The sequence below is a fragment of the Salvia miltiorrhiza genome, chromosome 2 (assembly GCF_028751815.1).
Source record: "Salvia miltiorrhiza cultivar Shanhuang (shh) chromosome 2, IMPLAD_Smil_shh, whole genome shotgun sequence".
Classification (NCBI taxonomy): Eukaryota; Viridiplantae; Streptophyta; class Magnoliopsida; order Lamiales; family Lamiaceae; genus Salvia; species Salvia miltiorrhiza.
The window spans coordinates 7292092-7364180 of NC_080388.1; the positions used below are offsets into that span (position 1 = coordinate 7292092).

General features: G+C 36.8%; 3 protein-coding genes and 1 non-coding gene across 5 annotated transcripts in view; all 4 read left to right on the forward strand.

Moving 5' to 3' along the window:
* The window catches only part of LOC131012884 (probable LRR receptor-like serine/threonine-protein kinase At3g47570), a 5211-nt gene extending 2061 nt beyond the window's left edge, over positions 1-3150 (forward strand). Inside the window, exons 3-4 of one of the 2 annotated variants that reach the window (XR_009097498.1) lie at positions 401-2841; positions 2939-3150. Coding sequence is in view for 1 of the 2 variants with exons in the window: in XM_057940871.1 (XP_057796854.1) it covers positions 401-2511 (2111 nt within the window). In the remaining variant the exon portion in view is untranslated. Of the gene's footprint in view, positions 1-400 lie in introns of both variants that reach the window. The other variant, XM_057940871.1, reaches the window with a different exon arrangement.
* Positions 3151-6360: 3210 nt separating this feature from the next.
* Positions 6361-9909, forward strand: LOC131007927 (receptor kinase-like protein Xa21). The gene is made up of 4 exons (XM_057934838.1): positions 6361-7282; positions 7357-7578; positions 7813-8950; positions 9036-9909. The coding sequence occupies exons 1-4, from the start codon at positions 6361-6363 to the stop codon at positions 9850-9852; spliced, it is 3099 nt and encodes a 1032-aa protein (XP_057790821.1). The 3' UTR covers positions 9853-9909.
* Positions 9910-17458: 7549 nt separating this feature from the next.
* LOC131012885 (receptor-like protein 20) lies at positions 17459-33644 on the forward strand. Its single transcript, XM_057940872.1, has 6 exons — positions 17459-18055; positions 18734-18877; positions 30359-30574; positions 31026-31097; positions 31637-31708; positions 32193-33644. The coding sequence occupies exons 1-6, from the start codon at positions 17746-17748 to the stop codon at positions 33458-33460; spliced, it is 2082 nt and encodes a 693-aa protein (XP_057796855.1). The 5' UTR covers positions 17459-17745; the 3' UTR covers positions 33461-33644.
* Positions 25234-25340, forward strand: LOC131013825 (small nucleolar RNA R71). The gene has a single exon (XR_009097903.1). It is a non-coding gene; the product is annotated as a small nucleolar RNA R71 (small nucleolar RNA).
* Positions 33645-72089: the final 38445 nt, after the last annotated feature.

Below are 72089 nucleotides of genomic sequence, written 5' to 3' on the forward strand. Positions count from 1 at the left end.
AAACAATTGTGATTAATATTTAAAGTTTTTATTTGATAGATTAATTTTTAAATTTACTATCATATATTAACTCTTAAACAATTGTCATATTAAATACTATGATTAAATTTTACAATTAAAATTTCACTAATGAACTTAGAATGATAAAGGAACTTATATTTATATATGTTCTATATCTTGTAGTGATTTTATTTTCTATACTTTGCTACAGATTTTTTCTTTTCTTTCTTTTCTATCGAGCTATAATTTATCACATTTATAAATTTAAATTTCTGTGAAGGGATTTTTCATTTTCTTGAAACGAATGATTAAAGGCTTGCGAGCTTTCTATTATACCACTAAGATATAAAAATATTACTCTCTCATTTTTCTTATACTCCCATATCTCATCTCTTTCCAGGGCTTATTCCCTCTGAATTTGGCCAACTTTACCAGCTGGAGATTTTATCATTATCATCGAACACCTTGAATGGTTCGATTCCACATGAGCTCTTTAACATTTCAACTCTTCAGATTCTTTCACTAAACAGAAATGCTCTGTCAGGGGTTCTTCCAACCCATTTATGCCATGCCTCTCCCTTTCTTGAAGGATTGTATCTTGGCGATAATTCCATGAGTGGAGCAATACCCAACTCTATCTCTAACTGTTCTCAACTCAAATTTCTCTCACTTGCTGGAAACAAATTCAGTGGTTACATACCTACTCATCTCGGCAACCTAAGACTTCTCCAAGTTCTTTCTCTGCTTAGCAACAATCTTACCGAGGCACCGTCTTCTTCCTTCATTACTTCATTGACAAATTGCAGGTTTCTAACAAATTTGGCAATTGCTGATAATCCTCTATACAGCATCATTCCAGCTTCTGTCAAGAATTTATCTTCCTCGCTTCAAAAATTTTATGCCTATAATTGCAAATTCAGTGGCAGCATTCCTGTTGAAATAGGCAATTTAAGCAATTTGTTGGTATTGAAACTATCTGACAATGAGTTATCCGGTAGTATTCCACTTACTGTCAAACATTTGCATGAGCTTCAAGGATTATATCTATTTGATAACATGTTGGGAGGCTCCATTCCACAGGCTATATGTGATTTATTCAGCCTGAATACTTTACATATTAGTCGGAATCGATTTTCAGGTTCAATTCCTCAATGTTTGGGAAATGTCTCATCTTTAAGAAATCTTTTTCTAGACTCGAACATGTTGAATTCAAGCATACCTTCAAGCTTATGGGGCCTAAAAGATTTGATCAATCTAGACTTGTCCTCAAATTCATTTAATGGGTCACTACCTCTAGAGATGAGTAACTTAGGAGCAGCAATCTATATAAATCTAGCAACGAATCAGCTGTCAGGGTCAATTCCGAGCACTATCGGGAAGTTACAGAATCTGGTTAATCTGTCTTTGGCAAGTAATAGATTAGAAGGTTATATTCCTGTGTCTGTAGGAAGCATGACCAATTTGGGAACTCTTGACTTGTCCTACAACAAACTCTCAAGTTCAATTCCGAAGTCTTTAGAAGCACTGCAACACCTTGAGTACTTTAATGTCTCTTTCAACAATTTAAGTGGAGAAATTCCTAACGGCGGTTCTTTTAGAAACTTCACCATGGATTCTTTCAAGGGTAATGAGGCATTGTGTGGAATTCCCAACTTCCATGTCCGGATTTGCCCTTCGGTTTCTAATCACAAATCAAAGAGGAAGAAGGTCGAACGAACTTCTTTTATTGTATTAGGGGTTGTGGCTTTTATATCAGTTGTTTTTGTGGCCTTAATAATTGTCAGATACAAAAGGAAAGATAAGACAACTAGAGAAGTTGGTGAGATGATATCTATTGTGCCGGAAAGAATCTCTTATTATGAATTGCTGCAAGCAACAGAACAATTTAATGAAAGCAATTTACTGGGCACTGGGAGTTCTTGCTCTGTTTATAAAGGAATTCTTAACAATGGGAAGGATATCGCTGTCAAAGTGTTTAATATGCAGTTAGAAGGTATTTTGAGAATATTTGATGTCGAATGCGAGATACTACGTAGCATTCGACACAGGAATCTGACCAGTGTCATAAGCAGTTGCTCCAGTGAAGAGTTCAAGGCATTAGTACTTGAATATATGCCAAATGGAAACCTTGAAAAATGGTTATATTCGCAGAACTATTGCTTGAATCTTATGGAAAGATTGAATATAATGATTGACGTTGCATCTGCTTTGGAGTATCTTCACCATGGTTATTCAACTCCCATTGTCCACAGCGACTTGAAGCCTAGTAACGTGCTGTTAGATGAAGACATGGTAGCCCATATAAGTGATTTTGGGATAGCAAAGTTGTTATGCGATGGAGATAGCTTTGTGTTAACCAACACGCTAGCAACATTGGGTTACATTGCTCCAGGTAAAATATCTTTACATATATTGATGGCATTTCACTTTCAATCGATGAAATTGTGTCTTCCTCACTACATATTACGCATCATGGTTTTTGTTGTTCAGAGTATGGTTCGGAAGGGCTAGTTTCGACAAGGTGTGATGTGTATAGCTACGGAGTAATGCTAATTGAAACATTTACGAGAAAAAAGCCTAGCGATGATATGTTCTGCGGAGATGTGAGCTTAAAGAGATGGGTAGAAATTTCACTTCCAAATATCCCACTTGAAGTGATAGATGTCAACCTAGTCATGAATTTGAAAGAAGAACAAATTGACAAGAATCTGCAGTGTGTATCATCCATATTTGAATTGGCGTTCAAATGCTCTGCGGACTCTCCCGGGGATAGAGTCAACATGAAACAAGCACATGTAGAGTTGCAGAATATCAAACGTCGATTTTCCCAATGAGATTCAAGTATGCTATTTCAAAGTTGTATGTTAAGTTATTTCTAAGATAATAGTAATAGTATTCTATTACCATTTTAGTAAGAATTGCATTTGGTATTGTGAAGTGGAGAACCTTGAAAATGGAGCTAGAAGCAGCAAATTAAGGAGTTGGAAAATGATGGCGGCGTCAGCGTAGGTTGAAGTTTGGGTGGTACCTCTTGGCGTTTGTTTGAGCTGAGTTTACTTTTTCCGAATAAGTCTTTGTTGATTAAATACTGTAGCTCTGTTATATTTGAACTTGTCTTTTTATTTATGATAACGTGAGCAACTTGGCCCATACGGGAATTTAGATGTTATTCCGTTGAGCTACTTTCGTAGTTAACGACGTTGGTTGCAGATGCTGAAGACATGGGCTGCCAAAATTGCCTCCTTGATTTAAAAGTATGTTGTCTAAAAGCCCATCATGCACTTTGAGCCGGTCGGCCCAACCCAATTTTTCTCAAACCTACAAATATATATAAGGTAATTAATTTGTATAGCCTCCGTGACAATAAATAAATATGAATTTACTCATGTATGCTATAGTCTAAAACCCCATATTTCATAGCCCCAACTTAAATCTATACTAACAGAATAAGAGCTTTAGGCACAACTTGTGAATTGCCTATTTTATTGTTATTACATATTTTATATTATATATCTATAAATAAATTATAAATGTATTTACATATTTTATATTATATATTTATAAAAAGTATAAATGTATTTGATATATATTGTATTCAAAGATATCTCTAATTATTTTTTTATCTTTCGGTCATCAAGTATCCATATTTGCGCTGCGTCTCATCTTCCTCACCAACCTCCCTCGCTGCATTCTGATATCGTCAGGTCTAGAATCTTTTTTCGGTTTGGGAATTGGAATATGAATACAAATAAAAATCTCAGCTTTAGACATTCTGGGATTTAAGGATGCTCATAAGTTTGAACTATGTTAATATGACTCGTTGGCTTTTTGAAGTAGATGAATGATTGCATTGTAGATGCTCTTGGAGGTAAATTAGCTCTTAGTTGGGTTCAAGGTAACAAAATTGGCTTGTTTTTTGTTTTATTCGTCCCCTTATAACTAGGGATGGCAACGGGCCGGATCTGGACCGGATCTCATCAATACCAGATTCAAATCCGTTTTTATCTATCAGATCCATATTTGAATCCAGATCTGCGGATCTGAAAATTTTGGATCCAAACCCAGATCCGTCAGATCCGCGGGTCCAGATCCATAGATCTACTGTTTTTAAATTAAATTCAAAAAAAAATCACAAAATCAACATCTAATTTTCATTATGAAAAGTATTGCACAAAATACATTCATGTAATATAAATTATTTGCAAAGTAATTCTAATTTGTCTATTATTTTAATTTTTAATATATCTAAAATTATTAATAAAATAAATATAAAAAATAAATAATATATATTAAATAAAACGGATCCACGGGTCGGATCTGGGTCGGATTCGGATCTCAAATTTCAAGATCCATTCGCGTGTCCAAAAAATTGAGATTTTTACGGATCTGATTCCACGGATCTGGATCGGATTCAGGATCCATTGCCATCCCTACATATAACCGGATGCAAGACTGCATGTCATTTGTACCCTCGGAGTGATTGTTGCACGCCTATTTCACATATTGTAAAATTAGACAAACCTTTTGGTATGTTAATTGAGATTAAGGGAGTCTGATTTGGTTTCTTTGAGTTGTCTTTAGCATCTATTTTGTGTTGAACTGCCTGTAAATGGGAATTTGATGGTAGCTACCTATTATAAGGTGTTAGTTTAGTCAAGTAATTATTAGAGCCAGAGGATTTTTTAGGACAGTAACTTAGGCCGACTTGAAAATTAGAACAAAAATTTTCGGACTTGTAGAAATAGGACACTAGCTAATAAGTGTTGCACCCACAATACATTTCTCGGCTCATTATCCAATTTATGAGCTTAATCAAGTTGGTGTTATCATCTCATTAGTAATATGAAGTGGTGGAGGGGTTGATTATGTGGCAAGCACGTCATTTTTAGGGCATCTCTAGATAGGATGCCATGTGCTTGGTTGGTGCGGGTAAGCCCGAAAATTTGATAATGGGCCGAAAAATGTCCTGTGGGTGTAACACTTATTATTAAAATAAAGCTTATATTAAAAAGAATAAAGGGAGCCTAAACCCTTGACAACACATAAAAATCACTTATTAATGAGTGTCCTATTTTTAAAAGCCCGAAAGTTTTTGTCCTAATTTTCAAATTGACCTAAGTTACTGTCCTGAAAAACCCTCTGACTCTAATTATTATCGTCATAAAAAGTAATTATTGATATGCACAAATGTAATTAATCTAATTTATAATATTTTTTATTTAAAATAAGTCTTTAATTAGTTTTCTTATTCATAATTTTTGGGGGCATTATATGGGCTGCCTTATTAACGCACGTATGGAGTCATTTTTTCCTTTGTGTCATGATAGCCTTATAACAACATTAATCACATAATCACATCACCATCTCTTATTATGACATTGAACGCTTTGTGCCTTCGTAGAGGTGTAGCAATAGGCATTTTTTTCACTGAGACAATAAACACTATCAACCCAGCCCCAACTCCCACTAACTCGGACAAGACTCGCCGTTCCCCATCATCGACCACCCTTCTCACCTCGGCCCGATAATCAGCAGCCAAGAAAGCTGCCTCCGACAAGCACCATCACCACAGAAACAACACAAGAAACCTAGCCCCGACTCACTCAAACTCTAGTCAAGACTTAATTTTCTATAAAACAGGGATCAACCTTTCCTCTTCAATTTCTTAAAATCATAGATTATAACTCGATTTCTCTTTGATTTCTTAAAAGGATACCTGTTTCAAGCTTTCATGATCAATACATAACATATTAGTATAATTTTTTAAATATTAAATATATCACTAGATTTTGTGTAATATTTAATGAATTAATATATTCTTACAAATATATAATATATAAAATAATCTTAAAATAAAACATGTAATAAATGTTAAAATAGGCCATCCACAAGTTGTGCTCAAGACTTTTTTTATATTAGTATAAATTTTTAAATATTAAATATATGATTATTATTGCAGTTATTTGGGACTTATCTCACACCACCCAATTTGCAGCAATGGAGAAAAAGCTTTATTGCATTTTTGCGTATGCATTCATAATAAGAAATCGAGCCTTTGACCATTTGAAAAACAAGATGGTATGTGGGGAAAATAATGTGATGCGCGTAGGAAAAAAACAAAATGTTTTTTTTTTTTTTTTCAATGTGAATGTGATGACTGTTGTAAGTTAATTGTCTGCATGTGACATTTAACACAAATTGGTACATGCCAAAGACTCGACTCAAAGAAAAAACAGAGATGCATTTCACACCCATCAAGACTCTCAAGTCAAGGCAGCCTTATATATAAATATTTGTCATAACTAATGATTATTGCAGTTATATATTAGAATCACAATTCACGCCCTCCAATTTGTAGCCATGGAGAAAATGTTTTATTGCATTTTTGCATATGCATTCCTAATTACCATAACCTTCCAAATGCTTTCTTCTGAATCCAAACAACCTTTGAGCCTTGCAACTGATCAAACTTCCCTTCTTTCACTCAAACAACACATCACCTCCGATCCTTCTCTTTTACTTTCAACTAATTGGACCAACTCGACCTCCGTCTGCAGCTGGATTGGCGTCACTTGCAGCTTGCGCCACCACAGAGTAGCTGCCTTGAATCTCTCCAACATGGCTCTCTCCGGCACCATTCCACCACAGCTCGGACACCTCTCCTTCCTCGTCTCCCTCGACCTCACCAACAACCTTTTCCATGGAGATTTGCCTCATGAGCTGTCTCTCCTTCGCCGTTTGAAGTTCATATCTCTCCGAATCAACAACTTCGCCGGAGAATTCCCTCCGATGTTTGGTCAGTTACCAAAACTAGAATACTTGAATTTACGCAACAACAGCTTCATAGGTTCCATCCCAAAATCTCTCTCAAACCTAACAAACCTACAATTTCTAAGCTTATCTTCCAATTCTCTAAGTGGAGAAATTCCAAAAGAGTTGGGAAGACTTCAAAGCCTACAAACTCTGTCCGTTCAATCCAATCATTTATCAGGTGCTATACCATCAGCCATATTCAACATATCGACCCTTGTAGCTATAGGTTTTACATACAATGAATTGAGTGGAAGTCTTCCAACAGACATGTGCAGTAATCTTCCATTTCTTACTGGGATTTATCTTTCTAAAAATCAGCTGAGTGGTGCGATTCCCACAAATATATCCCAATGTTCAGGACTTGAGGTTTTGAGCCTCTCTTACAACTCTTTTAGTGGGCAGATACCTTCAGAAATCGGCTACTTAACATCTCTTGAGAAGTTATATCTCGGTGGTAACAATTTGAACGGTATGAGTTAAAGTTTTTATCACATAAATTTGTGTAAATGAGATTTGATTAGTTTCATGACACTTTTTTGGCAGGAATACTACCACATGAGATTGGCAATCTTCAGAGCTTGGTTACGTTTGCTGCTGAGAATAATGAGATTGGGGGCTCAATTGATTTCAGTATTTTCATGAATATGTCTTCTCTGCAAAACATATATCTAGGACGCAACAAATTCACGGGGAACCTTTCAAGGGATGTTGGGAATATTACCATGCTAACAATTTTGGATCTCTCGGAAAACCATTTTATCACAGGTATGACAGAGTAATTTTCATGTTATACGAGCAAGAATTTTTTAGTAAAACACCACTAACACAAATAATCTGTACCAGTTTGGACCAAAATAGCTAGCAATTAATGTAATTAAGTCAAAACAATGAATCTATACCTATTATAAGAAAATCTTGTTTTACAACATTTGGTTTACCTATTATGTTCCTATTTTTAAATCTATTTTAAGGACAATAATGTAATCTCATGTTTTGCAGGGCTTATTCCCTCTGAATTTGGCCAACTTTACCATTTGGAGAGATTATTACTGCAGTTGAACAGCTTGAGTGGTTCGATTCCACATGAGCTCTTCAACATTTCAACTCTTGAGATTCTCGCACTTGTTGGCAATGCTGTGTCAGGGGTTCTTCCAACCCATGTATGCCATGGTTGTCCCTTTCTTGAAAGATTGCATCTTGGGGGAAATTACATGAGTGGAGCAATACCCAACTCTATCTCTAATTGTTCTCAACTCACAATTCTCTCACTTTCCCAAAACAAATTCAGTGGTTATATACCTACTCATCTCGGCAACCTAAGACTTCTTCAACGTCTTCGACTATCTAGTAACAATCTTACCCTGGCACCGACTTCTTCCTTCATTACTTCATTGACAAATTGCAGGTTTCTAACTCATTTGTCAATTTCTGATAATCCTCTATACGGCATCATTCCGGCTTCTCTCGGAAATTTATCTTCCTCGCTTCGAGAATTCTATGCCGGCAGCTGCAAATTCAGTGGCAGCATTCCTGTTGAAATAGGCAATCTAAGCAATTTGATGGTATTGAACGTATCTCACAATGAGTTATCCGGTAGTATTCCACTTACTGTCAAACATTTGCATGGGCTTCAAGGATTATATCTATCTGATAACATGTTGGGAGGCTCCATTCCACATGCTGTATGTGATTTATTTAGCCTAAATACATTTGTTATTAGCCGGAATCAATTTTCAGGTCCAATTCCTAAATGCTTGGGAAATGTCTCTTCTTTGAGAGATCTCTTTCTAGACTCCAACATGTTGAATTCAAGCATATCTTCAAGCTTATGGGGTCTTAAAGATTTGAATACTCTAGACTTGTCCTCAAATTCATTGAATGGGTTTTTACCTCAAGAGATGAGTAACTTAGGAGCAGCAATATATATAAACCTATCGATGAATCAGTTGTCAGGGTCAATTCCGAGTACTATCGGAAAGTTGCAAAATTTGATTTATCTGTCTTTGGCAAGTAATAGATTACAAGGTTATATTCCTGTGTCTGTAGGAAGCATGAACAATTTGGGAACTCTTGACTTGTCCTACAACAAACTCTCAAGTTCAATTCCGAAGTCTTTAGAAGCACTGCAGCACCTCGAGTACTTTAATGTCTCTTTCAACAATTTAAGTGGAGAAATTCCTAATGGCGGTTCTTTTAGAAACTTTAGTATGGAATCTTTTAAGGGTAATGAGGCATTATGTGGAATCCCAAAGTTCCATGTCCAAATTTGCCCGACAGCACATAGCAAAGAGAAAGAAGGTGGAACGAGCTTCATTTATTGTTTTCGGGGTTGTTGCTTTCATCTCAGTTGTTTCTTTGGCCTTTATAATTGTCAAAAACAAAAGGAAAGATAAGACGACTAGAGAAGTTGATGAGTTGATATTCATTGTGACAGAACGAATCTCTTATTATGAACTGCTACAAGCAACTGCTCAATTCAGCGAAAGCAATTTACTTGGCACTGGGAGTTCTTGCTCTGTTTATAAAGGAATTCTTAACAATGGGAAGGAAATCGCTGTCAAGGTGTTTAATACGCAATTTGAAGGAATTTTGAGAAGATTTGATGTTGAATGCGAGATACTACGAAGCATTCGACACAGGAATCTGACCAGTGTCATAAGTAGTTGCTCTAATGAAGAGTTCAAGGCATTAGTACTTGAATATATGCCAAAGGGAAACCTTGACAAATGGTTATATTCCTATAACTATTGCTTGAATGTGATTCAAAGATTGAATATAATGATTGATGTTGCATCTGCTTTAGAGTATCTTCACCATGGTTATTCAATGCCCATTGTCCACAGCGACTTGAAGCCTAGCAATGTGCTGTTAGATGAAGACATGGTAGCCCATGTAAGCGATTTTGGGATAGCAAAGTTGTTACGCTGTGGAGATAGCTTTGTGTTAACCACCACGGTAGCAACATTGGGTTACATCGCTCCGGGTAAAGTTAATTACTTTACTTATATTGATTTATATATTGATTGCATTTCACTTTGAATCAATGAAATTGTGTCTTCCTTACTACATATTACACATCATGATTTTTTGTGTTCCAGAGTACGGTTTGGAAGGGCTAGTTTCAACAAAGTGTGATGTGTATAGCTTCGGAGTAATGGTAATTGAAACTTTTACGAGAAAAAGGCCTTGTGATGATATGTTTTGCGGAGATATGAGCTTAAAGAGATGGGTAGAACTCTGTCTTCCAGAGATCCCAAATGAAGTGATAGATGCCAACTTAGTCATGAATTTGGAGGAAGAGCAGATTGACAAGAATCTACAGTGTGTATCATCCATATTTCAATTGGCTTTGAAATGCTCTGCGGACTCTCCCGGGGATAGAATCAACATGAAACAAGCACATGCAAAATTGCAGAGAATCAAACGTCTATTTTCCCAATGAGATTCAAGGTAAGCTATTTCAAAGTTGTATGTTATTTCTAAGATAATATTGTTCTATTACTATTTTAGTAAGAATTTTTTTTCGGTACTGTAAAGTGGAAAGTTGTATGCATAGGAGTTGGAAAATGATGTCGGCGTCAGCGTATGTTTAAGTTTGAGTGGTAGCCGTAGCTCCTTACGTTTGTTTTAGCTGAGTTTACTTTTTTGAATAAGGCTTTGTTTGTGAAATAATGTAGCTCTGTTGTATTTCAACTTGTCTTTTTCATTTATCAAAACTTTACGTGGAAATGTTATACCGTTCAGATTTGCTTAGTGGGGTGGAAATGTCAACAACTACTTTCCTAGTTAACGACGTCGTTTGGAGATGCTGAAGATGGGCTGGCAAAATTGGGCTCTTTGATATAAATTCAAGTGATTGAAATTTGAAACTATTCAAAATGGGCCCTAATTATTATTATCATTATTTATTACTATTATTATTAGAAACCTATTGACTAATGATTTTCTTTTTATATATAAGACTATCTTGATGTGATGGTATGGGAGTAACCGATTTTATACCAAAGCATTATAACTTAAAAACATTGACGACTTAAAAGCATCATCATCATCATCATCATCATCATCATCATCATCATCATCATCATCATCATCATTATTATTATTATTATTATTATTATTATTATTATTATTATTATTATTATTATTATTACCTTTTTGTTATTGTTGTTAGTTTTTGCAGTTATTATTATTAGGAAAATTCTATGTATAACTCCCAAGTAGTATCAATCTATCATTCCTTTCAAAAATTAAAAAAGGATGATTCTATTCATAGCCCCCATTTTACTCTTTATAGTCTTTTATTTAAAAAATAATTAAAAAAATTATTATTTTACTCTATATTTTTCCCAAGTTAAATTAAATTTATAATAAATTAACAATTTCATTTGAATAAATCTAAAAGAATAAACACTTATAATTCTAAAAATATTTATAACCTCCTATCATAATCTGATAAAGAAATATTTTTATGCAGATATAAACCGTGCAAATCATTGTATAGCCTCCAACTCAAAATTATGAGAACCACATGAAAAGAACTACCGATTAATGAAGAAGAGCTCGTCCGCGTTAACCAATGAAAGATCATGGAATCGGGCAAAAAATTGTTGTTAGAACTACCACCATCTTTCATGTAAAATAATATAAGATGTTTCAAACTGCTAGATCTTATGCTGAAGTCTATGCTGCATTGGCCGCCAATTAAGAGCCAGATCAAACATTTCCAACCGAGGGCTACCACGCAAAATTCGATGAATCGTATTTTCAGTGAAGCCTATACCAATAATTTCTAATTTCTTGAGTTGATCCCATTGCACATTACCATGAATTTCAAAGTACCATCACTATCTTCAAATCTTTAAGGGAAGAACATGAGTAGAGGAACTGCGGCAGTACCTCAAATTTGTAGCCTATATAATATATCAATACTTCGACGTTTTTGTCAGTCGCGAAGTTCATCCACGAAGCAATATCACTATCACTAGGATAAGGCTGCTTGAGCTTAGGATCGGATTCGGCTAAATCAAACTGAATTTCAAAATCTCGATCGCTCTCCAAGAATTCAGCACCTCATTGACGAAGTTTCGAAATTTATCAGAATCAGTTATCAGGTTACGATCATTGAAATCGAGACAAGGGAAGGTGGTGCAGAGGTATTGAAATGGACTAAGCTGTAGATTGGAAGGAGAATTTCATTGAGAGAAAATTGTAAAGAATCAGATTACAAATGAATCGATAGCTTTCTATTCATACGACCATAGAAGCTTCAAGAAGGAAACAGTTATAACTAACTCTTAACTAACTTAAAGCTAACTAACTAACTAATGGAACAGTAGCTAGCTGCACTCATGCACTTGTGATGCTGTGGACTTTTCTTAGTTGCACTCATGCTTAATATGAATTACTTCAATAAGAGGTTATTCAAACGCTTGGACAGAATTGTTGTCCGAACAACATCTGAAATCGGCAAAAACCTAAAAAATTTCGTGTCACACCCCAATTCTCGGAGGAATAAATACAATCGAGATGCAACCAATTCATAGAAATAAACAAGGGCAAACCTTGTTAAAACCCGAATAATAAGATAACGAGTTGGGCTAGGCTCCTTTGGATCACAAGTTTTGTTTCATGCTTCTGATAACCAGCATTCATTAGCATAAGTTTTTGGAGTTAAGTGTTTAAGCTCAATCAGAGATGTCATTCTAAATCTAACATGAAAGTCTTAAGTTGAGAAAATAAAAGATAAGATATGATCTATTGCTACAACGGAAGTCTTAAAAGGAAGTTAAACCCTAGCCTCAGCTCGTCCCGTCAGCACCGACCAGCCAACCTGAAAATATTTGAAAGTATTTTTGGGCTAAGTACTAATGTACTCAGTGGGCATGCATTTTCTGAAACATTTCATATTTTCGTAAAGACAGTTTATCCAATTATACTTACATAACTTAGAAGGTTTTAAAATGAAATAACTTCTAAGCATGTTAAAATAATTTCTTTCATTTGTGCGCACATGTCACACTCCCTTTCCGTTACTCCCTGTGATCCCAAACCTTTTAGCCACCGACGGATTCATTTCTCCTATTGCACTTGCCCTGAGGACGTAACTCAGACAAGTTGAATTGACCTCGGGACGCTACCCAGGCAGACCTTACATTACATGCTTCCGAACACATCCAGCAAGCACCCTTATAACGCCTCTTAGTTAGTGCCCGATGGAGATCAACCCACCAGGTCAGCTAACGAGTGTACACAATTCTCAGACAACGTGTGAGGTCATAAGAGAACCTCAATTGATTAACTTTGCGAGCCTTAAACAGAGCAGAGTGCACATAAACATTTTATTGGATAAATAATTTGCATTTTATTGAAATATTTAGAGCTTAATAACTCAATCATACTTTATACATTTGGAAAGTAAGCCCACCTGTATAGGCAAAGTCTGTCGTTAAATCTTATCTCTGAATCGGAATAGCAGCGCTAGTCCTCACAATCCACAAAGCCTACAAGAAATCTCTATTTTTAATAGGTCTCTTGAATCTAATCTTAAGTCATGGTAAAGTGCTTAACATTCTATGATTCACTTAGCCGGGTTTTCAAAATTTAATGAATAAATAATTGAAAACTAAAATTCTTGAATCAAGGACACCGACAATATCCTTACTCGATTTTCTTAAATAATTGGACTTATAATTAAAGCCAATTAAATCATGAATGTCTTTATTACATGATACAAATGTAAATTTCATGTCATGCTTAGCATATAATAAGTAATTACTTAAAATATGTTCATAATAATAATATAATATTATTATGCAAATTACTCTTTAAAATAATTAATCAAAATTTATTATAAGTCTAATTAATAAATATTGGATAGCCCATTTAAAATAATTAAGTTCAAAGACACCCTCCCATTTTTGTAAAATTTCGTAGCCCAAAACTACAAGGGCAGCCCAAGTTTATTATAAATAAATCGGGCCCAACTCTTTTGAATTAAAAGGTCCAACTGAAATAAAGCCAAGGCCCAAATCTAAATTCCTCTCTTCTTTTCTTCGTCCTAAGCTGTCCCCCAACATCTCTCTGTTTCCCTCTCAAAAATCAAACACACGCACACACTCACACATACACAGACGCACGCACACACACACACCTCCTCTCACTCTTTCTTCTCCTCCGGCGACGGCGACCACCGCCGGTCACCTGCTCTTCCTCAACCTTTCTGGTCTCTCTCTCTCAATTCACACATCTCTCTTCCTCACCCCATCGCCATCTCCTAACTTGGCTGCGGCGAGAACGCCGCCGCCTCCCTCTGAATCTCCAGCGAACGACGACAATAGGGCCGCCGCCATCGCCCCTCAATACACAGACCCTAGATCCCCAACCCCTGAGACCCTTCCCTTAAATTCCCAGCGACAAGGCAGCCGCTTGAACTCCCACTCTTCAGCCGAACGGCAGTTGAGCCACCGCCGAGCCCTAGGTACGTCATCCACCTCTCGTTCGCCCCTAAGTCAGACTACATCAACGACCACCGTCTCACCTCTCTTCCATCGCCCTCGACGGAGCAGCAGCGGTAGGGCCGCCACTGCCACGGCCTCTCCACCGACTCGACTCCCACAACTCAACATGACACACATACGCACTATCAAAGACTCGATACAGCAAGTTCGAAATCAAAGGAATAACAAAGCTTCAAGACTCGACTTTTATTCTTCTTCATATACATTGATGCTTTCAATATAAATATGCACAGGTTATATCATATATGTATATTCGTAATATTCAGAGACTCAATGAATTGGTGTATGCTTGTGATTCCTGTTTGGTGAAGTTTGCAGAGAAGGCGAAATATGTGCTTAAATCATAGTGTAAAATGAAATACTCAAGAGTGTTCAAAGCTGAAACCTTAAATGAAATGGGGTGTTTGTTTATTGGTCTGCCGAAATGGTGATGAATAGATTTGTTGAATGTTGTGTCTACTTTGTTCTTGAGTCCGAGTTTCTTTCTTTGCCAGAGAAGGTTATATGAATTGTGAACTGATTTGTGAAAAGTGAGATGAAAATGTTGTATGGTTGTACCTTAATAACTTTGTCAAGGAATGGCTTGCAAGAACACTTCACCAGAATAAAGCCTGCCAGAGGCATGGCCTAAGCTTAAAATTGGGGCATGGGTAAGTTGAGGTGTTGATTGGACAAAAAGAATATCTGTAAAAATCTTTCTGGATTTTGCTAAATAAATAGCTTGTTGTATGCTCGAATACTCAATTTTAAATAATTATGCAATGCATGATAATTTAAATAATTAAATTTACAAAAATTTGTAAATCATTTGTTGAAATTAAAATAAATTCATTTTCTTTTATCCGGCGTGAATCAAACTTAGCTACGAGAAAACGGGGTATTACATATGGAAAATTAAACAGTCGGTCAACTCACTGAGTCCATCGCAGCTCATCTTTCCTTTTTCTTCATCCACAAAATCTGAAGCTAAAAAGCACAATCAATTATACACGAATTGGAATTAAAAAAAAAATAATCATCGAAGATGATGGGAGAAAAATTACCTCAAAACATTTATCAGATTATGAGTTGCAGCAGCCTGAAACTCTTAACTGATTTGGGGGAATGATCAAACACCACAAAGGCAAATCGTTGGTTTGTAATTGTTGCCCTTATAAATAATGTTTTGTCCAGTTTTTTTTTAATTAATTAATTAAATTTAATCAATTACAAAATAAGTATCTTACTTCTTATTCTATATAAAAACATAAAAAATGTAATTAAATAAGAAATAAAGTTAAAATTGTAAATAAAAATTTTGTTGCCTGATGAATAGGTAAACGGAAATTATTATGATAGAAAACCGTCTACTTTTTCTTTCAGTTGATAAACGGCCGAAAATTTAGAGCCTAATCAATTGGGGTCGATTATTAAATGCCAACACAGCTTCCCAACCAGCCAATGAAAATGGAATAGAACGTAAATATGCAACAAAAATGATGTGGACAGCATATTGGATCTATTGTTTTGTTTAGTTAAGTAATCAAATAGTAATTCTCAACAAAAAACAAAAGTAGTTATTAAATAGGGTTAATTGCCCCTAAATACACCACATTTCCTTGAATTTTACAATTGCACATCACCTTTAAAATCCGCCCTTAAATACACCATCTTTCCTTGAATTCTACAATTGCACATCACCTTTAAATCCGCCCCAAAATACATCATCTTTATATTTTTTCTGTTTTTGCACATGACTAAAAAATCCCCAAGAAATAAATTAAAGTGTTAATTTATAAATTTAAATATCTTTTTAGCAACGGAAATATAATAAAATAAAATTATTTATAAAGTTTAAAATCGTATATATATATATATAAGTATTTTCGTAAAGAAATAAATTCTCTAATAAATTTTTAGAAAGAACTTGAATTAAAAAAATAAACAAGTCATGACATTAAGAAAATAAAATGAAACTTTTATTTTAATAAATTTCACACGAATTCGATATAATTTGGAATTTAGAGTTACAATAATCAAAAGTACCACATGAATAATATAATGAGTTTGAAAGAAACATTTTTTTAAATTTTTTTTAAGGAGGTTTGACGCGCCCATTCGACTCTCCACGCGCCTCCAATGTCATTTACCTGAAATATTAAATATGGGATAAGCATACATAGTATACTTAGTGTGGGAACATGCAATTATTGTCCACGTTAATAAAATGGTAACACATACGATCATAACATTCAAAATGACACAGTTTTGCTAATCTGGAAGCCACGTCATTTAAAGTGGTAACACCTTAATCTAATTAAAGTGTTAAATATAAATTTAAATATCTTTTTAGCAGCGGAAATATAATAAAATAAAATTCTTTATAAAAATAAATAAAAAATTACTCCTTTCGTCCCAGCTTTTAGTATCCAACTTTACTTTTTTGGTCGTCTCACATTTTGGTATCCATTTTTATTTTTGGTAAAAGTAGGTGGCATGGGCCCCCTTACTCCACTTTAATTATTTTAACTCTCACATAAAATGTGAGACCCCTATTCCACTCACAACACATCAATCACTTTATTAAAACCCGTGCCGTTCTCAACTGGATACCAAAAGCTGGGACGGAGGGAGTATATTTTATTATATTTCCGCTGCTAAAAAGATATTTAAATTTATAAATTAACACTTTAATTTATTTCTTGAGGATTTTTTAGTCATGTGCAAAAACAGAAAAAATATAAAGGTGATGTATTTTGGGGCGGATTTAAAGGTGATGTGCAATTGTAGAATTCAAGGAAATATGGTGTATTTAGGGGCAATTAACCCTATTAAATAGATAACTAATCAAACAGAAAACACAACTTACCATTTGACATTTCATCAAACAGTTGGAGCATTTCATCAAACAGTTTTGGGAAATGACAAGGGACGGCCGTCTGGAAATTAATTAAATTTATTTCCTTTAATAATACTTTATTAAATTAATCTTAGTAATTAGTATACGGCCGTCTGGAAATTAATTAAATTAATTAATTGACTTCTAAATATAGTCTTTGTCGCTTTTGCCTCCAAAAATGACTCATTTTGCAGTGGGGCTTGACTTGGAAAAAATGATTTTAGCTTTGAATAAATGGGGCTTCTTGTTTGCGCACATAATTACAGTTAATTAGCACTCTGCATTCACAATATGGAGAGAGTTTCTCTAATTTTCCTACATTCTCTACTCATGTTGTTTTCTTGGCTTACCCTTGCTACGACTGATCAAATCAAAAGTGATGAATCTTCACTTCTTGCCCTCAAATCCCGCATCACTTCAGATCCCGACAATTATTTGAAAAATAATTGGACCATCGGAACCTCCATTTGCACATGAATAGGAGTTACGTGTGATTCACGTGATAGTAGGGTGACTGCTTTAGATCTCTCATATATGGGACTCGAAGGCAGCATCCCACCAGAAATCGGAAATCTTTCTTTTCTTGTTTCTCTAGATTTGAGTTTGAACTCTCTTTGCGGCCCCCTACCAAAGGACATCTGCAGGCACAACAACCTTCAAAGACTCGAAGCACTTTACCTCTTCTCCAACAAATTGGAGGGTGAGATACCATTGAGTTTGGGTGAATGTCCACAGCTTGAGTTTATTAACTTGTCATACAACAACTTTGGTGGACATGTGCCATCACAAATTGGGAACATCACACAACTTAAGGCATTAGACCTTAGTTGGAACAATCAAAGAGGTATGATCTTAGCTATATACTGAGGGCGTGTTTGATATTGGCTAATACACTGTATTAGCTAATTTACTGTATTAGCTAATTTAGTACAGATCAGTCTAGTATTTGGTATTATTTAGTAATAATGCGGATGACTCGGTTTAATCCCACGACCCAGTATTATTAATCCAGATTTCTTAGGATTAATAATACCACCTCCCCCCTAGGATTAACTTAAATCAGGATATTATGTATTTAGCCATGATAGCAAACACCAACTCAGTATTAATAATCTGTCATTATCCGAGCTAATTATCTTGGTTACAAATTATCCTACACAATCCTTTACTGAAAACCAAACGAGCCCTGAGAATTTAACTATGTTCAATCCCACTTTTTCATTTCTATTTGGATATCATGAAACGGAGAAAATGATCCATATCTTTTGTGAGAAATGAAAATAATTAATAAATAAAATCCATGAATAGATCAATGTGCGTACCACATGAATAGCCATATTCAATAATGTGGTGAAATCCACGAATAGATAATGTATCCCTCTTATATAATGTAATATCACATTATTATTATACAAGAATCTCACTCCAAAAAGAATTTTAAATAAGTTTGAACCCTTCAAAATTCACCTAGTTTACTTATAACAATATGAAACTTGACTTTGATGAACTCATAATTCTGCAGGTACTATTCCAAAAGAGATCGGAAATCTTCATAATTTACGATACATGAAGTTGGAATCTAACCAACTTATCGGATCAATTCCGAGAGAAGTGGGGAACATGACAGCTCTTTACGAATTACAGCTCCGCAATAATAGTTTAAGTGGTATGATTTATTATTCACCTAGCCACAAGTTTAGTTACTCAAGCTAGCTCGTGAGTTAATTTCTTTTTTTTCTTACTTCATTTGATCTTGTTTTGGTTGGTTTCAGGGGTTATGTTTAGAAGGTTAAAAACTAATTAAAAAAAGCTTATTACAAGTCTTCAAATAACATATATTAATTTGAGTAAAATTTTGAAGTAGCCAAAATGAAGCATAAAACACAATTTATGGCCACACATTGAAAAAACACAAATTTTGGCCATTTTTATTGATTTGGACGTTTTTACCCTTAGTGCCATAAGTGCCAACGGAAATCCAAAATCAAACCAAGTAAAATAATCATTTTGGGCACTTATGGCACTAATAGTGTCATAAGTGCCATACGTGCTGCACAAATACAGAAACAACAACATCATTTAAACCCTAAATGGAATATCTAAACCCTAAATGGATAATCAAAACCCTAAATAGAACATCTAAACCTCAAATGGATAATCTAAACCCTAAATGGCCGGAATATCTAAACCCTAGGGGGAAGTGTGCACTTATGGCACTTATGGCACTAATAGTGCCATAAGTGCCATACGTGCAGCACACAGAACAGATCAGATCTGCCATGGCTGAAATCGAAGGAGGCGGAGATCAGATCTGCCGATGGAGGAGGCGGCACAACGATCAGATCAGATCCACCGCTGCCGCCTCATCAGACCAGATTTGCCGTCGCCGCACGCTGGACAGAGAGAGGGAGATGAGAAAGAGAGAGGAGAGAGCGGCAGCCGCTGGAGAGAGAGAGAGAGGGAGGCCTCCTCCACCACCGCCGCGAGAGCTCCGACGAATTCTCCAAGCTCGGCGCCGCTGCCGCGCAGCCGCTGGAGAGAGAGAGAGAGAGAGAGAGAGAGAGAGAGAGAGAGATGAGAAAGATAGAGGAGCCGCTGGAGAGAGAGAGGGGTAGATGAGAAAGAGAGATGAGAGAGATAGAAGGGTAGAATAGTCATGACATACAAAAAATGGCCAAAATTTATGTTTTTTCAAAGGGAAAATTGCATGTAAATACACAAACTTTGCCAAAAATCCATATTTGACGCGAAGTTAGGATTTTACAATTTAATACACCAATTTAATAAGTTGTCCAATTTTAACACAATTTTAATTTTCGGTGATCGAGAAATCTGACGTGTCGATTACATGTCAACTACTTATCCAGCGTGGCATTGAAGAAGAAAAAACGGTGTCGTCTCAGCCCACTGTTTAAGCCCCCTTTGTCTCTTTTTTCTCTCTCCATCTCTGTTCGCTAATTATTTTCACCACGCCGCAAGTATACGGTGTAGTTGCAATATAGGGAAGCAAGGTCGTATTCCACAAGGATTAGTAGTCAAATTCTAGTGATTACCTTAAGTCATTATGCTAGAGCTATTTAGACTAAACAAGGAGGTGAATGGTTTGATTAACTAACAAATTCAAAGACAAAATAAGAACAATCAAACAAAGTGGATTAATTAAGTGATGAAGGTGGTTTAGGGATTAGGCATCGATGGATTAGCAATGGACTTCAAATTAGCTCAATATTAGTCTTGATATTCCTATTTATCTAGAGTGATCTCCCCACTAGTTCTAGCCCCCTCCCGGACGACTAAAATGGTAGATTACGGGTCATAGTTGCCGTCCCCGGTCAACTTCTAACCTATAACTCCCAAGAGCACAAATGATCGGTATACTCTCACCCAACTCTCAACCTCCCGGTTTATTGAGTCAATATGTTTCAAGCTCCTAATCTATTGTGATTATCCTCTCCCGATTCAAATCACAAATTAGAAATGCAGAGAAAGTGGCCAACAATCCATACAAGAATTAAAGCTAGGGCTTGAAAAGATAATAACAAGGAAATAATCAAGACATATATTAAGCATAATAATCAATCCCTTACATAATCTACTAGCCTAACCCCCAAACCAATGGGGGATTTTAGCCTACCATGTTCACAAACAACATACTTAAATCAAAGAAATACATATATGAAAGAGAGAGTAATGAGTGACAAATCCTAATAATGGCCTTTCTTGAATCTTCTCTCTTCTTCAATGCTTCTTCAAAAGGTAGGTGTGAGCATTAATGGAGGTTAGGGTTTGTGTGGAGGATTGGGGAAGATGGAAAAATAGGTGTGTGTAATGAATGATATGAGAAAAGAGGGGAAAAATGGAGTTTTGGGCTAAAAATCACGTCTGGGCCCACCAAAAGGCGGATCCCCGCCTCTTCCCCGCGGTCACGGCATGAACCGCGGTTGAAAACGCGGCTGGAAGCAGGGGAGGCCGCGGTCATGGGCCGCGGCCGCGGCTCGGACCGCGGGTGACTGAAAAAAACATTCTGGACTGCTCTGGAGCAGAGGCCCGCGGTCGGGCCCGTGGCCGCGGCCCGGACCGCGGGTTACTGGGCAATTTTGGAGCAGAGGCCCGCGGTCGGGCCCGTGGCCGCGGCCCGGACCGCGGGTTCCTGGGCTTTATGCGCAGTCCGCTTGTTCGGCTCCGTTCTCCCTCGTCCGGACTCGGATTTGGTCACCGTTTGCGCTCACGAATTCCTATCGATACGTACTTCGATCTCATGTCTTCAAAATCCTCCAATTAATCTTTGATTTTCCCTGAAATCACTCCAAAACTACACCAAGGAATCAAAATTCAACAAAACTCAAAATTGGGATACAAACACATATTAGCAATCAATTCATGGGGGAAAATGACAACAATTCATGCGATATTGAGGTACGAAAACCATGTTTGTCAACCCCCCCAAACTTAAAGCGTTGTTTGTCCCCAAACAACAAAGAGAAGAGAAATAAAAGATAACAAACATGTGAGAATGAATTGGTGTCATTTCAAGGGCTTCAAATTTTTCAAAAATCTTTAAAAAGTGTATCACAAGTAGAAATGCATTCCAAGAAGTCACAAGTGATAATGAGTTCAACATTATAGCCTCCAAACTTGAATCCTCACAAATGTGGATGTTTCAATGATGCACTCAACTCTCAAGTGTTTAGATTGGACGTGTTTGCACTCAAATTGAACCATGTATGCAATCTACCATAGGCTTGCCATTTATCCTAACTCTCTATACTTCAATGTGTTATAAATAATGATCAACAAGGGCTTTCATAAGGTTGTAATGAGGGCTCTTTGGTGAGGTGAGGTGTTTTTAGGCAAATGACTCATATTCCACAATCTAACAATCACAATGAACAAGTCAAATTCACCATTTCTCTTTTTTAATCAATCAAAAACCAATATCCCCACATTTCTTCTTTTCACCCTTAGTGATACTTATCATGATATGATTCAAAAGGCAAATCACTCCCCTTTATGCTCTTTTATTCACATTCATTTTCATTTTTTTTTTCTTTTTTTTTTCTTTTTCTTTTTAAGCTCATAGGGGACTAGTGATTTTCACTCAATCAAAGCTTGATAAGCAATTTCAATAATTTCCCAAACATTTTCATCAAAGTAACCACTAACAATCTAAGTTCTACCCATCATTGGTTAATTCAAAGAAATGCTACAAGGCACAAAGAGGGTAAACTAGGATCATATGAGAATTTGGACACAATTTAAGTCAAGTGGCTAACAAGGATGGCCTTAAATCACTTCAATATTAACAACACATCTACTTTTATTTTCAAGAGAGGACTCATGGCAAGTTCTAGAGATCAACAAACATGCCCAAATGATTTACACTCAAAAAATAAAATGAGATTGTGAATGTATGACAATCAATGGCTCAAATCTTACAAGCTCATTTTCAAGTTCTTGGAGGCAAAACATTTAGCTCACTTGTCACAAGTTCAAACTTTTCATGCATAATCCACAAGTGATACACACAATTTCTTTTCAAAAAACAACAATCATATTGTAAGCCCAACAACAAACAATTCATCGTCACAAAATTTGCTACAATTATCCCAAGCAAAACAAAAACAAAAATATCAACCCAACTAACTCTCAAGCTTTCATTTATTCAACAATAACAAAAACAAGACAACAATACTAAAACAAACAAAAACAAGTAAAGCTTAAGATAGATGAGACAACTAATCCATCTCTCCCCTCCCCCCAAACTTATTTCACACAAAGTGAAAATGAGTTTGGAAGAAAAGAGAAGGAGAAGTTGTCTCGGACTCACAAAAAAAACTAACATATAAAAAAAAATAAACCATACAAAAATTAAAGGGTACCTTGTTGGGGTGCCTCCCAACTAGCGCTTAGTTTAACGTCATGAGCTAGACGTCTCCATGATGGTGTTATGGCTCGGGGGTGGTTCCAACGAACACTTCAACTTTTGGTTTCAAGGGCAAAAATGCCTTGATTCTTTCCTTCTCAACCACAAAGGTTCTTTCATCCTTCTTTCTCAATTCAATTGCTCCATTGTTGAAAACCTTGTTGATTTTGAAAGGACCCGTCCATTTTGATCTTGGCTTTTCCGGAGGTAGTGATTGACGGAAGGTGAGGAGAAGGACTTCATCATCGGGTGCAAACTCCCGTTTGTGCATCATCTCGTCATTAGCACTTGTTGTCCTCTCTTTGAAGAGGCTTGACTTCTCAAATGCGTGATACTCATCTAACTCTTTGAGTTGGAGTACACGGTCTTGCCCCATTGGATGTATCTCATTCTCACCAAAGAATGCATACTTCAAGTGTGTGGGGAGAAGCTTCAACTCCAAGCCTTGGGCTTCCTCCTCTTTCCTTTCTCCCTTCAATTTTTCTTTCATGTTGATGCAAGGTTCAATCACTTGCATCAATTTGCATTCCTCCACTCTCATTCTTTCTTCCCCATCTTTGTGCTTGGGAGCTTTGTGGATTGAGAAGGTAACACTCTCATCATTCACTCTCAATGTGAGCTTGCCCTTTGCAACATCAATTAGGGCCCTCCCCGTCGCCAAGAATGGACGTCCGAGGATCAAAGGTACATCCTTGTCCTCAACCATATCCAACACCACAAAATCCACCGGAAAAATGAATTTGTCAACCCTCACCAAGACATCCTCCACTATCCCTTTTGGATATGAAACGGAACGGTCCGCCATTTGCAAAGCAATCGTGGTTGGCTTAATGGTTCCTATTTCAAGCTTGTTGAAGATGGAGAGAGGCATCAAATTTATGCTTGCTCCCAAATCACACAAGGCCTTTCCAAAACGACCATTTCCAACATCACATGGGATAGTAAAGCTCCCGGGATCCTTGATCTTGATGGGTAGCTTCTTTTGAAGAATGGCACAACATTCTTCGGTGAGGTTGACCGTCTCAAATTCTTCTAATTTCTTCTTCTTGGATAGAACTTCCTTGAGAAATTTTGCATACTTGGGCATTTGTTGCAATGCTTCAACAAGAGGGATGTTGATATTCACCTTCCGAAAGATTTCAAGGAATTTGGAGAACTCACTCTCCACATTCTTCTTGGGAAGCCTTTGAGGAAATGGGATTGGTGGGCAATAAGGAGGTGGAGCTTTGTACACTTCCTTATTCTTTTCCTTATCATTTTGCATTTTTGAAGAAATGTCTCCATCATTGCTCTTCTCTATTTCAACCATGTCCTCCTCTCCCAAGCACATCTTGGACTCTTCAAAGGTTGTCTCACCTAGTATGTTAATAGCTTTGCAATGCTCCTTAGGGTTTACAATTGTGTTGCTTGGAAATTGCCCTTGTTGGCGTTGATTGCTTAAGGATTCGGCAATTTGCCCCACTTTCATCTCAAGCATTTTCAATTGGGTCGCTTGAGCCTCCAACCTTTCATCGGTTCTCGTCATGTGGGCTTGAGTGGCCGTCATGAATTTCATTAAAATTTCTTCAAGGTTGAGTTTCTTCTCTTCCTTGATCATACCATCACTTACCGCAAATCCGGGTGGTGGTTGCAAGAAGTTGTTGGGATTACCATAGGCAAGATTTGGGTGGCGATTTGTTTGAAATCCTTGATTGTATTGCCCTTGCCCTTGGCCTTGATAACCACCTTGATGTGAAGGCCGGAAATTCCCTTGGCCTCGGTTGTTGTTGTTGTTGATGTAGTTCACATCCTCGAAGCTAGTTTGTTCTTCAACCACGGGCTCTACCCTTGATATTGACATAGCATCAATCTTGTTATTCATGGCGGTCAATTGAGCTGTCAAAAGAGCTATCGGATCCGAGCTTGTTGTAGCCGCCACCTTCTTCAAAATAGTCCTCTCCCCCGGAAATTGGTAGCTATTGGCGGCCAAGTTCTCTATGATGTGGGTGGCCTCCTCGTGGCTCTTCTCCAACAATGCTCCATTGGCCGATGCATTCATGTCTCTTTGCATCTCACCACTACACCCGGTATAGAATGAGCAAATAATGGTGTTTTGATCCAAACCATGGTTGGGACACTTCCTTATCATCTCTTTGAATCTCTCCCAAGCTTCATAGAAGGTCTCTCCATCGAATTGATGAAATTGGACAATGTCCTTCTTCATCTTCATTGTCTTACTTGGAGGGAAGAACTTGATAAGGAACCTTTGAGCCATTTTCTCCCATGTAGTGATGGAACCAATCTCTAAAGATTGATACCATGCCTTGGCCATGCCCCTTAGTGAGAAGGGAAAGAGTCGGAGTCGAATGGCATCCTCCGGAACTCCATTTATCTTGATAGTATCACATATCTCCAAGAAATTGCCGAGATGTCCATTCGGGTCATCTTGAGAAAGACCGGCGAATTGATTTTGTTGCACCATGTTGATGAGGGCCGGCTTGAGCTCAAAATTATTGGCATTGATTCTCGGGGCATGCACTCCCACTTGTTGGACCACGGGTTGGAACATATTGCTAATAGGTGGTGGTGGTGGTGCATTCCTTTGAGCCTCTTGCTCATTGATTTGCCCTTGCATGTCCTCCAATTGCCTTTGGAGTTGACGGATTAAATCAAAATTTTCCGCCATAGCTTCCTCCAACTCTCTATCTCTTCTTGTTCTTGCTTTGTTGTGTCGGCAAAAAGCTTCAACCTCAAGGTCTATAGGTATAAGAGGTGCACCTTTAGACCTTGTATTCATACACTACCTATCAACCAACAAGAACAAAGAGTCAAATCACAATCTTAAAATAGAAAACAAAAATTAAAGCAAGTAAAATGTCTAAAGTAGTTAAGCACAATGAAGCAAAATATCACAAGCAAAGAAACTAAACTAATCCCCGGCAACGGCGCCAAAAACTTGTTCGCTAATTATTTTCACCACGCTGCAAGTATACGGTGTAGTTGCAATATAGGGAAGCAAGGTCGTATTCCACAAGGATTAGTAGTCAAATTCTAGTGATTACCTTAAGTCATTATGCTAGAGCTATTTAGACTAAACAAGGAGGTGAATGGTTTGATTAACTAACAAATTCAAAGACAAAATAAGAACAATCAAACAAAGTGGATTAATTAAGTGATGAAGGTGGTTTAGGGATTAGGCATCGATGGATTAGCAATGGACTTCAAATTAGCTCAATATTAGTCTTGATATTCCTATTTATCTAGAGTGATCTCCCCACTAGTTCTAGCCCCCTCCCGGACGACTAAAATGGTAGATTACGGGTCATAGTTGCCGTCCCCGGTCAACTTCTAACCTATAACTCCCAAGAGCACAAATGATCGGTATACTCTCACCCAACTCTCAACCTCCCGGTTTATTGAGTCAATATGTTTCAAGCTCCTAATCTATTGTGATTATCCTCTCCCGATTCAAATCACAAATTAGAAATGCAGAGAAAGTGGCCAACAATCCATACAAGAATTAAAGCTAGGGCTTGAAAAGATAATAACAAGGAAATAATCAAGACATATATTAAGCATAATAATCAATCCCTTACATAATCTACTAGCCTAACCCCCAAACCAATGGGGGATTTTAGCCTACCATGTTCACAAACAACATACTTAAATCAAAGAAATACATATATGAAAGAGAGAGTAATGAGTGACAAATCCTAATAATGGCCTTTCTTGAATCTTCTCTCTTCTTCAATGCTTCTTCAAAAGGTAGGTGTGAGCATTAATGGAGGTTAGGGTTTGTGTGGAGGATTGGGGAAGATGGAAAAATAGGTGTGTGTAATGAATGATATGAGAAAAGAGGGGAAAAATGGAGTTTTGGGCTAAAAATCACGTCTGGGCCCACCAAAAGGCGGATCCCCGCCTCTTCCCCGCGGTCACGGCATGAACCGCGGTTGAAAACGCGGCTGGAAGCAGGGGAGGCCGCGGTCATGGGCCGCGGCCGCGGCTCGGACCGCGGGTGACTGAAAAAAACATTCTGGACTGCTCTGGAGCAGAGGCCCGCGGTCGGGCCCGTGGCCGCGGCCCGGACCGCGGGTTACTGGGCAATTTTGGAGCAGAGGCCCGCGGTCGGGCCCGTGGCCGCGGCCCGGACCGCGGGTTCCTGGGCTTTATGCGCAGTCCGCTTGTTCGGCTCCGTTCTCCCTCGTCCGGACTCGGATTTGGTCACCGTTTGCGCTCACGAATTCCTATCGATACGTACTTCGATCTCATGTCTTCAAAATCCTCCAATTAATCTTTGATTTTCCCTGAAATCACTCCAAAACTACACCAAGGAATCAAAATTCAACAAAACTCAAAATTGGGATACAAACACATATTAACAATCAATTCATGGGGGAAAATGACAACAATTCATGCGATATTGAGGTACGAAAACCATGTTTGTCAATCTCAAATCACGTTCTCTCTCTCTCAATATCCTCAAAGATCGGAAAACCCCACTTATCTGACCTCCTCATCCCCCATCGCAGCCGGCGGATGAGAGACTGAGGGCGGCTGCGGCGCGGTGGCTTGAAATTGGGGATCTTGCTCTATGTGTTATTATGTGCGAGTTCAGGGAGATAGAGGGGAAGGGACAGAGACGTCGGTGGTGGCCGAGGGAGGCGATGCCGCCGGGAATCGATGGTGGACTGCGAATCGATAGGAAGAATGCGAGGTTTCCTGGTCGCCAGGATCCTGACCACTGATTTTCGAGGTATGGAGCTCAAATCTGTTGTGGATGGCACGCGGAGGAGGTCCGATTGATTGTGGCGGAATGGATTCAGAGATTTTCACCGATTTTTTTACGAAGATGGTAATAGATTTAGGAGAGAGAGAGAGAGAGAGAGGCGATCGAGAACTTCAAATTACCCAGATTTTTCCAGATTGGTGGAAGATTCTCGTCGATTTGGAGAGAATGGCCGGTGGTGGAGAGTGGCTCATTTTTTTTGCGATGAACAGTGGTTGGAGAAGAACAAACTTACCGGCGAACGGAGTGGCGCGTGCCGGAGAGACACGTAGGCGCCACGTCAGATTTTAATTTGGGGGGAATGAAAAATGTGTCAAAATTGAACAACTTCTTAAATTGGCGCATTAAAATGTAAAATTCTAACTTCGCGTCAAATATGGATTTTCGATAAAATTTGTGTATTTTGGTGCAATTTTTCCTTTTTCAAATGGTGGACAAAATTTGATATTGTATGTTGAATAGGGCCATTCGGCCCTATTGTTTCTATTAATTTCTTGTTTGTTGTAAAACGCGCATTAACATAAATTAATGACTAATAACGTGTCTCAATTATTAAAACTGATTGGAAATGAAGAACGGCTAATTCCTATCATTTTTCGGAAAAAACAAGTAGGCTTATTTCTTTTTCAGTTAATTATGTAGTGAGCATAACCTAATATATGGCCATAGACAGATTTATAATCATGTATTAACAAAACTGATACTGCTAACAAATAGAAAATTACTACTAAAAACAAGTAGATTATTATCGCATATGCAATTTGAGCCCAGTATCTCTGGACTTAAAATTGCCTCACTACTAAAACCAAGTATCGAACTTAGAGAGTGTTTGGCTGAGCTTAATTATAAGCTCTTTAAAACAGCTTATAAGCTCATTTAAAATGTTTGGTAAAATAAGCTCCTAAATAGCTTATAAGCTATAAAAATAAGCTATAAGAGAATATAAGCTCCCTAAAAAATAAGTTCCTCTACTCCAACTTATTTTCTCATTATCTTATTACAACATTCATTTTACAAAACTAACTCAGTTATGATTTTTTATTTTCATTGTATATTATTATAATTTCATCTTTCTTCGATATTTTTTCTCTAGCAAAGATTTTCTCTCTTTCTAGCACGACCTGAGGTCCTGGGTTCGAGTCCTCCGTTGTGTAGTTTATTTACTTATGTAATTTATCATAAAAAAAAAAACAAAAAACAAAAGTGAAGCACCAGATTTATCCATTCACATTATGAATACAAACATATACTCCCTCCGTCCCAATAAAAGTGGCCACATTTCATTTTTGGGTGTCCCATTAAAAGTGGCTACTTTCTAAAAATGGCAAAAGTTTACTTTAATTAAGTCAACAATTACTCACTAATTTGGTCAACAATTGTAGGCCACTTTCTAAAAATGCCAAAATTACTCACTAATTTGGTCAACAATTGTAGGCCACTTTCTAAAAATTACTCACTAATTTTGGTGGGTCACACTCAATTAAAACATAACAATCCCCTTCTTAATCTCCGTGTCCAAAAAAAAGTGGCCACTTTTATTGGGACGGAGGGAGTATATATTTATAGTTTTCTTTTACTATTCTTTATGCATATCTTTGGTTCCAAAAGTACACAACTAGATACACTTTTGGGTAAATACTCCCTATGTCCCAGCTTTTTGTATCCACTTTTAGTTGTAAATACAACTAAAAGTGGATACAAAAAGCTGGGACGGATGGAGTATCATTTACCACCCTAGCACACAGACGTTTTAAATGTCTATGTCCATAAGTTTAATTGCAAATTCACCTACAACGTTTCCATAATTTTCATAATAATGTCCCGCCGACCGAATTTTGGCCCGACCTGCCTAGCTGGCTGAATTTACATAATCTGCATAGGTTTTTCGGCTTGCCTAATTGCAGCTTGGGCCGGAATCCGGTCATCGAGACATTAATATGACAATTTTGAATACGTTACAGGTGAATTTGGAAATAAGCTTACGTAAGGATACTAACATTAAGAGGTCCATAGGTTAGGGTGATAAGTTATATTTTCCCAACACGGTTCAATCTAAAAGTAGGGTTAAGTTATAGTGAGAAGGACTCTTTCTGTGAGAAATAAGAATAACAAATAAGTCAATATTACGTAATGAATAAGTTGTTTGTAATGCACAAATAGCTTACTCAGTTAATATGGTGAAATTTTCGGCCCCCAGGATTCGAACAGAGGTATGAACGGCTATTCATGCATTACAAGAGGCTTATTTGCAAATTTATATTGACTTATTCGAAGCTTTATACTAACTTATTCGATATTTTCATTTTACACGATAAATTTGAAAAAATTAATATCAGTGATAGGATTTTAATATCTAATGTTTCAGATTCATTCTCATTTCTCACCACATTTGGCCATTCTCATTAGATCATTCCTCCTAAAATTAAACTAACTTTTTGTAATCAATTGGTTATTTGTAGGAGTGATTCCACAAGAGATTCATCATCTTCATAATTTACGAGAGTTGGACTTCAGTTCGAACAAGTTGTCAGGCACTTTGCCACCAAGCATTTTCAACATGTCTTCCTTGAAAATGATTGACTTATCAAGTAACACACTTAGCGGAGCATTGCCTTCAGAAATTGAGTACATGAATGAACTAGATATTTTGGAACTTGACAACAATGCTTTAATCGGTAACATTTCTAACTCCTGTAGAGTTTTAAAATCTATATTTGACCTTTTGCATATAGCATTTATTAGAATTAGCAAAAAAACTGTATCTTAAATGTACTATTTAAAAATAATGCAATATGTTCCTGTTAAATGTTATACAAACTGTATATTTCTTCTGCTCCATTTTTAGTTGGGCAAATGTCTAATGAAAATAACAAACAGATACTAGTTGATGTTGGTAAGATATTTCTATGTCTATGTGCATTTTTAGATATAAAGAAATTTTGTCTCTATTTGAAAGCACACCATTTCTTATATATCTACTTATCCTTTATATGAATATTTATTTTAATTCCAACAAAGTTATATGAGCATTATCAAATAAGTTTAGTAACTTGTCTTGAAGTTGGTAGGAATCATATATTTTGTTGTTATTTTATGCTATATATGCATAATATCTCCTCTTTTCAGGTCCAATACCATCTACTGTTGGAAACCTATCAAGTTTGTACCACTTAAATCTTGGTTCCAACAAATTTAATGGTGAGCTTTCATCCTCCATCCACAACTTGACATATGCTTATATATATGTAGAGTACGAAAATAGTCAAATTTAGTAAGATATTAATATAAAGAAATTTTATCTTAATTTGAAGACACACCATTTCTTATATATCTATACTTATCTTTTATATGAATATCTACTATTATTCCAACACAGTTATATGAGCATATGAAATAAGATTGGTGGCATCTCATCATACTCAATAATAATACCATATATATAGCTCTATCTCCTAACTGAATCATGCATTTTATTTAATAATGTTATCATCATATATACTTCACAGTGAAATTTAGCTTTGATGACTTCATTATTCCACAACTATTATTCCTAAAGAAATTGGCCTTTTTTTAATAATTTAGAGCACATGATTTGCATTCTAAAACTTAACAAATCACTCCCAAGAGAAGTGGGGAGCATGACAGCTCTTGCTTACTTTAAGTATGTTGTCTTGAAGTAGGTAGAGTCATATATTGTGTTGTTTTTTTATGATATGTCTAATTTCTCTTCTTTTCAGGTTCAATACCATCTACCATTGGAAACCTATCAAATTTGGGCCACTTGTATCTCGATTCAAACAAATTAAATGGTGAGCTTTTATCCTCCATCAACAACTTGACATTCCTTGAAATACTTATTCTCTCTAGTACGTTGGAAATATCAATCGCACAAGGTTTTCGAAACTTAACAAAATGTTTGAAGTTCTTTCATTTAACACAAACCAGTTTAGTGGTGTCATTCCATCAACATTTACCAAGGGTTGTAATCTTTGTCCATCAATTTAAGTGGTATTAATTTGCAAGACCATTACTTAAATTCTTGATCAATTGTTGAAGTGTTATAGTTGCATTTTTCACAAATTTACAAATGATTGTTCCATATAGCATTCATTGGGTCTAGTAAGAAATCAGAATTAGTATATTTAAAAATAATTCAAATACATTCCTCAAAAAAGTTAAGCAAGATGTTAAACTTTATGGATAACACTGTAAATGTATAGTTCAAAGAAATTTGATTCATATCCTTCTCTATCTTTCAAATAATATATTTGCAGCTCTCATATTAACTTTCAGGTCAAATACCATCTACCATTGGCAATCTACCATTGGATATTCTACATCTCTCTTCCAACAAATTAATCGGTGAGCTTCCATCCTCCATCTGTAACTTGACATCCCTTGATACGCTTCTTCTCTCAAATAACACTTTGGAAGGAATAATTCCACAATGCTTTGGAAATTTGAGCTCTTTGGTCATCTTTCATCTAAATAAAAATCAGTTTCGTGGTCACATTCCATCAACATTTAGCAAGGGGTGTAGTCTTGTGTCCATCAATTTGAATGGTAATGAATTGCAAGGACAATTACCTAAATCCTTGATCAATTGCCAAAGTCTACAAGGCCTCGACATTGGAAATAATAGAATACAAGACGAATTTCCCTTTTGGATGGATTACCTTCCTTGGCTTCGAGTGTTGGTCTTAAGGTCTAACAAGTTTGATGGTAACATGTCACTTCCTTCACAAACCAAGATTCCATTTCCTAATTTGCAAGTTTTAGATATATCTCAGAATAGATTTGTGGGTTCTCTGCCTCAAAGATATTTCAAGAATTTCAAAGCAATGATAGAGGTGAATGAAACAAACTTGTCAAATGACGACACCTTTCGTTTATATGTGGAGATGAGGCTCACCTTGAAAGGTTTGGATCAATTATTAGAGAGATTGTTGTCAGCCTTTACAACAATTGACTTATCCTCCAACAGGTTTTCTGGGAGTATTCCAGATTCCATAGGAAATCTTAAGATTCTCAAATACTTTAATTTGTCCCACAATAACCTCATAGGAAATATACCTTCGTCTCTTGGAAGTATGAGTGAACTTGAATCATTGGACTTGTCTATGAACAAGTTAGATGGAGCAATTCCAAGTGAATTGACAAGGTTGACATTTCTTTCGACGTTAAACCTTTCAATGAATAATCTTGTTGGACAAATACCACAATCTACTCAGTTTTCCACATTTGTGAATGATTCATATATGGGAAACCGGGGATTGTGTGGAGTTCCGTTGACGAGAAAGTGCAAAGAGGAGAATGGGCAGTGGATGAAACCAGAAGAAGAAGAAGATGATGATGAGTATGGATTTATAGATGGATTTGGTTGGAGAAGTGTGGTGATGGGATATGGAAGTGGATTCATAGTTGGAATTGGAATCGGTTACATTATTATTAGAAAAGCAAGGCCAAGATGGTTAGTGGAATTCTTTTTTGGCGTTGGATATAATTATAAGATGAAGAAGAGACACAGCAGAGCTACACCAACACGCCGCAGGAGAACTTAATTGAAGGCGCTTCTGCTTGAGTTATGTTTTCGATTTATTTTTTCCTTTTTAGTGGCTACTTAGAGTGTTTGTGCTCGATTTCAACTTTAGAGTTTATGAAATGTGTTCGTAAGTTCGAATCTGTAAAGTTTTAATTTTATCTCGTTTAGGTAATTTTTTTAGAGTTTTTTTTTTTTTTGAGAATGTAATTTTTTTTAGATTTATTAAAACAGTTTTGTGATTTTATTTGGTATATATTTTTTAGATTGATTAAAAATGACGTCTCTTTAGTGACATAGAACACTTGGATTACTTTAAGCAAAAATGCTACATACGTGATTCTAGCTGCCAACTAGATCTTTCTGTTGGAGCAGAGTCTGTTAAGGCTATGAACTATTCGAAAAAAGTCCGCTTTTGGTTAAAGAGTTTCTCATGTAATCTTCTGTATGTGATTTACGAGAGAAGTGAGATTAGAGAAGAAAGAGAGATAAGCTATGTGATAGAGTGTTTTGATCTCATTTGTTCTTGTAATTGTTTCCGCCATTGTTGTTGTTTAGTGGATTAATTGCTCACCTCCTGTGGATGTAGGTCGTAGACCGAACCACGTAAATCATGAGTCGTTTATATTCCGTTTCTTTTATTTTGTATCTTCGGTGTGTTCTTGAGATTGGTGGTTTTGCTAAGAATTGATTAAGATCAAGAAGTGGCACTGTCTATGGGATAATCGAGAGGATGGCAAATCCGAAGTATGAGGATGAGAAATTCACGTGTAAAAACGACTTCGGATTATGGCGGATAAAAATGAGAGCAATCTTTGTCCAACGGTGAAGAAGAGACAACTCTTGAGGCAAATCTCCATGGAAAGGTTGCTGGTGAGGTAAAGGGAGACGAGGAAGTAGAGGTGCCCGAGCTGTGGTGGAATGGTGCCGGAGAGAGCCATGTTGGAGAGATTCAACGCAACTACTCTTGGGTGGCGCAAGCTGCAAGTGACGCCAATCCAGCTGCAGACGGAGCTCGAGTGGGTCCAATTTGTTGCAAGTATACGAGATGGGTCGGAGGTGATGTGTTGTTTGAGTGAAAGAAGTGCAAGGCTCGTAGGCAGTTTGGCTTGAGAAGAAAGCATTTGAAAGGTAATGATGAGTAGGAATGCATATGGAAAAATGCAATAAAGCATGGCTGCAAAATGGGGGAGTGTAATTGTATTCGGATAATAAGAGCTGCAATGACCATTTATTTATACGCAAATATTACAAGACCATTTATGAGTATTCAAACCACTTCAAAAAGTAAACTGTCTTTTTGAAATTCAGCTTGAATTTCACATTTAACTTACTGTGGAAGCAGAAATTTTTGACATTTTTCATATGCGAGATTACTAAGAGGGTGTTTGGCTGAGCTTATAAACTCTTCAAAACGGCTTATAAGCAGTTTAGGAGCTTATAAGCTCTTTCAAAATGTTTGGCAAAATAAGCTCCTAAAGAGCTTTTAAGCTGTAAAAATTATAAGCTCCCCAAAAAATAAGTTCCTCTACCCCAACTTATTTTCTCATTATTTTATAAGCAATACTCATTTTACAAAAATAATTCAATTATGATTTTTTATTTTCATCATATATCATTTTAATTTCATTTTTCTTCGATTTTCTCACTCTAAAAAAGATTTTCTCTCACTAACTAAAAATTCAATCTCTAACTTATAAGCTCATTTACCCGAACACTTTGACAACTTATAAGTTCTTAAGAAACTATATTTTATATTATAGGGTTAAGGTACAGATACCCCCCTAAACATGACCCCCCTAAAATGTATACCCCCCATTCTCCAACTTGGTACAAATTGCCCCCCAAACTCGACGGAAAGTATACAACTAACCCCAGCGCACAGACGGACGTTAGACGCCGTCCATAAAATATATATATATATTTTTTTATTAAATGCAGGGCCCACCAAGAATGTTTACACGGGTTTCTCTAACAACCGATGCATACGAAGAGTCTCCCACATTCAAAACTCAAGAGCGGCAGAAGATATTGAAGACGACGAAGTTGGAAGTAGCGAGCGATTTCTCAGGCAATAAGTCTCCACCGGCGACCACAGATTGCTACTTCCAAAAAAAAGGTAAGTTTTGCTTAAACTCGAATCGTGGGGATGGTTTTTGATTGCATGCAATTAATCCCGAATCAATGAATGTTAATAGATTGAACTAGGATTGAACTGTGGTGTTAATAGATTAATGAAATGTTAAAATAGTGTTGTTTCTGTTATTTCGTTGTGCAGGATGGAAAATCCTATGGTCACCTTTGTGTTCAATCTTTTTGGTATTTGATCTAAAGATGAAAACAGTGGTGAAATCCAATATGAGGGTTATGATTCGTCGAAAATAGAAGACATCTTAGGCAATATGACTTTTGAACGAATAATGTCTGAGTTTAAGTCATCTGAGTCTTGCTTGATGTCTAAACCTAGGGCAGTTTATGTGTACCACGAAGATTACAGATTAGATAAAGGCCTAATTCTCATTAGGGATCAAAGGCATTGTGCGAAAATGTTAGATTATCTAGAGATATTAGGCTAAGGATAAATTCAATTTTTTGTTGACTTTGAAAAGATTCCTATGCCTAGTTTCACACCATTGAGCTTGTTTACAGAAGAAGAGCTCGATACTCTATATGGGGAAGGGCCAGACGGTTTAGAGGTTCCAAAAGATGGGGTAGATGTTGGGACAGCTGGTACTAATACTATTGAAGGGGATAGGGTTCTTGATAGCTTAGTAGTTGACAATGATAGAATTTCTACAGTTTCTACAGTTTTATCCTGAGATATTAGGCTAAGGATAAGTAGGAATGCATATGGAAAAATGCAATAAAGCATGGCTGCAAAATGGGGGAGTGTAATTGTATTCGGATAATAAGAGCTGCAATGACCATTTATTTATACGCAAATATTACAAGACCATTTATGAGTATTCAAACCACTTCAAAAAGTAAACTGTCTTTTTGAAATTCAGCTTGAATTTCACATTTAACTTACTGTGGAAGCAGAAATTTTTGACATTTTTCATATGCGAGATTACTAAGAGGGTGTTTGGCTGAGCTTATAAACTCTTCAAAACGGCTTATAAGCAGTTTAGGAGCTTATAAGCTCTTTCAAAATGTTTGGCAAAATAAGCTCCTAAAGAGCTTTTAAGCTGTAAAAATTATAAGCTCCAAGAGCTTATAAGCTCCCCAAAAAATAAGTTCCTCTACCCCAACTTATTTTCTCATTATTTTATAAGCAATACTCATTTTACAAAAATAATTCAATTATGATTTTTTATTTTCATCATATATCATTTTAATTTCATTTTTCTTCGATTTTCTCACTCTAAAAAAGATTTTCTCTCACTAACTAAAAATTCAATCTCTAACTTATAAGCTCATTTACCCGAACACTTTGACAACTTATAAGTTCTTAAGAAACTATATTTTATATTATAGGGTTAAGGTACAGATACCCCCCTAAACATGACCCCCCTAAAATGTATACCCCCCATTCTCCAACTTGGTACAAATTGCCCCCCAAACTCGACGGAAAGTATACAACTAACCCCAGCGCACAGACGGACGTTAGACGCCGTCCATAAAATATATATATATATTTTTTTATTAAATGCAGGGCCCACCAAGAATGTTTACACGGGTTTCTCTAACAACCGATGCATACGAAGAGTCTCCCACATTCAAAACTCAAGAGCGGCAGAAGATATTGAAGACGACGAAGTTGGAAGTAGCGAGCGATTTCTCAGGCAATAAGTCTCCACCGGCGACCACAGATTGCTACTTCCAAAAAAAAGGTAAGTTTTGCTTAAACTCGAATCGTGGGGATGGTTTTTGATTGCATGCAATTAATCCCGAATCAATGAATGTTAATAGATTGAACTAGGATTGAACTGTGGTGTTAATAGATTAATGAAATGTTAAAATAGTGTTGTTTCTGTTATTTCGTTGTGCAGGATGGAAAATCCTATGGTCACCTTTGTGTTCAATCTTTTTGGTATTTGATCTAAAGATGAAAACAGTGGTGAAATCCAATATGAGGGTTATGATTCGTCGAAAATAGAAGACATCTTAGGCAATATGACTTTTGAACGAATAATGTCTGAGTTTAAGTCATCTGAGTCTTGCTTGATGTCTAAACCTAGGGCAGTTTATGTGTACCACGAAGATTACAGATTAGATAAAGGCCTAATTCTCATTAGGGATCAAAGGCATTGTGCGAAAATGTTAGATTATCTAGAGATATTAGGCTAAGGATAAATTCAATTTTTTGTTGACTTTGAAAAGATTCCTATGCCTAGTTTCACACCATTGAGCTTGTTTACAGAAGAAGAGCTCGATACTCTATATGGGGAAGGGCCAGACGGTTTAGAGGTTCCAAAAGATGGGGTAGATGTTGGGACAGCTGGTACTAATACTATTGAAGGGGATAGGGTTCTTGATAGCTTAGTAGTTGACAATGATAGAATTTCTACAGTTTCTACAGTTTTATCCTGAGATATTAGGCTAAGGATAAGTAGGAATGCATATGGAAAAATGCAATAAAGCATGGCTGCAAAATGGGGGAGTGTAATTGTATTCGGATAATAAGAGCTGCAATGACCATTTATTTATACGCAAATATTACAAGACCATTTATGAGTATTCAAACCACTTCAAAAAGTAAACTGTCTTTTTGAAATTCAGCTTGAATTTCACATTTAACTTACTGTGGAAGCAGAAATTTTTGACATTTTTCATATGCGAGATTACTAAGAGGGTGTTTGGCTGAGCTTATAAACTCTTCAAAACGGCTTATAAGCAGTTTAGGAGCTTATAAGCTCTTTCAAAATGTTTGGCAAAATAAGCTCCTAAAGAGCTTTTAAGCTGTAAAAATTATAAGCTCCAAGAGCTTATAAGCTCCCCAAAAAATAAGTTCCTCTACCCCAACTTATTTTCTCATTATTTTATAAGCAATACTCATTTTACAAAAATAATTCAATTATGATTTTTTATTTTCATCATATATCATTTTAATTTCATTTTTCTTCGATTTTCTCACTCTAAAAAAGATTTTCTCTCACTAACTAAAAATTCAATCTCTAACTTATAAGCTCATTTACCCGAACACTTTGACAACTTATAAGTTCTTAAGAAACTATATTTTATATTATAGGGTTAAGGTACAGATACCCCCCTAAACATGACCCCCCTAAAATGTATACCCCCCATTCTCCAACTTGGTACAAATTGCCCCCCAAACTCGACGGAAAGTATACAACTAACCCCAGCGCACAGACGGACGTTAGACGCCGTCCATAAAATATATATATATATTTTTTTATTAAATGCAGGGCCCACCAAGAATGTTTACACGGGTTTCTCTAACAACCGATGCATACGAAGAGTCTCCCACATTCAAAACTCAAGAGCGGCAGAAGATATTGAAGACGACGAAGTTGGAAGTAGCGAGCGATTTCTCAGGCAATAAGTCTCCACCGGCGACCACAGATTGCTACTTCCAAAAAAAAGGTAAGTTTTGCTTAAACTCGAATCGTGGGGATGGTTTTTGATTGCATGCAATTAATCCCGAATCAATGAATGTTAATAGATTGAACTAGGATTGAACTGTGGTGTTAATAGATTAATGAAATGTTAAAATAGTGTTGTTTCTGTTATTTCGTTGTGCAGGATGGAAAATCCTATGGTCACCTTTGTGTTCAATCTTTTTGGTATTTGATCTAAAGATGAAAACAGTGGTGAAATCCAATATGAGGGTTATGATTCGTCGAAAATAGAAGACATCTTAGGCAATATGACTTTTGAACGAATAATGTCTGAGTTTAAGTCATCTGAGTCTTGCTTGATGTCTAAACCTAGGGCAGTTTATGTGTACCACGAAGATTACAGATTAGATAAAGGCCTAATTCTCATTAGGGATCAAAGGCATTGTGCGAAAATGTTAGATTATCTAGAGATATTAGGCTAAGGATAAATTCAATTTTTTGTTGACTTTGAAAAGATTCCTATGCCTAGTTTCACACCATTGAGCTTGTTTACAGAAGAAGAGCTCGATACTCTATATGGGGAAGGGCCAGACGGTTTAGAGGTTCCAAAAGATGGGGTAGATGTTGGGACAGCTGGTACTAATACTATTGAAGGGGATAGGGTTCTTGATAGCTTAGTAGTTGACAATGATAGAATTTCTACAGTTTCTACAGTTTTATCCTGAGATATTAGGCTAAGGATAAGTAGGAATGCATATGGAAAAATGCAATAAAGCATGGCTGCAAAATGGGGGAGTGTAATTGTATTCGGATAATAAGAGCTGCAATGACCATTTATTTATACGCAAATATTACAAGACCATTTATGAGTATTCAAACCACTTCAAAAAGTAAACTGTCTTTTTGAAATTCAGCTTGAATTTCACATTTAACTTACTGTGGAAGCAGAAATTTTTGACATTTTTCATATGCGAGATTACTAAGAGGGTGTTTGGCTGAGCTTATAAACTCTTCAAAACGGCTTATAAGCAGTTTAGGAGCTTATAAGCTCTTTCAAAATGTTTGGCAAAATAAGCTCCTAAAGAGCTTTTAAGCTGTAAAAATTATAAGCTCCAAGAGCTTATAAGCTCCCCAAAAAATAAGTTCCTCTACCCCAACTTATTTTCTCATTATTTTATAAGCAATACTCATTTTACAAAAATAATTCAATTATGATTTTTTATTTTCATCATATATCATTTTAATTTCATTTTTCTTCGATTTTCTCACTCTAAAAAAGATTTTCTCTCACTAACTAAAAATTCAATCTCTAACTTATAAGCTCATTTACCCGAACACTTTGACAACTTATAAGTTCTTAAGAAACTATATTTTATATTATAGGGTTAAGGTACAGATACCCCCCTAAACATGACCCCCCTAAAATGTATACCCCCCATTCTCCAACTTGGTACAAATTGCCCCCCAAACTCGACGGAAAGTATACAACTAACCCCAGCGCACAGACGGACGTTAGACGCCGTCCATAAAATATATATATATATTTTTTTATTAAATGCAGGGCCCACCAAGAATGTTTACACGGGTTTCTCTAACAACCGATGCATACGAAGAGTCTCCCACATTCAAAACTCAAGAGCGGCAGAAGATATTGAAGACGACGAAGTTGGAAGTAGCGAGCGATTTCTCAGGCAATAAGTCTCCACCGGCGACCACAGATTGCTACTTCCAAAAAAAAGGTAAGTTTTGCTTAAACTCGAATCGTGGGGATGGTTTTTGATTGCATGCAATTAATCCCGAATCAATGAATGTTAATAGATTGAACTAGGATTGAACTGTGGTGTTAATAGATTAATGAAATGTTAAAATAGTGTTGTTTCTGTTATTTCGTTGTGCAGGATGGAAAATCCTATGGTCACCTTTGTGTTCAATCTTTTTGGTATTTGATCTAAAGATGAAAACAGTGGTGAAATCCAATATGAGGGTTATGATTCGTCGAAAATAGAAGACATCTTAGGCAATATGACTTTTGAACGAATAATGTCTGAGTTTAAGTCATCTGAGTCTTGCTTGATGTCTAAACCTAGGGCAGTTTATGTGTACCACGAAGATTACAGATTAGATAAAGGCCTAATTCTCATTAGGGATCAAAGGCATTGTGCGAAAATGTTAGATTATCTAGAGATATTAGGCTAAGGATAAATTCAATTTTTTGTTGACTTTGAAAAGATTCCTATGCCTAGTTTCACACCATTGAGCTTGTTTACAGAAGAAGAGCTCGATACTCTATATGGGGAAGGGCCAGACGGTTTAGAGGTTCCAAAAGATGGGGTAGATGTTGGGACAGCTGGTACTAATACTATTGAAGGGGATAGGGTTCTTGATAGCTTAGTAGTTGACAATGATAGAATTTCTACAGTTTCTACAGTTTTATCCTGAGATATTAGGCTAAGGATAAGTAGGAATGCATATGGAAAAATGCAATAAAGCATGGCTGCAAAATGGGGGAGTGTAATTGTATTCGGATAATAAGAGCTGCAATGACCATTTATTTATACGCAAATATTACAAGACCATTTATGAGTATTCAAACCACTTCAAAAAGTAAACTGTCTTTTTGAAATTCAGCTTGAATTTCACATTTAACTTACTGTGGAAGCAGAAATTTTTGACATTTTTCATATGCGAGATTACTAAGAGGGTGTTTGGCTGAGCTTATAAACTCTTCAAAACGGCTTATAAGCAGTTTAGGAGCTTATAAGCTCTTTCAAAATGTTTGGCAAAATAAGCTCCTAAAGAGCTTTTAAGCTGTAAAAATTATAAGCTCCAAGAGCTTATAAGCTCCCCAAAAAATAAGTTCCTCTACCCCAACTTATTTTCTCATTATTTTATAAGCAATACTCATTTTACAAAAATAATTCAATTATGATTTTTTATTTTCATCATATATCATTTTAATTTCATTTTTCTTCGATTTTCTCACTCTAAAAAAGATTTTCTCTCACTAACTAAAAATTCAATCTCTAACTTATAAGCTCATTTACCCGAACACTTTGACAACTTATAAGTTCTTAAGAAACTATATTTTATATTATAGGGTTAAGGTACAGATACCCCCCTAAACATGACCCCCCTAAAATGTATACCCCCCATTCTCCAACTTGGTACAAATTGCCCCCCAAACTCGACGGAAAGTATACAACTAACCCCAGCGCACAGACGGACGTTAGACGCCGTCCATAAAATATATATATATATTTTTTTATTAAATGCAGGGCCCACCAAGAATGTTTACACGGGTTTCTCTAACAACCGATGCATACGAAGAGTCTCCCACATTCAAAACTCAAGAGCGGCAGAAGATATTGAAGACGACGAAGTTGGAAGTAGCGAGCGATTTCTCAGGCAATAAGTCTCCACCGGCGACCACAGATTGCTACTTCCAAAAAAAAGGTAAGTTTTGCTTAAACTCGAATCGTGGGGATGGTTTTTGATTGCATGCAATTAATCCCGAATCAATGAATGTTAATAGATTGAACTAGGATTGAACTGTGGTGTTAATAGATTAATGAAATGTTAAAATAGTGTTGTTTCTGTTATTTCGTTGTGCAGGATGGAAAATCCTATGGTCACCTTTGTGTTCAATCTTTTTGGTATTTGATCTAAAGATGAAAACAGTGGTGAAATCCAATATGAGGGTTATGATTCGTCGAAAATAGAAGACATCTTAGGCAATATGACTTTTGAACGAATAATGTCTGAGTTTAAGTCATCTGAGTCTTGCTTGATGTCTAAACCTAGGGCAGTTTATGTGTACCACGAAGATTACAGATTAGATAAAGGCCTAATTCTCATTAGGGATCAAAGGCATTGTGCGAAAATGTTAGATTATCTAGAGATATTAGGCTAAGGATAAATTCAATTTTTTGTTGACTTTGAAAAGATTCCTATGCCTAGTTTCACACCATTGAGCTTGTTTACAGAAGAAGAGCTCGATACTCTATATGGGGAAGGGCCAGACGGTTTAGAGGTTCCAAAAGATGGGGTAGATGTTGGGACAGCTGGTACTAATACTATTGAAGGGGATAGGGTTCTTGATAGCTTAGTAGTTGACAATGATAGAATTTCTACAGTTTCTACAGTTTTATCCTGAGATATTAGGCTAAGGATAAGTAGGAATGCATATGGAAAAATGCAATAAAGCATGGCTGCAAAATGGGGGAGTGTAATTGTATTCGGATAATAAGAGCTGCAATGACCATTTATTTATACGCAAATATTACAAGACCATTTATGAGTATTCAAACCACTTCAAAAAGTAAACTGTCTTTTTGAAATTCAGCTTGAATTTCACATTTAACTTACTGTGGAAGCAGAAATTTTTGACATTTTTCATATGCGAGATTACTAAGAGGGTGTTTGGCTGAGCTTATAAACTCTTCAAAACGGCTTATAAGCAGTTTAGGAGCTTATAAGCTCTTTCAAAATGTTTGGCAAAATAAGCTCCTAAAGAGCTTTTAAGCTGTAAAAATTATAAGCTCCAAGAGCTTATAAGCTCCCCAAAAAATAAGTTCCTCTACCCCAACTTATTTTCTCATTATTTTATAAGCAATACTCATTTTACAAAAATAATTCAATTATGATTTTTTATTTTCATCATATATCATTTTAATTTCATTTTTCTTCGATTTTCTCACTCTAAAAAAGATTTTCTCTCACTAACTAAAAATTCAATCTCTAACTTATAAGCTCATTTACCCGAACACTTTGACAACTTATAAGTTCTTAAGAAACTATATTTTATATTATAGGGTTAAGGTACAGATACCCCCCTAAACATGACCCCCCTAAAATGTATACCCCCCATTCTCCAACTTGGTACAAATTGCCCCCCAAACTCGACGGAAAGTATACAACTAACCCCAGCGCACAGACGGACGTTAGACGCCGTCCATAAAATATATATATATATTTTTTTATTAAATGCAGGGCCCACCAAGAATGTTTACACGGGTTTCTCTAACAACCGATGCATACGAAGAGTCTCCCACATTCAAAACTCAAGAGCGGCAGAAGATATTGAAGACGACGAAGTTGGAAGTAGCGAGCGATTTCTCAGGCAATAAGTCTCCACCGGCGACCACAGATTGCTACTTCCAAAAAAAAGGTAAGTTTTGCTTAAACTCGAATCGTGGGGATGGTTTTTGATTGCATGCAATTAATCCCGAATCAATGAATGTTAATAGATTGAACTAGGATTGAACTGTGGTGTTAATAGATTAATGAAATGTTAAAATAGTGTTGTTTCTGTTATTTCGTTGTGCAGGATGGAAAATCCTATGGTCACCTTTGTGTTCAATCTTTTTGGTATTTGATCTAAAGATGAAAACAGTGGTGAAATCCAATATGAGGGTTATGATTCGTCGAAAATAGAAGACATCTTAGGCAATATGACTTTTGAACGAATAATGTCTGAGTTTAAGTCATCTGAGTCTTGCTTGATGTCTAAACCTAGGGCAGTTTATGTGTACCACGAAGATTACAGATTAGATAAAGGCCTAATTCTCATTAGGGATCAAAGGCATTGTGCGAAAATGTTAGATTATCTAGAGATATTAGGCTAAGGATAAATTCAATTTTTTGTTGACTTTGAAAAGATTCCTATGCCTAGTTTCACACCATTGAGCTTGTTTACAGAAGAAGAGCTCGATACTCTATATGGGGAAGGGCCAGACGGTTTAGAGGTTCCAAAAGATGGGGTAGATGTTGGGACAGCTGGTACTAATACTATTGAAGGGGATAGGGTTCTTGATAGCTTAGTAGTTGACAATGATAGAATTTCTACAGTTTCTACAGTTTTATCCTGAGATATTAGGCTAAGGATAAGTAGGAATGCATATGGAAAAATGCAATAAAGCATGGCTGCAAAATGGGGGAGTGTAATTGTATTCGGATAATAAGAGCTGCAATGACCATTTATTTATACGCAAATATTACAAGACCATTTATGAGTATTCAAACCACTTCAAAAAGTAAACTGTCTTTTTGAAATTCAGCTTGAATTTCACATTTAACTTACTGTGGAAGCAGAAATTTTTGACATTTTTCATATGCGAGATTACTAAGAGGGTGTTTGGCTGAGCTTATAAACTCTTCAAAACGGCTTATAAGCAGTTTAGGAGCTTATAAGCTCTTTCAAAATGTTTGGCAAAATAAGCTCCTAAAGAGCTTTTAAGCTGTAAAAATTATAAGCTCCAAGAGCTTATAAGCTCCCCAAAAAATAAGTTCCTCTACCCCAACTTATTTTCTCATTATTTTATAAGCAATACTCATTTTACAAAAATAATTCAATTATGATTTTTTATTTTCATCATATATCATTTTAATTTCATTTTTCTTCGATTTTCTCACTCTAAAAAAGATTTTCTCTCACTAACTAAAAATTCAATCTCTAACTTATAAGCTCATTTACCCGAACACTTTGACAACTTATAAGTTCTTAAGAAACTATATTTTATATTATAGGGTTAAGGTACAGATACCCCCCTAAACATGACCCCCCTAAAATGTATACCCCCCATTCTCCAACTTGGTACAAATTTCCCCCCAAACTCGACGGAAAGTATACAACTAACCCCAGCGCACAGACGGACGTTAGACGCCGTCCATAAAATATATAGATATTTTTTTTATTAAATGCAGGGCCCACCAAGAATGTTTACACGGGTTTCTCTAACAACCGATGCATACGAAGAGTCTCCCACATTCAAAACTCAAGAGCGGCAGAAGATATTGAAGACGACGAAGTTGGAAGTAGCGAGCGATTTCTCAGGCAATAAGTCTCCACCGGCGACCACAGATTGCTACTTCCAAAAAAAAGGTAAGTTTTGCTTAAACTCGAATCGTGGGGATGGTTTTTGATTGCATGCAATTAATCCCGAATCAATGAATGTTAATAGATTGAACTAGGATTGAACTGTGGTGTTAATAGATTAATGAAATGTTAAAATAGTGTTGTTTCTGTTATTTCGTTGTGCAGGATGGAAAATCCTATGGTCACCTTTGTGTTCAATCTTTTTGGTATTTGATCTAAAGATGAAAACAGTGGTGAAATCCAATATGAGGGTTATGATTCGTCGAAAATAGAAGACATCTTAGGCAATATGACTTTTGAACGAATAATGTCTGAGTTTAAGTCATCTGAGTCTTGCTTGATGTCTAAACCTAGGGCAGTTTATGTGTACCACGAAGATTACAGATTAGATAAAGGCCTAATTCTCATTAGGGATCAAAGGCATTGTGCGAAAATGTTAGATTATCTAGAGATATTAGGCTAAGGATAAATTCAATTTTTTGTTGACTTTGAAAAGATTCCTATGCCTAGTTTCACACCATTGAGCTTGTTTACAGAAGAAGAGCTCGATACTCTATATGGGGAAGGGCCAGACGGTTTAGAGGTTCCAAAAGATGGGGTAGATGTTGGGACAGCTGGTACTAATACTATTGAAGGGGATAGGGTTCTTGATAGCTTAGTAGTTGACAATGATAGAATTTCTACAGTTTCTACAGTTTTATCCTGAGATATTAGGCTAAGGATAAGTAGGAATGCATATGGAAAAATGCAATAAAGCATGGCTGCAAAATGGGGGAGTGTAATTGTATTCGGATAATAAGAGCTGCAATGACCATTTATTTATACGCAAATATTACAAGACCATTTATGAGTATTCAAACCACTTCAAAAAGTAAACTGTCTTTTTGAAATTCAGCTTGAATTTCACATTTAACTTACTGTGGAAGCAGAAATTTTTGACATTTTTCATATGCGAGATTACTAAGAGGGTGTTTGGCTGAGCTTATAAACTCTTCAAAACGGCTTATAAGCAGTTTAGGAGCTTATAAGCTCTTTCAAAATGTTTGGCAAAATAAGCTCCTAAAGAGCTTTTAAGCTGTAAAAATTATAAGCTCCAAGAGCTTATAAGCTCCCCAAAAAATAAGTTCCTCTACCCCAACTTATTTTCTCATTATTTTATAAGCAATACTCATTTTACAAAAATAATTCAATTATGATTTTTTATTTTCATCATATATCATTTTAATTTCATTTTTCTTCGATTTTCTCACTCTAAAAAAGATTTTCTCTCACTAACTAAAAATTCAATCTCTAACTTATAAGCTCATTTACCCGAACACTTTGACAACTTATAAGTTCTGAAGAAACTATATTTTATATTATAGGGTTAAGGTACAGATACCCCCCTAAACATGACCCCCCTAAAATGTATACCCCCCATTCTCCAACTTGGTACAAATTGCCCCCCAAACTCGACGGAAAGTATACAACTAACCCCAGCGCACAGACGGACGTTAGACGCCGTCCATAAAATATATATATATATTTTTTTATTAAATGCAGGGCCCACCAAGAATGTTTACACGGGTTTCTCTAACAACCGATGCATACGAAGAGTCTCCCACATTCAAAACTCAAGAGCGGCAGAAGATATTGAAGACGACGAAGTTGGAAGTAGCGAGCGATTTCTCAGGCAATAAGTCTCCACCGGCGACCACAGATTGCTACTTCCAAAAAAAAGGTAAGTTTTGCTTAAACTCGAATCGTGGGGATGGTTTTTGATTGCATGCAATTAATCCCGAATCAATGAATGTTAATAGATTGAACTAGGATTGAACTGTGGTGTTAATAGATTAATGAAATGTTAAAATAGTGTTGTTTCTGTTATTTCGTTGTGCAGGATGGAAAATCCTATGGTCACCTTTGTGTTCAATCTTTTTGGTATTTGATCTAAAGATGAAAACAGTGGTGAAATCCAATATGAGGGTTATGATTCGTCGAAAATAGAAGACATCTTAGGCAATATGACTTTTGAACGAATAATGTCTGAGTTTAAGTCATCTGAGTCTTGCTTGATGTCTAAACCTAGGGCAGTTTATGTGTACCACGAAGATTACAGATTAGATAAAGGCCTAATTCTCATTAGGGATCAAAGGCATTGTGCGAAAATGTTAGATTATCTAGAGATATTAGGCTAAGGATAAATTCAATTTTTTGTTGACTTTGAAAAGATTCCTATGCCTAGTTTCACACCATTGAGCTTGTTTACAGAAGAAGAGCTCGATACTCTATATGGGGAAGGGCCAGACGGTTTAGAGGTTCCAAAAGATGGGGTAGATGTTGGGACAGCTGGTACTAATACTATTGAAGGGGATAGGGTTCTTGATAGCTTAGTAGTTGACAATGATAGAATTTCTACAGTTTCTACAGTTTTATCCTGAGATATTAGGCTAAGGATAAGTAGGAATGCATATGGAAAAATGCAATAAAGCATGGCTGCAAAATGGGGGAGTGTAATTGTATTCGGATAATAAGAGCTGCAATGACCATTTATTTATACGCAAATATTACAAGACCATTTATGAGTATTCAAACCACTTCAAAAAGTAAACTGTCTTTTTGAAATTCAGCTTGAATTTCACATTTAACTTACTGTGGAAGCAGAAATTTTTGACATTTTTCATATGCGAGATTACTAAGAGGGTGTTTGGCTGAGCTTATAAACTCTTCAAAACGGCTTATAAGCAGTTTAGGAGCTTATAAGCTCTTTCAAAATGTTTGGCAAAATAAGCTCCTAAAGAGCTTTTAAGCTGTAAAAATTATAAGCTCCAAGAGCTTATAAGCTCCCCAAAAAATAAGTTCCTCTACCCCAACTTATTTTCTCATTATTTTATAAGCAATACTCATTTTACAAAAATAATTCAATTATGATTTTTTATTTTCATCATATATCATTTTAATTTCATTTTTCTTCGATTTTCTCACTCTAAAAAAGATTTTCTCTCACTAACTAAAAATTCAATCTCTAACTTATAAGCTCATTTACCCGAACACTTTGACAACTTATAAGTTCTGAAGAAACTATATTTTATATTATAGGGTTAAGGTACAGATACCCCCCTAAACATGACCCCCCTAAAATGTATACCCCCCATTCTCCAACTTGGTACAAATTGCCCCCCAAACTCGACGGAAAGTATACAACTAACCCCAGCGCACAGACGGACGTTAGACGCCGTCCATAAAATATATATATATATTTTTTTATTAAATGCAGGGCCCACCAAGAATGTTTACACGGGTTTCTCTAACAACCGATGCATACGAAGAGTCTCCCACATTCAAAACTCAAGAGCGGCAGAAGATATTGAAGACGACGAAGTTGGAAGTAGCGAGCGATTTCTCAGGCAATAAGTCTCCACCGGCGACCACAGATTGCTACTTCCAAAAAAAAGGTAAGTTTTGCTTAAACTCGAATCGTGGGGATGGTTTTTGATTGCATGCAATTAATCCCGAATCAATGAATGTTAATAGATTGAACTAGGATTGAACTGTGGTGTTAATAGATTAATGAAATGTTAAAATAGTGTTGTTTCTGTTATTTCGTTGTGCAGGATGGAAAATCCTATGGTCACCTTTGTGTTCAATCTTTTTGGTATTTGATCTAAAGATGAAAACAGTGGTGAAATCCAATATGAGGGTTATGATTCGTCGAAAATAGAAGACATCTTAGGCAATATGACTTTTGAACGAATAATGTCTGAGTTTAAGTCATCTGAGTCTTGCTTGATGTCTAAACCTAGGGCAGTTTATGTGTACCACGAAGATTACAGATTAGATAAAGGCCTAATTCTCATTAGGGATCAAAGGCATTGTGCGAAAATGTTAGATTATCTAGAGATATTAGGCTAAGGATAAATTCAATTTTTTGTTGACTTTGAAAAGATTCCTATGCCTAGTTTCACACCATTGAGCTTGTTTACAGAAGAAGAGCTCGATACTCTATATGGGGAAGGGCCAGACGGTTTAGAGGTTCCAAAAGATGGGGTAGATGTTGGGACAGCTGGTACTAATACTATTGAAGGGGATAGGGTTCTTGATAGCTTAGTAGTTGACAATGATAGAATTTCTACAGTTTCTACAGTTTTATCCTGAGATATTAGGCTAAGGATAAGTAGGAATGCATATGGAAAAATGCAATAAAGCATGGCTGCAAAATGGGGGAGTGTAATTGTATTCGGATAATAAGAGCTGCAATGACCATTTATTTATACGCAAATATTACAAGACCATTTATGAGTATTCAAACCACTTCAAAAAGTAAACTGTCTTTTTGAAATTCAGCTTGAATTTCACATTTAACTTACTGTGGAAGCAGAAATTTTTGACATTTTTCATATGCGAGATTACTAAGAGGGTGTTTGGCTGAGCTTATAAACTCTTCAAAACGGCTTATAAGCAGTTTAGGAGCTTATAAGCTCTTTCAAAATGTTTGGCAAAATAAGCTCCTAAAGAGCTTTTAAGCTGTAAAAATTATAAGCTCCAAGAGCTTATAAGCTCCCCAAAAAATAAGTTCCTCTACCCCAACTTATTTTCTCATTATTTTATAAGCAATACTCATTTTACAAAAATAATTCAATTATGATTTTTTATTTTCATCATATATCATTTTAATTTCATTTTTCTTCGATTTTCTCACTCTAAAAAAGATTTTCTCTCACTAACTAAAAATTCAATCTCTAACTTATAAGCTCATTTACCCGAACACTTTGACAACTTATAAGTTCTTAAGAAACTATATTTTATATTATAGGGTTAAGGTACAGATACCCCCCTAAACATGACCCCCCTAAAATGTATACCCCCCATTCTCCAACTTGGTACAAATTGCCCCCCAAACTCGACGGAAAGTATACAACTAACCCCAGCGCACAGACGGACGTTAGACGCCGTCCATAAAATATATATATATTTTTTTTTATTAAATGCAGGGCCCACCAAGAATGTTTACACGGGTTTCTCTAACAACCGATGCATACGAAGAGTCTCCCACATTCAAAACTCAAGAGCGGCAGAAGATATTGAAGACGACGAAGTTGGAAGTAGCGAGCGATTTCTCAGGCAATAAGTCTCCACCGGCGACCACAGATTGCTACTTCCAAAAAAAAGGTAAGTTTTGCTTAAACTCGAATCGTGGGGATGGTTTTTGATTGCATGCAATTAATCCCGAATCAATGAATGTTAATAGATTGAACTAGGATTGAACTGTGGTGTTAATAGATTAATGAAATGTTAAAATAGTGTTGTTTCTGTTATTTCGTTGTGCAGGATGGAAAATCCTATGGTCACCTTTGTGTTCAATCTTTTTGGTATTTGATCTAAAGATGAAAACAGTGGTGAAATCCAATATGAGGGTTATGATTCGTCGAAAATAGAAGACATCTTAGGCAATATGACTTTTGAACGAATAATGTCTGAGTTTAAGTCATCTGAGTCTTGCTTGATGTCTAAACCTAGGGCAGTTTATGTGTACCACGAAGATTACAGATTAGATAAAGGCCTAATTCTCATTAGGGATCAAAGGCATTGTGCGAAAATGTTAGATTATCTAGAGATATTAGGCTAAGGATAAATTCAATTTTTTGTTGACTTTGAAAAGATTCCTATGCCTAGTTTCACACCATTGAGCTTGTTTACAGAAGAAGAGCTCGATACTCTATATGGGGAAGGGCCAGACGGTTTAGAGGTTCCAAAAGATGGGGTAGATGTTGGGACAGCTGGTACTAATACTATTGAAGGGGATAGGGTTCTTGATAGCTTAGTAGTTGACAATGATAGAATTTCTACAGTTTCGACAGTTTTATCCTGAGATATTAGGCTAAGGATAAGTAGGAATGCATATGGAAAAATGCAATAAAGCATGGCTGCAAAATGGGGGAGTGTAATTGTATTCGGATAATAAGAGCTGCAATGACCATTTATTTATACGCAAATATTACAAGACCATTTATGAGTATTCAAACCACTTCAAAAAGTAAACTGTCTTTTTGAAATTCAGCTTGAATTTCACATTTAACTTACTGTGGAAGCACAAATTTTTGACATTTTTAATATGCGAGATTACTAAGAGGGTGTTTGGCTGAGCTTATAAACTCTTCAAAACGGTTTATAAGCAGTTTATGAGCTTATAAACTCTTTCAAAGTGTTTGGCAAAATAAGCTCCTAAACAGCTTATAAGCGGTAAAAATTATAAGCTTCAAGAGCTTATAAGCTCCCCAAAAAATAAGATCATCTACCCCAACTTATTTTCTCATTATTTTATAAGCAGCACTCATGTTACAAAAATAACTCAATTATGATTTTTTATTTTCATCATATATCATTTTAATTTCATTTTTATTTGATTTTCTCTCTAAAAAAGATTTCCTCTCACTAACTAAAAATTCTATCTCTAGCTTATAAGCTCATTTACCCAAATACTTTGACAACTTATAAGTTCTTAAGAAACTAATCTTATATTATAAGCTCCAAGAGCTTATAAGCTTTTTAAAATAAGCTTAGTCAAACACCCTCTAAATCTTGTTCTACAACATTGTTTCAATACAACATTGTTTCAATTCAAATTACCGCATCATAGACCGCTTATATAAAAATTTCCATGTAATAAAATTATGGTGTCCACGTATGATTAAATATGAGCGGAACATTAATTTAGGGAATTCCAAAAAGTTTAAAATTTATGCATTATTTGATCAAGAAAATAGTGTTGTTAAAAACCAGAATTTGGGTATACTTCATTGTATATGCATAAAGTTAACCCTAACAAAACTTTAGCTGTAAAGAAAATTCATATTTTTGTTTTTATTTATCTACCAAAAAATACAACAAATTATGCAAGTAAAAATAAATAGCTTATTAAGCTAATTTGTCCAATTTGGTAAATTGCTTATATTTTATTTTGTCGAAACATGTGTGGTGGACGTCGCCAACCACCAAATAATTCCTGCGGAATTACCAAAATAAATTAGTATAATGGTAAGCAGGGTCGATCCCACAGAGAGCAGTTAAAAATCATTCAAATCCCTAAATCTATAAAAACGGTGATGCCACCCCGCCTTAATTTTAAGAGGAGTTAATTAAACTAAGAATGCAGAATTAAATCAAATAAAATCCGCTTGAAGTAAATCAATAAAAAAAGGTAATTCGGCTCAAATAAATCCACTCTAATTCAACTCTGATCCTCGACGCAATAATTAATCAATCCCTTTCAACCAACCAGTTATAGGATACCGTGAAACGCAACGGACGTACCCCAATTCCTACTTTCTGTGTCGATAAACAGCTGGAGACGCCAGACCTGCTTATTTCCCTTATTAAAATATAACCTAGCTGGAGACGCCAGACTTAGATTTAATATTCTAATAGCATTAAGATGAAGGAACCCAATTTATATCAATTATCATAGAGACGCTAGTAATAATTAATATACCAATTAATTCCTACTACGAACACGGTAGTTGTATCACTAATTAGTCAAATTCCAACAATTACGGATTGGCAGGAACTAATTGACTGTAATCCAATTAAACTTAAGTTGGTCAGACTTAAATAAAATCGAAATTATCTTTAAACCCTAGGAATTAATCGGAATCAATATGAATCAATTTTAAACCAATTAGGTCTCACAGATCATTAAATTAGAGTTTTATTATTCTCGCCGAATTAAAAGTTTAGCTACTCATGCTTAAAATAAAAATAATCAAATAAATAAAAAATAAACATAATTAAAATAGGCGAATAAAGCTGAGAAAATAAATTGCAAGAAATAAATCAAACTTGAATTAACCCAATACTCGGTTGCCTCCTTCGATTCCAATCCAGCTGCTATCAATAATTGAATGAACAAGAATTAAAGCTAAGAGCAACAAAGAGATCAAAATACTAAACGTTGAAATCTAAATTGCATGAAGTAAAAGAATTGCATGGAATAAAAAAGGTCAACTCCTAATGCTAATCAATTCCAAAATTGCGGCTGAATGAAGTTACGTAAAGAACAAGATGATAACCTAATTAAAAAAACTAACTATGCGGCGCTCTCTAAAGCTAAAAGTCCTAATTGAAATAAAACACAAGGGAATTTAAACCCTTAAGTGACCGAACACCCTAATTAACATGGGTTTCGGCCCCTTTAAAAAACTAAAGCTCAAAATTAATCAAAAGAGTATTTGGCTTAATTAAATTACAAAATAATTAGCTCCAAAGCCCAATCTCTAAATTCCTCCACAATCAACTCTAATCTTCATCAAAAGCTTGATTTCCACCAATTTCTTCCATCCACGAGATCTATCTCCAATCCATCTAATTCCTGCGCCAAATGTCAACAACTTGGGTAATATCAAAGCAAAACCAACGGCAAAACGACACGAAAATAGATAACTAAATCACACACATCAATGTGTTAATAAAAGGTATGCAAATTCTTATTATAATGATAGGGATATATGATTTATTTTAAATCTCATTCTTATCATTGTACTTCTAAGTTTTTTTAAACGATTCAAAGCATTAATTAGGATTGGAAAATAACATTAACCCCTTTGACGGTTCAATCAATTTGTGTTACAGGCATTTCTCTTGAGCAAGTTATTATGTGGGGAACTTATCTTAGTGGAGCAATAATCTTGGTGGAGCAATAATCTTTTTTTGAGGAAGGTGGAGCAATAATATATCTCAGTGGAGCAATAATCTTGGTGGAGCAATATTATGATAATCATAAGTTTGTATTTGTATTCTAAATGTCCTTCCATTATTTCTTAGGTTAAGAAAGTTTTAATTTGACATTTATTTGTTTATAAAAAATACATTTTCTAATGTGTTCTATATTTTGTATATTTAAATGAAATGTTTAAATAATATCAACTCCTGCTTCAGAGTAGCTTCAAATACTGCCAACAAGACCTAACGTTGTCCCCAAAATGCATTTGGTTTCTTATAAAATTATGTGAACTAAGCACGAGTTTATTTTTTCACTTTTCCAAATTCTGCTGAAATTTCAAGATTATCATAAAATTAACGTTCGGCTAGTTATACTTCTGTAACGACCCGACTTTTTATTAAGGATTATATACTTTTAATTACTGATTTAAGGATTGATTATGGTAATTAGAGTTCAGCATCCATTTATAAAATACGAACTTATATGAAATTGATAATTTATATATGTGATGATTTATTTTTTTTATTTTCAATAGATGATGCACTCAAAATAGATTTTGAGTCCATTAATTTATTGTGGAGAATTTAACACTGAAGTGTTAAATATGAATCTTTTATCGATTGTTTACTTAAGCCCATGAGTAATTTAATTTATGTTAGAAGCAAGCTTAAATGGATTTTATGCTTCAATAAGAATTAGGCTTATATGTCTTAATGTATTTAAATGAGTTTGGAACCATATTATTAATACATTAATCTCTTAGATTTTTTTTTTTTATGATTAAAGTTGAATAATCCTAAGCATGCTGAATCCTAAGCATGCTGAAGAAATTCTTGCTACGCATGCTGAAGAAATTCTTCAGTCATACATGCAGGCTGAAGGTATTCATACCTGTAAGTTGAAAAAAATTCCACAATCCTCATCCATCCAAACCACCCCATTTTTCTTTAAAACCACAGCCATTTTCACCATTCTCACACCACCATTTTCAACTACTGCAGCCCAATTTCACAGCCAATTTTAAGGTAATGCAACAAAGAAATTTCTGCATCTTTCCATTCTCTTCCCAAATTGATTTCTAATTTTTGTGATATACAATATCTGCAGAGACTATTATCCACCTACTCAAGGTATCATCACCCTCAGGGAACCACCAATTCATACCAATTCATACGGCTGTTCTGATATTTCACAACATGATTACATATGCACATATGAACTGAAATTTACAGACTAGTTCAGTTTCAAGAAAAGAATTTCAGATTTTCAATAAGCATTTACAGTATTTGATTTTTGCTCAAATCATCTATGCTATGACTGAAATTGTGGCTTGAACCTACTGTGTGTGTGAGTCGAAATCAGAGGGAGGCGGCAGCCGCGGTGGCTCGTCACCGACGACGGAGCGGCGGCGGTGAACCTGCCGTTGTCTCCGATCTGCCAAGAAAGGGGAAAAGATGAGGAAAAAGAAAAAGAAAATGAGAATAGGGAGATCCGGGGGCTTACCTTTGTGAGACGGTGCTCGGCTCCTCACAGCGAATCCGACGACGAACGGCGGCGGCCGTGCTCTTCCACGGCCAGGCGATGGCCGTGAACACCCAAGGCGGCGGCGTGCGGCTGACTTCCAGCGGCCGAGAGAGCGAGAGAGATAGAGGTTGAGGTGAGAAGGAGGAGGCGATGAGTGAGGGAGGCGTCGGAGCCGGCGATTCTCGCCGAGGTTAGAGCAGGCGGCGGCGGCAGATCTTGGAGGAAGAAGAGGCGGCCGGAATCGAGCGAGAGAGAGAGCGGAGGCGACGGCGAGGCGGCGCGCCGGAGGCGGCGCCGCCCTCAGCCGAACGAAGGGAGAGAGAGCCGATGGTAGAGTGAGGATAGAGAGAGAGAGAGAATCGGTAGAGTGAGGATAAAGAGAGAGAGAGAACCAATATTGTGAGAGAGAGAAGAGTGAATGTCGGTAGAGAGAGAGAGAGATAGAGAGGAGTGGGCCTTTCTCAATTGGGCCGGGTTTCAGCCGGGTTTGGGCCGATTTTTTTTTAAATTGTTTGGGCCGATTTAATTAAATTCTTGGGCCGATTTAATTAAACTCTTGGGCCGATTTAATTAAATTCTTGGGCCGATTTAATTAAACTCTTGGACCGATTTAATTAAATTGTTTGGGCCGATTTTATTAAATTGTTTGGGCCTTATTCAAAGAAAAATATGATAGACTTAATTTATCTAATTAATTTGGGCTTATATCTATTTAAATTATTTGAGCTCTTAATAATTAATTTAAATTGAGCTTGATTAATTTAATTATATATTGACCTTTAAATTAATTATTTAAATGGAGTTCTTTATTTCAAGTATTTATAAATGGATTATAAAATGAAATATTTTGAGTTAAACTCTCATTTAAATTAATTCTTTTCAAAACGACTTATTAATATGGATTATTTGAAAATGATTAAATTGTTTTATGTATGAGAAAGCATGATCTATGATGATATAATTTATCTATGTAATATTATAGGTTTTGTTTTTTTTAAAATGACGGAATATTTGACTTGATGACATAAATAGAACGAGTTATGATTAATGCGCATGTTGATGTTCGAATAAATAGTTTCGAACCTAAATGGTAGTATGTGATAATGTTTTGAGTCTAAGGTTTTGACGAGATAAGATTAATATTAAAATTTACTAATTATTTTAAGGGTGATGATGGGCTCACTTATTGGGCTTCATGATTTTATTATCTTGGGCCTCATTTGTTGGGCTTTAGAATTTAATTGATGTTGGGCCTAATATTATTAATGCATTGGGCTTTGAATTTGTTCATTTGGGCTCTTATTATTTATTTTGATTGGGCTTCTATTAATTATTAATAATGAATTTATTATTTTTATTAATTGAACTCCTACTATTTTAATTGATTAAGTTCAATGAAATTTATTAGTTAAGCCCAATGAGATTTATTAATTTAGGCCCCATTATTTAATCCTAATTATTTTAATTAGTGATTAAAATTAAAATTTACTAACTATTTTAAGAGTGATGATGGGCTCACTTATTGGGCTTCATGATTTTATTATCTTGGGCCTCATGTGTTGGGCTCTAGAATTTAATTGATGTTGGGCCTAATATTATTAATGCATTGGGCTTTGAATTTATTCATTTGGGCTCAAATTAAATTCCTTTTGGGCCTTGATTATTTTTATTTTAATTGGGCCTTCATAATTATTCTATTAAGTTTAATTAGAGAAGACTTTAAGACTTACTAATTATTAATTAGTAAGTGAATTAGATTATTTTAAGATGAGTAGATTATTAAAGATTAATAATCCGACCTCATAAGACGAGCTTTAATTCCTTAAATAGGATTAACATCTCATAATTTAATTAAAGGAATATGAGTCATGCATAATCATTTCACGCATCCTCATTTATTGAGATTTTTCGAGAATTAGAATCTTATTTTATTTTCTCGGATTAAAGGTCAAGCACCAGAGTTAGAGCTAAACCGTGAGTCTGCTATTCAGGTAGGCTTTCTATGTATAAACTAAAATTATATATTAGAATTGTTAAGACTTTATGCTTATGAATTTAAATGATATTGTCAATGCCTAAATGCTTTATGTTTTATTATTAATTGCCTATCTGATGTTAATCGAATTCGGATTCTGGATGGGACCGCAAATCCCTTCAGAATTAGTGTACACCTTGTGATCGTGAGTCATCTAGCGGGTTGGCCGATCATAGTGTCCGTAGAGGGAGGCCTCCCTCTCGGCACGAGTTACTGATATGGTAATTAATGATATAAAATACCTGCGCGGGTTATTGATGAAAGAAATGATATTATGTTTGGTAAATACGAGTCTTTAAAGGAAAACCCTCGTATCTTACTACTGTTGAAAGACATGACAATAAAATATTATGCATGTATGTAAATTTCGGCAAGTGTCCACTAAGTACTCCTGTACTTAGCCCTGCATGTATTTATAAATGTGCAGGTTGAGCTGTGATCGAGGATGTAGTGTGCAAGCGGAGCTTCTGTCAATCTAGGATGAGTACCTCAGAGTAGAGTATATGTCTTCATACATATATTCAAATTATTATTCCGCTGCGAACACTGATTATGTTAAGATATTATGTCAAACAATATGTATTATTTAATAATGTACTAAAACTATTGAGTACCCCGTTTTGGGATAATATTATGTACGGTCCCCTTGTGGCCTTCATTGATATCTAGATATTTCGATTGATTTCCTTATACAAGTCGAGTCATCAAGAAACCGAATATGCCCCTTTCTTACTCCCGCTCCTAAATTCCCTCCCTTAGTCGCGGTTTCCCCGAATTTGCTATCCTTAGCAAGTGCGGTCGTGACAGAATGGTATCAGAGCATTTCTTTTGCTCTGAGTACTACTCATTCCTTCTAAGTTGAGTCTAGATTAAGTAAGTAAATACACTTTGAACTAGTTGACAAAAGCTTGGCACTACATCTCGTCACGCTCAACGGAGGTTATGGTAAGTACTTTCAAGTTTTAATTAAGTTAATTTCTTGAAATGTATGAAGCATGAATAAGTATGACTATGGTATGAATCACAAGAACTTAGAACTGTTAAGTTATATATGCTCACTCTCACGACGGAACATAGAAGAGAACTTAGGGAGATGCCTTAACTTTTTCTTCATGTTACGATGACATCGACAATGACGGTCGAAATAGAGAAAGAAGAATCACACGAAGGGTCGCATGATGAAACCACGAGCATGAAGATTGAACAGCGTAACGAACGCCAATAGTACGTTGATGACATGGGCATAGCTTAAATATTCGAGTGTTTTTCTACGATGAGATCTCGAATTAGCTTGGCTTTTGAACTTATTTTGTTGAAACTTTTAGTGCTCGTTGCTAGATTTAAGAAAATATCATCATCACATAACAAGCCCTAAGTTCGGGAAACAACGACACTAGAACTATATGATAGTCGAATTGGTAATCTGTGATTAAGTATTAAGAACCTGTATGGCTTGTGTAAATGCTAGATTTAGATGATGAGGTGTTTTTGCACGTTATGGTTATTGAACCAAACTTGTTTTCCGATTTTAGATATTTAGAACCTTATCGCCTTAAGTTACTTGTCGTGTGCTACTTTTGACGATAGAACTTCCTTTGTTAGATGGCGAGGACTGTTTTCACCCGACGACGACCACTGCCCCCATGGGCTAGTCCAGAGGAAGTCGAGCGGTCCTACCGCACCTATGCTCCATGTCACGGGGATAACCTCGGACAGTTCCTCGCAGGTTTTCACAGACACTGGGTCGAGGCGAGTGCACATGGAGTATCAGGGTATGACGGTATCCAGAGGTTGATCTTACTGTTACCTTCCGAGTGGCAGGGATGGGCTAGACAGATTTCTGCCCACTACATCTTTCGCCGAGAAGATTACCACGACCTCATGGGAGACTTCCCTAGCTTTATTGCAGAGCTTCAGATCTGTTTCACTTTGTGGGGCCGTGCTCCTCTAGGGCCCTACATCCTTCCGGGAGACTACGTACAAGTGGGGACGCCTATGCCAGCGGAGACACCCGCTACTGCCCCTGAGTCTCCGATGGTCTTGCCACGAGATTCTACACCACGTGCCTCAGTTCTAGGGCGCCGTGGTAGGCACGATGACGAGGCAGGCCCTTCTCGTCCACGGGCTCGCAGGGATTTCCCATCGCCTCCTGACTCAGTGATCCCAGCTACTGCTACTCCACCACCACTGATACCTACGATAGACGCAAGGTTTGAGGCTGCCATGGCAAATGTCGACAGGGTCATGGCCAACATGAGGGAGTTTCTAGATAGGGGCAAATACCCTATGCAGGAGGATGACGATACAGCACAGTATGGTACGATGAGAATTACTCGTCCCAAGCCCGTGCCAACTCCAGCTCCGATCAAGCCTCGTGCCACGGCCAGGATCAGCACCAGAGACGATCCGATCCGTGAGATTGCGGACGATATCTTCCGCTCAGCCCAGATCATGCAGGAGACAGGCGAGGGCCAGGGAGAGACTCCGTTGCCCAGCTGGGAGCCGGGCGAGGATGAGGAGGAGGACCCCGAGGAGGATGAGGAGGAGGACCCCGAGGAGGATCCAGAAGAGGACCCCCTGGCGTCACCAAGGAACAGTCGTACCGCGACTCAGAGTTCACAGATTTGATAGTTTTAGCTTGTGAATGTACTCCGGAAACGATGATTCGTTCCAATGACTATGATTTTATTTATGTTGTTTCTAGCTAGCATTAGTACGGAAATGTTGGTCTCTAGGACGTTCCGTGAATAAAAACCCTTTTGTGATTGCTTAACTAGTAAGCCGGTACATCATAAGGAGTACTGGATAGACTTTACTTACATTTTTGGGTTGACAATGTAAAAGCCCTCGATGAGACAATTTTCCATGAGATATAAATGACCCTAGCATGGGTTTTCTACGACGATCCCGTGTATGTTTTATGTTTCTCTACGGGTTTTATTTTTCACGAGTCAGTTAAGAATGTAGTAACTTTGAATAATGTGACTTGTGTATGCAACGGTTCCTGTTAATATATTAGTTTTGGAGTTATGATAAGTTAAATTTAACAAACAGTTCTTTATTAATTGCCTTAGAGATTCCTGTATAGAATGTATTAAAAAGGGTGTTTGTAATTTGCAGAATGCCGCCTAAACGAGGTCGCCCCCCTAGGAGAAACGTTAACAATGATGGAAATCGCGATGAAATACCTGAAGGGCGGCGAAACGATAGGGAACCTACCCCACCCCCTCCACCCCCTGCTAGAAGGACTGAAGAACTGTTTCTTCGACAGAATCCGCCCACATTCACTGGGACAGGCGACCCAGCCGAGGCCGAAGCTTGGATACGCGCCTTGGAGCGTATCTTCACCTTCCTACACTGCACAGAAGAAGAGCGACTCTCGTGTATGTCTTTCCAACTAGCCGGATCGGCTGACTTTTGGTGGGAAGCCCGCCGAAAGACTCTGACTCCCGAACAATGGGCAGTATACACTTGGGAAGACTTTAAGACGGGATTATATGATAAGTATATTCCCAAGAGCTACAGAAAGAAGAAGGAGGCTGAGTTTTATAGCCTGAAACAAGGGAAGAAGACGGTGACCGAGTATGACAGAGAGTTCTGCGATCTATCGCGTTATGCTCCACAACAGGTGGATACTGATGAGAAAATGGCGGAGAAATTTTGTGCCGGTCTGAGGCACGAGATTCGGATGACTCTAGCTAGTCATGGTGGACTCTCATACACTGAGTCTTTGAACAGGGCACTGGACATCGAAGCTGCGATGCCAGTAGAAAGGTTGGCTCCATCACAGACCCCAGCGCCAGCCAACCCACCTGCACGCCCTCAGAACTTTAAAGGGAAGCGCAACTGGAACGACCATAGAGAAAATGAAAATCAGACTAACAAGAGGCCATGGCAAGGAAATGCGCCGTTGGGACAATATCAGCAACAAAGACAAGGGAAGCAACAGGGTTTTGCCCCGGCTGGAGGCAGCCAAAGACAAAATGAAGTTCCCCTTTGTCCAAAATGCCACAAACCACATCGTGGTGTCTGTAAGGCTGGAACTGACAGTTGCTACACGTGTGGCCAGAAGGGCCACTACTCCTCACAATGCCCCAACAAACAGCAGGGCGCGGCAATTAGGGCCACTTATGCCCAGCCCCTGCAAGCAGTTCAAGGGCAACACCAGCCCCGCCAACAACAGCCATACCAGCAGCAATACCAATACCAGCCCCGCCAACAACAGCCATACCAGCAGCAATACCAACACAAGCACCAACAGCGCCAACAACAACAGAGGCGGCAACAACCATTGCCGCAGCAGGCGAGAGCCTTTGCTCTCACCCAAAACCAGCCCGAGAAAAACCAAGGAAACCTGGCAGGTATGGGCAAGCTTAAAGGTTTTTCCATAATGATTCTGTTCGATACTGGTGCTTCGCATTCTTTTATATCTGCCCCTTGCGTAGATACCTTAGAAATCGAATCAGAACGAGCTAAGTGTGCCTTAAGAATCACTACACCCTCAGGAGGAAGATCTACCACCACACATGTTTGCTCGAACGTAGAATTTGAAATAGGAGAACTTAAGATGGTAGCGAACAATCTTAATATTCTGCTCATGTGGGACGTAGATATAATCTTAGGAATGGACTGGCTAGCTGAGAATCACGCCACCATCCTTTGTAGTGAACGAAAAATTTCTATTCGACCACCTGGAAAGGAACCGACGGAATTTCACGGCATAGGTATGAAGAAAAGAGTACCAGTGATATCCGCATTACAAGCCAGAAAAGAGATGATGAAGGAAGGAAGCACAGCTTATCTCGTCTACCTAAACGGGGAAGCTAGTGAAGACAAGAAAGTGGAAGATGTGGCAATAGTACGAGATTTTCCAGAAGTTTTTCCTGAAATATTGCCAGGACTACCTCCAGACAGGCAACTAGATTTCACCATTGATCTAGAACCTGGATCTGCCCCAGTATCAAAGGCACCGTACAGGATGGCCCCAAAGGAACTACAAGAATTAAAGGTGCAACTACAGGAACTCTTGGACTTGGGTTTCATCAGACCCAGTGTCTCGCCTTGGGGAGCGCCTGTACTCTTTGTCAAGAAGAAAGATGGAACCATGAGAATGTGCATTGATTATCGAGAGTTGAACAAACTGACGCTTAAAAACAAATACCCTCTTCCAAGGATAGATGATTTGTTCGATCAACTCAAAGGAGCCAGTGTATTCTCAAAAATAGATTTAAGGTCTGGGTATCATCAACTGAAGATCAGACCAGAGGATATATCTAAGACCGCTTTCCGCACAAGATATGGTCACTATGAATTCGTTGTCATGCCATTTGGTCTAACCAATGCACCGGCAGTATTCATGGACCTCATGAATCGAGTTTTCCATCCATACTTAGACAAATTTGTCTTAGTATTTATAGATGATATCCTCATCTATTCTAAGAATGACCAAGAACATGAAAATCATTTAAGAATCATCCTGGAGACATTAAAGACGGAGAAGTTGTTCGCCAAATTCAGCAAGTGCGAATTTTGGTTGAAAGAAGTAATGTTTCTAGGGCACATCGTATCAGCAGATGGAATCAAGGTGGACCCCGCCAAGGTGCAAGCAGTGCGCGAGTGGAAATCACCAACCACACCTAATGAAATCCGGAGTTTCTTAGGTTTGGCAGGATACTACCGGAGATTCATCGAAGGATTCTCTAAAATAGCGAGACCAATGACGCAATTACTTCGCAAAGGAATCAAGTATAAGTGGAACGAGGAGTGTGAAGCCAGCTTCCAAGAGCTGAAGAAGAAATTGACAACTGCACCAGTGCTAGCAGTTCCAGCAGCCGATAAAGAATACGTGATCTTCACGGACGCGTCCAAAAATGGGCTAGGTTGTGTGTTGATGCAAGAAGGAAAGGTCATTGCCTACGCCTCGCGACAACTAAGGCCACATGAATTGAACTACCCCACTCATGATCTGGAACTAGCAGCAATTGTGCATGCTTTGAAAATTTGGAGACACCATCTATACGGAGTTAGATGTGAAATCTTCACTGATCACAAAAGCCTTAAGTATTTTTTCGAGCAGAAAGACTTGAATATGAGACAGAGGAGATGGCTCGAACTCGTAAAGGATTACGACTGCGGTATCAACTACCACCCGGGAAAAGCTAATGTAGTAGCTGATGCTTTAAGTCGTAAAACTCAATCCGAGTTAGGACTTCTTCTCACTCAAGAGGACACGCTTGTAAGGGATTTTGACAAATTGAAGATAGAAGTGGTTCAGCCACCGGCAACGACAAGAGCAATTATTGCAACTCTAGTAGCCGTCCCAGACCTCAGAGAAAGGATCGTCAGTGCCCAGAGAGCGGATGAGAGCTTGGAAAAAGTTCGTCTCAAAGATCCGAACAGGCACGCCAGGAGGCTACCAAGAGGCAACGGATAACGCAGTTCTTTTTGAAGGAAGATTGTGTGTTCCCCATAACGAGGAACTGAGAAACGAGATCATGAGTGAAGCTCATGACACGCCCTATACCGCTCATCCCGGAAGTACCAAAATGTACCAAGATCTAAAACAGAAGTTTTGGTGGGACGGGATGAAACGAGATATAGCCTCGTTTGTAGAGCGTTGCCTTGCATGCCAGCAAGTGAAAGCTTTACATCAACGACCATATGGGAAATTACAGCCATTGGAAATCCCAGAATGGAAGTGGGAGCACATAGCGATGGATTTCGTGACGGGTTTACCCAAGACAAATAGGGGCAACACAGCTATTTGGGTAATAGTAGACCGTCTCACAAAGAGCGCTCATTTTATACCGATTCCAATTACCCATGGATCGGAGAAACTAGCCCAACTGTACATTCGTGAGATTGTACGGCTACATGGAATACCAATATCCATTACTTCAGATAGAGATTCAAAATTTACTTCTAGATTTTGGATCAGTTTACAGAAAGAGTTGGGAACGAGATTAAACTTTAGCACCGCCTTTCACCCTCAAACAGATGGACAATCAGAAAGGACAATTCAGACCCTTGAAGATATGTTGAGGACAGTGGTGCTAGACCGAGGAGGAAGTTGGGAATCAGTGCTGCCGTTAATCGAATTCGCCTACAACAATAGTTACCAGGCAACCATTGATATGGCACCTTATGAGGCGCTGTATGGAAGGAAGTGTAGATCACCACTTTACTGGGATGAAGTGGGTGAAAGAAAAATCCTTGGGCCAGATGCAGTAAGCGAGATGATCGAGACCATCCGCCAGATTAGAACAAGAATTAAAGAGGCCCAGGACAGACAGAAGTCTTATGCTGATACCCGACGAACTGAACTACAATTTAAGATTGGAGACAAGGTTTTCCTTAAAATATCACCCTCGAAAGGGATCGTTAGATTCGGTGTTAAGGGTAAGTTGAGACCCCGTTTTGTAGGACCTTATGAGATCCTTGAAAGAATAGGTCCCGTAGCGTATAGGTTGGCACTGCCACCTAGCTTTGGAAACGTCCACAATGTGTTTCACGTGTCACAGCTGAGACGGTACGTGTTTGACCCCAAACACGTGATTCACCAAGATGAAATGATTCTTAACCCAGACTTGACGTACGAGGAAAAACCTGAAGCCATTTTGGACCGAAAGGTGCAAGAGTTAAGGAATAAATCGATCGCGTCAGTCAAAATACTGTGGAGACACCATGGACCGGAAGAAGCAACGTGGGAACTTGAGGACCAGATGAAAGAAAAATACCCAGAACTTTTCACATAGGTATGCAAATTTCGGGACGAAATTTCTTTTAAGGGGGATAGTATGTAACGACCCGACTTTTTATTAAGGATTATATACTTTTAATTACTGATTTAAGGATTGATTATGGTAATTAGAGTTCAGCATCCATTTATAAAATACGAACTTATATGAAATTGATAATTTATATATGTGATGATTTATTTTTTTTATTTTCAATAGATGATGCACTCAAAATAGATTTTGAGTCCATTAATTTATTGTGGAGAATTTAACACTGAAGTGTTAAATATGAATCTTTTATCGATTGTTTACTTAAGCCCATGAGTAATTTAATTTATGTTAGAAGCAAGCTTAAATGGATTTTATGCTTCAATAAGAATTAGGCTTATATGTCTTAATGTATTTAAATGAGTTTGGAACCATATTATTAATACATTAATCTCTTAGATTTTTTTTTTATGATTAAAGTTGAATAATCCTAAGCATGCTGAATCCTAAGCATGCTGAAGAAATTCTTGCTACGCATGCTGAAGAAATTCTTCAGTCATACATGCAGGCTGAAGGTATTCATACCTGTAAGTTGAAAAAAATTCCACAATCCTCATCCATCCAAACCACCCCATTTTTCTTTAAAACCACAGCCATTTTCACCATTCTCACACCACCATTTTCAACTACTGCAGCCCAATTTCACAGCCAATTTTAAGGTAATGCAACAAAGAAATTTCTGCATCTTTCCATTCTCTTCCCAAATTGATTTCTAATTTTTGTGATATACAATATCTGCAGAGACTATTATCCACCTACTCAAGGTATCATCACCCTCAGGGAACCACCAATTCATACCAATTCATACGGCTGTTCTGATATTTCACAACATGATTACATATGCACATATGAACTGAAATTTACAGACTAGTTCAGTTTCAAGAAAAGAATTTCAGATTTTCAATAAGCATTTACAGTATTTGATTTTTGCTCAAATCATCTATGCTATGACTGAAATTGTGGCTTGAACCTACTGTGTGTGTGAGTCGAAATCAGAGGGAGGCGGCAGCCGCGGTGGCTCGTCACCGGCGACGGAGCGGCGGCGGTGAACCTGCCGTTGTCTCCGATCTGCCAAGAAAGGGGAAAAGATGAGGAAAAAGAAAAAGAAAATGAGAATAGGGAGATCCGGGGGCTTACCTTTGTGAGACGGTGCTCGGCTCCTCACAGCGAATCCGACGACGAACGGCGGCGGCCGTGCTCTTCCACGGCCAGGCGATGGCCGTGAACACCCAAGGCGGCGGCGTGCGGCTGACTTCCAGCGGCCGAGAGAGCGAGAGAGATAGAGGTTGAGGTGAGAAGGAGGAGGCGATGAGTGAGGGAGGCGTCGGAGCCGGCGATTCTCGCCGAGGTTAGAGCAGGCGGCGGCGGCAGATCTTGGAGGAAGAAGAGGCGGCCGGAATCGAGCGAGAGAGAGAGCGGAGGCGACGGCGAGGCGGCGCGCCGGAGGCGGCGCCGCCCTCAGCCGAACGAAGGGAGAGAGAGCCGATGGTAGAGTGAGGATAGAGAGAGAGAGAGAATCGGTAGAGTGAGGATAAAGAGAGAGAGAGAACCAATATTGTGAGAGAGAGAAGAGTGAATGTCGGTAGAGAGAGAGAGAGATAGAGAGGAGTGGGCCTTTCTCAATTGGGCCGGGTTTCAGCCGGGTTTGGGCCGATTTTTTTTTAAATTGTTTGGGCCGATTTAATTAAATTCTTGGGCCGATTTAATTAAACTCTTGGGCCGATTTAATTAAATTCTTGGGCCGATTTAATTAAACTCTTGGACCGATTTAATTAAATTGTTTGGGCCGATTTTATTAAATTGTTTGGGCCTTATTCAAAGAAAAATATGATAGACTTAATTTATCTAATTAATTTGGGCTTATATCTATTTAAATTATTTGAGCTCTTAATAATTAATTTAAATTGAGCTTGATTAATTTAATTATATATTGACCTTTAAATTAATTATTTAAATGGAGTTCTTTATTTCAAGTATTTATAAATGGATTATAAAATGAAATATTTTGAGTTAAACTCTCATTTAAATTAATTCTTTTCAAAACGACTTATTAATATGGATTATTTGAAAATGATTAAATTGTTTTATGTATGAGAAAGCATGATCTATGATGATATAATTTATCTATGTAATATTATAGGTTTTGTTTTTTTTAAAATGACGGAATATTTGACTTGATGACATAAATAGAACGAGTTATGATTAATGCGCATGTTGATGTTCGAATAAATAGTTTCGAACCTAAATGGTAGTATGTGATAATGTTTTGAGTCTAAGGTTTTGACGAGATAAGATTAATATTAAAATTTACTAATTATTTTAAGGGTGATGATGGGCTCACTTATTGGGCTTCATGATTTTATTATCTTGGGCCTCATTTGTTGGGCTTTAGAATTTAATTGATGTTGGGCCTAATATTATTAATGCATTGGGCTTTGAATTTGTTCATTTGGGCTCTTATTATTTATTTTGATTGGGCTTCTATTAATTATTAATAATGAATTTATTATTTTTATTAATTGAACTCCTACTATTTTAATTGATTAAGTTCAATGAAATTTATTAGTTAAGCCCAATGAGATTTATTAATTTAGGCCCCATTATTTAATCCTAATTATTTTAATTAGTGATTAAAATTAAAATTTACTAACTATTTTAAGAGTGATGATGGGCTCACTTATTGGGCTTCATGATTTTATTATCTTGGGCCTCATGTGTTGGGCTCTAGAATTTAATTGATGTTGGGCCTAATATTATTAATGCATTGGGCTTTGAATTTATTCATTTGGGCTCAAATTAAATTCCTTTTGGGCCTTGATTATTTTTATTTTAATTGGGCCTTCATAATTATTCTATTAAGTTTAATTAGAGAAGACTTTAAGACTTACTAATTATTAATTAGTAAGTGAATTAGATTATTTTAAGATGAGTAGATTATTAAAGATTAATAATCCGACCTCATAAGACGAGCTTTAATTCCTTAAATAGGATTAACATCTCATAATTTAATTAAAGGAATATGAGTCATGCATAATCATTTCACGCATCCTCATTTATTGAGATTTTTCGAGAATTAGAATCTTATTTTATTTTCTCGGATTAAAGGTCAAGCACCAGAGTTAGAGCTAAACCGTGAGTCTGCTATTCAGGTAGGCTTTCTATGTATAAACTAAAATTATATATTAGAATTGTTAAGACTTTATGCTTATGAATTTAAATGATATTGTCAATGCCTAAATGCTTTATGTTTTATTATTAATTGCCTATCTGATGTTAATCGAATTCGGATTCTGGATGGGACCGCAAATCCCTTCAGAATTAGTGTACACCTTGTGATCGTGAGTCATCTAGAAGGTTGGCCGATCATAGTGTCCGTAGAGGGAGGCCTCCCTCTCGGCACGAGTTACTGATATGGTAATTAATGATATAAAATACCTGCGCGGGTTATTGATGAAAGAAATGATATTATGTTTGGTAAATACGAGTCTTTAAAGGAAAACCCTCGTATCTTACTACTGTTGAAAGGCATGACAATAAAATATTATGCATGTATGTAAATTTCGGCAAGTGTCCACTAAGTACTCCTGTACTTAGCCCTGCATGTATTTATAAATGTGCAGGTTGAGCTGTGATCGAGGATGTAGTGTGCAAGCGGAGCTTCTGTCAATCTAGGATGAGTACCTCAGAGTAGAGTATATGTCTTCATACATATATTCAAATTATTATTCCGCTGCGAACACTGATTATGTTAAGATATTATGTCAAACAATATGTATTATTTAATAATGTACTAAAACTATTGAGTACCCCGTTTTGGGATAATATTATGTACGGTCCCCTTGTGGCCTTCATTGATATCTAGATATTTCGATTGATTTCCTTATACAAGTCGAGTCATCAAGAAACCGAATATGCCCCTTTCTTACTCCCGCTCCTAAATTCCCTCCCTTAGTCGCGGTTTCCCCGAATTTGCTATCCTTAGCAAGTGCGGTCGTGACAACTTCCGTTGTAGCACTAGTTCTAATATGTCTTTCATTTTCTGAACTTAAGATTTCTATGTTATACTCTGAATCAATTCTCGTCGAGCTTCTCGTAACTTCTAGTATCATGTTAATGAATGTAGGTATGAGAAGAATGAAACAAAATTTGGGATCTATGTTGTTGATTGACTAACATCATTTGATGTCTTTTTTTCTTTATTCAAAAGGGTGTTGCCTTGTCCTATTTATTCAGATGAAGGCAAGTTTTTCAATTATTACTATTTTATTTAGTCGTGCTTCGATTAAAGTTATTCATTCAAGAATTGGGGTATGACAAAATTATAATAAATTAAAAGTGGTACATGATACGATACACCAAATTATGAGACAGATGATCTCATTTGAATATATATAGGTTTTGTTCCCCAAGAAAGGGAGTTTTGATGATGGATTTGTAAGAAAGGCGTTGGGCTTTTAAACAAAAATTATTTTGTGCCTTTATTTAAATATAAAATTTGGATATTTTTATAATTGTCAATATAGCAATCTCTCTCTCTCTTTCTCTCTCTCTCTCTCTCTCTATATATATATATATATATATATATAATATAATATAAAATTTGGATATTTCTATGGAGATCACTCCCCTACATAGAGAACAAAGACCAAATCTTGTGCGTCGATCTTGCTTAATCTAATGATTCATATAATTTTCTGATTTGATTTTTCATGTAATTAAATATTAGTTTATTAAATCCACTGAAATCTGGGATCACGTTGAATAAATCCCGGAAATTCCGAAACTTCCTGTTTTGGGACCTGATCCGTCAATGAGCATAATATGTGAACATTATTATGTTCATTTCTTTTCCTACGAAAATATTGACGAACATTAGTATGTTTATTTATTTTTTTTACGAAAATATCGACGAACATTAGTATGTTCATTTATTTTTTACGAACATATCAACAAAAATTAGTATGTTCATTTGTTTTTTTACGAACACATCAACGAATATTAGTATGTTCATTAATTAGTATTTTCTACGAACATATCAATGAACGTAATACGTGGATGCATCATTCACGTAGCAGACTCTTCATCAAATTAATATTCCATAAATAAAAGATTTGATTGCCTATATCTATGACAATTAACGAAAATATCAAATCTTCACCAGATGAATCATCACCCTTGGATATACGAAGATCGACGCACAAGATTTGATCTTCGTTCTTCGAATTTTTTATGGTCTCCATAGAACTCTTTTTTAACAAATTAAATAGATTTGTGGGTTCGTCAGTTATATTGAAAACTTCAAAGAATTTACTGAAAAGTTCATTAATCTCATTTACAGCTTCTCACTAGAATTGAACCACATATATATATATATATATATATATAGGGGGCGGTTATTCAATAAACCACCCGTATTTTAAGAATTACGAACCAGCAAAAATGCATGAATTTTATGTATAACACGCATGAATAAACTGTATAAAGGTATGAATTGCGAAAAATAATTTTTTGCTACCTTTGGGATTCGAACTCAGGACCATAAATTTATCCAACAAGGTGATGAATCAACTGTAGATCTTGATGATCTAAGGGCTGAAAATGGTTCTTAATTTATATTTTAAGAATATTTTAGCCTTCCCCTATATATATATATATATATATATATATATAGGGGAGAGTTCAATGGAGACCACTCCCCTATATAGAGAATGAAGACCAAATCTGGTTCCTTGATCTAACTTAATCTAATGGTGGTAATTTAATTGATTAATTTTATTAATTTTCATTTATATTATAATCAAAAGGTTAAGCATGTCATTTTTTATTTAACCCTAATCTCACTCTCTCTCTCATTCACACTCTCTCTCTCTATCTCTCTCTCTCAATCACTCTCCCCCCCTCCCCCACCGCCTCCATCTCTGCTGCTCCGCCGCCTCCCCATCTCTCCTATTGCTCCGCCGCCTCCCTCCCCGCCACCTTCCCAATCGCCTCCATCTCTCCTGCTGCTGCTCCGCCACCTTCCTAATCGCCTCCATCTCTCCTGCTGCTGCTCCGCCGCCTCCCCAATCTCCCCAAGCCGCGCCAGACCAGCAGCGCCGCTCCCCCACGTCCGTCCTTCTCTCCTCAAAATCGCCATCGCTTCCTGCCTTGGTAATGGTCGTCATCGCAGGTGGAGCCACTGCCACCGCACCCTAGATCCCTAAATCTGCACCATTTT

Excerpts from the sequence above, each read along its gene's own strand:
- LOC131012885 (XM_057940872.1), top strand. The coding sequence starts at position 17,746 with ATGGGACTCGAAGGCAGCATCCCACCAGAAATCGGAAATCTTTCTTTT. Across the intron at positions 18,878-30,358 it reads CCGCAATAATAGTTTAAGTG|GAGTGATTCCACAAGAGATT; the intron begins GTATGATTTATT and ends GGTTATTTGTAG. Across the intron at positions 31,709-32,192 it reads CGATTCAAACAAATTAAATG|GTCAAATACCATCTACCATT; the intron begins GTGAGCTTTTAT and ends ATTAACTTTCAG.
- LOC131007927 (XM_057934838.1), top strand. The coding sequence starts at position 6,361 with ATGGAGAAAATGTTTTATTGCATTTTTGCATATGCATTCCTAATTACC. Across the intron at positions 7,283-7,356 it reads CGGTGGTAACAATTTGAACG|GAATACTACCACATGAGATT; the intron begins GTATGAGTTAAA and ends CTTTTTTGGCAG. Across the intron at positions 7,579-7,812 it reads GGAAAACCATTTTATCACAG|GGCTTATTCCCTCTGAATTT; the intron begins GTATGACAGAGT and ends CATGTTTTGCAG.